At 42.2% G+C, this 72089-nt stretch overlaps 1 protein-coding gene across 1 annotated transcript; it reads left to right on the top strand.

The window, feature by feature from the left end:
- Positions 1-24298: 24298 nt before the first annotated feature.
- On the top strand, positions 24299-63937 carry Tmem65 (transmembrane protein 65). Its single transcript, XM_052747862.1, has 7 exons — positions 24299-24882; positions 49584-49628; positions 52531-52598; positions 57547-57601; positions 58274-58316; positions 60102-60207; positions 61235-63937. The coding sequence occupies exons 1-7, from the start codon at positions 24597-24599 to the stop codon at positions 61334-61336; spliced, it is 705 nt and encodes a 234-aa protein (XP_052603822.1). The 5' UTR covers positions 24299-24596; the 3' UTR covers positions 61337-63937.
- The last annotated feature ends 8152 nt before the right edge of the window (positions 63938-72089 follow it).

The following is a 72089-nucleotide window of genomic DNA, read 5'->3' as shown; positions in this document are numbered from 1 at the left end:
TGCATGGTGGTGGGCAGGACCTCTTGGTGTTTTCAAGTGTTTGTCCAGTCGAAAGCTTCCAAAGGAAATAAATCTCTGGCCAAAGTTAGACACAGCACAGTAAAACTGTAGTTCAACATAGAGTCATCCAGTCTCATGGTTGAACCCCCACCACAACCAACTGGAGAGATTAGCAGCTCTGAGGCCAATGATGAGAAGTAAACACAGGATGTGTCCGGTCAGTCGTGGGTGTCCATTCTGCAGGTACTGCTCTTCTTCCTGGGCTAGGATGCGACTCTGGGCGTCACATCAACTCATACAGTGGTTGATTTTCTCAAAGGAAGAAGGAATAGGCTCACTAGCATTTGTGTTTGTTACTGGCTCAATAGATGGGCAGTGTAACTCACCTTTTCCCAAGGAGCAAGACAGGAACCACCTTAGCATCTCCAGTTCCACCTCACTTCATCACACACAAACCATTTCTCCACGACCTATCTGCTTGCTTCCTTCTCTCCCATCGCTCTGGCACCCACTTCTGCCCCACCAGGGCACCCAGCAGTGTTTGTCTTTGAGCCAGCACCTACAGTGTGGTCTACTTCTAAACAAATGCAAACATGTTTTGTATAGAAACTGATGTGAAGAAATGGGAAATCTTTGACAAAGAAAAGCTTGTTTATTGTTTGGGGTTTTCCTAAATCTTGATTTACAGGGTTTCTCTGTGTAACAGCCCTAGCTGTCTTGGAACTCACTATGTAGACCAGGCTGGCCTCAAAGTCACAGAGATTGACCTGCCTCTGCCTCACGGGTGTTGGGATTAAAGGTGTGTGCCACCATGCCCGGCTTCCTAAATCTTGATTTTAGCTGGAATACTTCAGTTTGGTTCTTAAATATCTTTTAAAGGCCCTTGTGCTAAAGGCCTGGTACCTAGGGTGGGACTACTCAGAGGCAGAGCCTTAAGCGGTGGGGCCCAGTGGGAGGTTTTAGGTCCTTGGGACATGCCCTTGAAGGGGATTGTGGGTCACCAAGCCTTCCCCCTTTGTCTCTTTTGCTCTTGGCCATGAAATGAGTCCTGCTCCCCTCACATGCTCCTACTATGATGTGCTGTGTTGCTCCAAGTAATGTGGCCAATCAATCACAGACCAGAGCTCCTTAAACTGTGAGTTACAAGAAGCTTTTTGTTGAAAATTGATTACCTCCCCTATGCATTTGTTACAATAACAAAAAGCCGTTTAACATAAAACCCTGGAAGACAGTCATTAATTTAATATGTCCAGATATAGGGTGGGAGAAATGGCTCAGTGGTTAAGAGAGAGTATACTGCTCTTGTGTAGGAATTGATTTCAGTTCCAGCAACCATACCAGGTGACACACAGCTTCTTGTTAATTGCTGGGTCAGGGGATATGGTGTAATGCCCCTTCTGGCCTCAACAGGTACTGCACCCACATGTGCCTATTCCAACACAGACACACATATATGTATTCACATAATTAAAAAAAAAACAACAAAATAACCTTCAATATGTTCTGTAGTTGAAAGTTTTCCTATGTTCTGCCCGGCCAGTGGTTGGGACAAATCTCTCCCACTCTCGTCCCCTAAGTAAACACACAGAGGCTTATATTAATGATAACTGCTTGGCCATTAGCTCAGGCTTATTACTGACTAGCTCTTACACTTAAATTAACCCATAATTCTTATTTATGTTTATCCACATTGCTTGGTGCCTTTTCTCAGTTCTGCCTTGTCATCTTGCTTCCTCTGTGTATGGCTGGTGACTCTTGACTCAGCCTTCTTCTTCCCAGAATTCTCCTTGTCTGCTTGCCTTGCCTGTATATCCTGCCTGGCTACTGGCTAGTCAGCATTTTATTAAACCAGTGTACAAGGGCATTATCCCACAGCAATGTTCAGATAATTGTGACTCTCAAAATTAATACATGGTTCTTGCCCTCAAGAAATTTATAGTAAAGTAGGACTTTAAGGACTTACTGATTTATAATGCACTGATCTTTGGAGCCTGGAGAACCCAGTTCCTCATTATGGCACACTTTCTGGTATCAAAAAGTACCCAAAGGGTAATGGTTTCAAAGGTTGTTCTGCTTAACCAGGGGATACTTCAGATTCTGGCAGCATATAGTTCATTAAGTACATTGGGTTTATTAATCATTAAGAGTTATTATGCATGATTTCTTGTTGAGGAGATACCATCTGTCTTTATTCATGTTGATCTTCTCAATTATAGATTACATTTGAACACATGAACTGAAGGCTACTCAGAGGGAAGGGAGCCAGGTTTTAAGTAGCAACAATAGCTTGTTTAGCCAAAGCTGTTCAGTGAATGTTAGTCAAGAATGCAAGTAAGCTTCCAAACACAGTACTGAAATGTGTCAAGGTCAAAGCCAGATTAAGCAAGGGGTCTTAGATATTTTTAGAAGTAGCTATAATTAGGATACAGCAACTTTTCTGAGGTCTGGAAAATGTTATTATGTCATACATTTATTATCATGTTGACATTTGTTAAGGAGCTTATAAACATAAGAGTTTGGGGAGGCAGACAGAAAATGTTTTTTGACTGCTAACTATGAAGAGGATGCTCTGTGTCTTCTTTGATAAATGATGCCACTGAATCCTTAGGACACACTGTGATAATGTTTTTTTAACCCCCATTTTACAGATGGGGAAACAATTTTTCACTAGATTATGCAGTTAGTAAGTTGAAGAGATGAACAATTGTAAACCCATAAAATGAAATACAGACTTACCCAGGAAACCAGTTACAGTGAATGTTGTACTATAATGTACTAGTTAGCAGTAAAATGTTGTAGTAGAAAGTAAATAAATACAAGGGGGCACCCGTCTGAGCTTGTCCTGCTGAATGGAAAAGGTTGATATTTGAATATCTGGGAATAGGATCTCTTTTAAGAGATGTGATTGCAAGCCCCAATTCACTCATTTTAGGGAGCTTTGTTTTGTCATATATGTTTTTCCAGTACCTGGGATTGAACCCAGGACCTCATGCATGCTAGGCAAGCACATTGCCACTATGCTGTATCTCTACCCCCTAAAGACTTTCATTTTTGTTTTATTGTCTTTTATTGCAGTGCTGGCCATTATACCCAGAGTCTTATGTATGCTAAGCAAGCCCTGTACCACCAAGCTTCCACTCTACCTCAGCTGATTGCTTTTAAACTAAATTGACTTCTTGGATTTTTCCATCTTTCCAAAACTGGTTTTGTATCTGGGAAACTACACTCTTGATTGGGTGGGGGTGGGGTGCAGAAGATGTAGAGAGAACTTCTGAATTTGTCAGAAGTTTTTGTTTATTTCTTTTTTGAGAATCTGCTTTGGTGCCAGTCTGGCTAGGTCCTGGGAATATAGATGGACAAAGTTCCCACTATCAGGTAGTCGTGCATTCCAGGACCAGTCTCTCAAATGTGAAGATATCACATAATTGCACAAGGTAACATTTGATCATGATAGACACAATGGAGAAAATGAAACCAAGATGAAGTGATAGAATGGTAGTGTGTGTGTGTGTGTGTGTGTGTGTGTGTGTGTGTGTGTGTGTGTGTGTGTGTGTGTTTTGTTGCAGAATAAGTGTTCCGAAATGATATCTCTCCCAAAGTGACATCTGCATGGAATGTGAGTGATAAAGGACACAGCAAGCAAGGACCAGGGGCAGAGTACCCTGCAGCAAGACCAGCACTTGATAGAAGTAGATGGTGGGTGGAGACTGGGAGGAGTTAGTAGGCGGGGTCACATCAGATAAGCAATGAGGATCGGAAGGGGAGTCTGGGTTTTAGTTAAAGTGCAAAGAGAAGCAGTGGGCATTTTGAAGGGAAGGCGTAACGGCTCGTATGCACAGGAGCTTAGATTACAGGAATTTAGAAACCAGGGGTTTTTAAAAATGACCTTGGAAATTTTAGCTTAAATATGACATAAAATTGAATCTCCTAGGAAGTCAGTCATGTCTTAAAGGTCACAGAGATTGTGAAGGCAGAGCCGGGACACATCCCAGCTCTGGCTCCAGAGCCAGTGTTCTTTCTGTTTTAGGGCTCAGCCTTGCCGTTTTAAGCTCCCACTGCTGAGGAAGAATTTTGAGTCTTCTCTTGAATGTCTTTGAGAATGGTTTCTAAGCTACGAGATGATCCATTAGGATAAATGTTGTAGTCATCAGGCTTCACAAACAGCGAGAAGTTCTTGCTGATGCCCTGGGAAAAGTCAATATTAAGTTATTAAACTCCTGTTATATGTACCCAATTTATTCCTTTGTAAATTTATACACCTGCTATTTCAAATGCCTAGCATCTAATCCCAGAATCAGAATTTTATAATGAAAGGGACCTTTGGGTACATTTCATCTATTTTTTTAAAAACCTTTTTTTTATTGATTCTTTGTGGTTAATCTAATCTTTTTAACAAAAAGAAAACTGATTTGCCTTGTGTCTCTCCCAGGATTCCTACAGTATTTTTATCATTAAAATGCCATCTACTAATTTGCATATTGTTTATATTTCGGATCTGGGTTTGGGATGCTCCAGATGCTGGTGGGGGTGTTTCATTTTAACTGTTGCACTGACTGTGGTCCGATTCACTCATTAGGGAACTAACATCACGAGCATGGATGGGGTGTGTCTGCTGTCTCCGCCCAAAGGATGCAGAGGTGCCCATGATGCTCACCTCCATTGAGCTTATCAGAAGCCAGTAGGAGGAAACAAGAAAGTCAGAAGTTTTCACATCCAATTTGGATTAGCATTTAAATAGCCAGAAACCCAAAAATGCCAAAGCTGTAGCCACCCTGCTGGTTCTTACAGACTCTATTATTCTAATTATGCAGTGAAAAAGTAAAATCTGTGATTTTTACAGTGTTTGTATGGTTTCCAATAATCTCAGTCTTCATGTAGTATAGGTATAGCTGTAGCTAGAGTAACAGTGATGAGCTCCCCCCTCCTCTCTGTGTCTCCTCTCCCCGCCCCCAGCCCCGCCTCTCTTCCCATCTCTCTCCAAAACTCGTGGGAGTTTTATTCTTGTCTGAGGGAGGAAATGTCAGGGACATTTTTCAGAGAAGTAATACTGTTCGGTTGAGGCCGTGTAGGAACAGACCCAGTCGATGGGGCAGAAATGTGGAAGGAGGAGCGAGATTTCAAGACAGTGTGCACAGGGTTCCAGGAAGGACTGTGGACGTGGGTCAGGAGATGATCACGGGGAAGGTGGGTGAAGCTGGCAGTGTAAGGTTGTGTGGGGTGTCACAACGTGGTGCCCCATCAGGATAGCAATGGGAAGCCACCAAGGAGTTTGAAGAAAGTGAATGACATTTTTTTTTAATTAGTAGCTTATATTCATTGTACAAAGGGAGCATCGGTGAAAATTTCATTCAGTCTAGCGTGCCCCTTTCCCAGGGACTGGCATTCTGAAAGGGTGCATTTTCCAGACACCTGTGGCTGCTGCACAGAATGGCCCCAGGTGCTGCTGCCGCACGGGTGGGAAATGACCCCTTGGTCTGGAGAAATGGCTGTGAGGTGGGCGGTAATGGGCCTGGGGAAGGGCTGGGCTGCCTGTGAGGAAGGAGGAGCCGTCCCACATTTCTCCAGCTTCAGGAGACAAATCCAAGTCCTGGCTTGAGAAGCTGGGGAACAGTGACTGAAGTTCCCTGAGAGAAAACACTGAAGGAAGGGGTAAGAAAGGATCAGTTTCAAAGAAGGGTGCCCTTTGCCTGCAGTCGAGGGGACCTGTTCAACCTTGAGAGAGAATGTGAAGATTATTTTAACTGAAGACATTTGAGAATCAGCCTGATGCAGACAGAAACCTTCCCTCAGCTTCCCTTATCACTCCAGAAGCAGAAATTCTGGGAGTGTGGCTGCTGTAAATCCTCCTTCCAGGGGATTTATACAATCATGAACACACACACACACACACACACACACACACACACACACACACCACCACCACCACCACCACCACAACCATTACCACCACAACCGCCATGCCACCACCACCACCACCACCACCACCACCACCACCACCACCACCACCAAAAGTACCCACAGGGGACTACTTACCCATCCATAATTAAGCATAAGCACCCACTCCCTTCTCTCACCTCTGATCTAGAAACTCCCTTGTGGAATTCCCCCACCCCAGGATGTCCCTCCCGGAAACCCCTGTTTTGTTCTTGAGGAAGCCACTCCTTTCATGTTCTCCCTACCCCCCCCCCCCCCAATCACATATCTGAATGTTGTGGGGTTTTTTCTCTTCTCTTGTTAATATGCCTTTGTCTAACTTGCAAATTCTTCAGCCTAAGTATCGCCTCTTTAACACAACTAAACTGTGGTAGATATTCCTTTGCAGACTTCAAATGAGAGCCCTAGAAAAGACGTTCAGCATTTAGCAACCTGCTTGCACTCACACTGTGGAGTAGGATTTGAACTCTTTTTTTTTTTTTTTTTTAAATTTCCCAGGGCCTTGCACTTGCTAGGCAAGGGCTCTACCACTGAGCTAAATCCCCAGCCCCTGGGATTTGAACTCTTGTTGTGTTTCTTACGCCACATCTCAGGCTTTCTTCTATCATCCCACGGTCTGGTTAATGCTCAGCTGTCTGAATGCCACTGTGGCAGAGAGTGGGGATTTCAAGATGAAAGCCTCGGGGAGAGATGCAGACTTTGGGAGATGAGACCTGACGGACAGCACTCAGCGGTTCCGGTTTGTGCAAAGGACTGGGCCCAAACAGAAGGGCCATTTCTCCAAGCTTCCAAGGCCACGCCTGTGCTGCCACTGGCAAGCGCTGAACTTCACAGTCCTGTGACTAGAAGCTGAAAGCGAAAGAGACGAGAATAAGAAACGTGTGCTCTGAGAAATGGAAATGGTGTGGGAAAACTTCCTTCCCAGAGAAGTCACAGCTGCCTGGGCATCCCAGCAGAGGTCATCAAAGGTCATGAGCACTTGGAGAACTCAGGATTATTGTGAGATAATCATTTTGCCATTCATGATAATTCCAGCACTCCAGGCCAGCCTGGGCAAACTTGATTTCCAGGCCAACATGAGCTATATAGAACCTCCCTATCTTTTTTTTTTTTTCCCGGTTTTTTGAGACAGGGTTTCTCTGTGTAGCTTTGCGCCTTTCCTGGAACTCACTTGGTAGTCCAGGCTGGCCTCAAACTCACAGAGATCCGCCTGGCTCTGCCTCCCGAGTGCTGGGATTAAAGGTGTGTGCCACCACCGCCCGGCCCTCCCTATCTTAAAACATACTCCATCCTGAAAAGAAGTCATTATTTGTTTTCTTAAAGGAATATGGATTTGAAGAGGGTTTGAATGGAATTGGGGAGGCTAGTTAGGGTATTGTGATTATACAGGCTACAGAGATGGTCATGGATGAAAACAGTGTAATAGAAGTTAAGAACAGGGGTCACACGTGAAACATGTCTCAGAGGAGAATTCAAAAACATTCTAACAGGTTTAGGTAATAAAGAGTGTGCTAAAAGTTAACTCCTAGAGTTATAGTTTAACATTTTCATTGACATACAATTTATATACTTTAAAACTCACTTATTTGGTGAGTTTCTTTTTAGCATATCTACAGAGTTGTGCAACCATCTGCGTAATCCAATTTTAACTTACTACAGCATTCAAAAGGGAAGCCTATTATCATTCTCCATTTCTCCCCCTCCAACCTGTTGTATTGCTTTCCTAAGAGAAATGACCACAGTGTTGGTGCTTTCAACCAACAGAACGTACTTTCATGGTTTCAGAGGCTAGAGCTCGGTGTCTAGGGTCAACAGGGCCTTACTCAGAAGACCGCAGGGGGATGCGTTCTTTGCCTTTTCAGATTCTGGCTTGTGGTTGTCTAACTCTAGCATCCGTCCCTCATCCGTATGATCTCTCCTCTCACACTGTTCATTCCCTTTGCGTGTTCCATGTAAGGACACTTGCCATTGAGTTTAAGGCCCACCTGGATACCCTGGGATGATCTCATGCTGAAATTCTTAATTATAGCTCTAAGGACTCTTTCCCTAATAAAATCATATTCCTGGACTCCTGGACTTAAAACATAGCTGTCTTACTTAGAGTTTCTATTGCTGTGAAGAGACACCATCACCATGGCAACTCTTATAAAGGAAAACATTTAATTGGGGCTGGCTTATAGTTTCAGGGGTTTAGTGCATTATCTTCATGGCGGCGTGCAGGCAGACATGGTGCTGGAGAAGGAGCTGATAGTTCTATGTCTTGATCCATAGGTAGCAGAAGCAACTGTGTGTGTCACACTGGGCATAGCTTGAATATATAAAGACCTCAAAGCCCACCTCCATAAAAACATGCTGTCTGAAAACTGAAGAAGCAGAAAAGCCAGTGGTATAATTCCAGTTAAGCTAACACATAAATTAACCATCGCATCCATGGAGACCTCACTAATCCTCTGATGAAATCGGTTTGGTGGAGTAGCTGGGGTGAGTTATTCAGAGAGCTATGGAATAGATGGGTGATAAAGATGTGGAAATGCTGGTCACTACCTTTTCCCCCAGACAGTCTTTCCTGAAACAAAACAGAAAAATTAGGCCATTTCTGTTATGGATTTGGAGGTTTGTCTTGTTTTGAAGATGGGGAATAATGAAATATGCTTTTATGCCTGTGAAAGTACTCAGTGCGGGGACTTAAAGAAGCAAGAGAGATTCCAGGAGTCGTTTTGTTGACAAGACAAGGTTAAAAAACAAATCTCTGATAATGCACTCTGATGAAGGAAGGGAAGGCCTCGAGTGCTACAGAAAGTTATGATAATGAGACAGAAATGGTTCCAGCTATGTTCTGATATTTAAAGTACTGTTTGGTATGATCTGAGTTCAGCCAGTTGGCATTTTTTTCAAACGGGTTTGATGGAGTCAAAAGAGGGCAAAGGAAATAGGGTGAGTTAAATGAGGAACTTATAAGGTCTTGGACTCCAAACTGAGTTCCAAGAGAAGGAAGAACGTGAGAGGTCTGCTGGACAATGGGCAGGTGGTAAATGAATAGGTCAGAGGTCACGAAAGGGTCATGGGTGACAAGAGCTGAGGATGAAGGATCTACAACAGCAGAGGGCTACAGTAGAAACAGAAGGCATTGGAAGTGCTTGTGATGCCCTGCCGTGGTTATGACCATGGATGCAGGGAGCTGAAGTGAGGACCAGTGCGCGATCAGTGAGGAGAACAGAGTGCAGGGTACCTGCACTGTGCTGGGCAGAGGAGAGGTTGCCAATGGATATGGCAAGTGAACAAGACAGAAATACATCAGTCCATTGTGCCTCAGTTGCTTTGTTCTGGAGACAGTGAAATATCTGTGTTTAATTGGCTATTTTGGCTCTTGGTCAATAGGACAATTGGTCCATATCTAGAATGCTAAGTACGTACTAGGAGAAAGCCCAGGAAAGATGGAGAGCTAACTATAGTTTGGTGACTGATAAGGACATGCCAGGTTTATTACTCCTAATAAATCCTGACTTAGTGTTATCTCATTGAAAAATTCCCCAAAGATATATTTTCTAATATCTAAAGGGTGACATTACATGAAGCAATTATTTGGGGTGGTTAAAAAGGATAATGATAAGGGGAAATTCAAACTGGAGATTAATGAATCACTACATATAAAGCTAGAGGCAGGTAACAGATAATTTACAGAGGGATGTTGCCACTGGAGTTATCAAGAAGAAAAATAGACTTTTGAATTCAAGAGACCTTGAAACTCACATAAGGAGAAGGCTGTAATAACTCAATGTCTTTCAATTTTAAGGTCAATGTGTTCGTACTTGAATTTGACTAGGCTTTTCAGGGAGAAACATTGGAGCTCTGGAGCTTTAGAAATCAGAGGTTTGAATTCTCCCTATCACTTATTAGCTTAGTGACCTTGGAAATTTACTTAACCTATTGGTACTTCTGGTTTCTCATTAGAAAATGAAGATTAAAATTGCTCCTACCTCATAGGGTTATAAATGGAGATGAGGAGAAGCAATCAAGGGTACAGTAATTGATTATGCTAAGTCTGCAAAAGTGAACAGTCATCATCATCTATAAACTAGAGATAACAAAAGCTTCATTGAAAGCCTTAAGAAGATTGGGGTGAAATACTCAACGTACCAAGGACACAGTCGTGCACCAAATGCTAAGTGATGGTTAGCTACTATTACTTTGACATGACTCACCAAATTTAATCCTCCAACTCTTTGTAGCAACTAAAAATGATGGAGAAAAAGCCAAGCTCTCCATCTCCTGAACCCCATCCTTGTTCATGCCAACCTCTGGGGTCTTTCTAAAGGTGGAGCAGATTTTCATGGTAGTAGATCCCAGAAGCAAGATCACTTATTAGGTCTAAAAAGATGAAGTCTGAAGTAAACACAGTCTCATTTGGCCAGGTTGTATTTGGGAGCCTGCAACTGTCCTGCACTCTCCTAGTCTTGATCTGCTCTTTCCTATGTGGACATCACTGTTGTATAAGAACTACCTCTGATTCCTAAGCCAGTGCTCTCAGTAACAGCCAGTGCCAGCTCTCAACCCTGAGAGCAGAACCAGAGCCTATTTTTTTTACAGTGCATTCTATCTATTACACAAAACTCTTTACATAAGCTAATAATGCAAACGAACAGCTCCAGGACATGGCTACCATCATTCTCTGAATTTTTTCAAGAATGGAACTGAGGCTCAAAGACATTAACTGATCCAAAGATCGCAGCTTCGGAGAGGCAAAGACAAGTCTAGATTCTCTGTGGCTCTCACAGCTTTGCTCTTAACTATCATTTATACCATGTACATGACATTGAACATTTGCACATTACTTACTTTTTCTTTTAGCAACTAAAATTTTTTTCCTTTAGCAATCTAATAACCATTTTCATATCTTGCTAGAACCCAGAGCAGCACTGACGGGTCCTATTATGACAGTTCTCTAAGATTACTCCTCTCCTTTGCCTTTCAAATGACAGTCTTTCATGAAACCTAATGTTGATTGATTACATAGTTTAAAAATTCAATGAACATGACGAGGATTCTATGTGCAGGATGCAATGCTATCTACAAAGATGAATTTGAAGGGGGAATCATTCAGGTTGTGTAAAGGGAGGCTCCTTGGTTATTAGAGTGTCACAGAGAGGGTGGAGGGGTTCCTTAGAAGAACTCATCACTCCTGGAAAGCATCTCCAAGAATTACCCGGGAATGAGGAGGTAAGGACCTGCCCCCTTGAAGAAAGGGGAAGAGTAGACAGGTAGAGAAGATGAGGGCCATGGCGATGGTGACAGGACCATGGAGCACGGAGGTAGTGGAGAGGACTGGGGGAGTAGTGTTTGACTCGAGGACAAGGAAGTCATGAGAGATTCAGGTAGAAAAGCAGCTTCCGATCGGATCCATACATCCATTTTTAAGATGTGGAGTTCTGTAGATATGGTTTTGCAAGTATAGACAGGTGACACCACTCAGCAAACCCTGATGGCCAAACTCCATCAAGGACAGGTGGGGTGAAAGGGAGAAAACACTAGATATAAAGTTTTATGGGAAGAGTGTTGGAATCTGCTCATGGCATGGCCATTATAACCTCGAACTCATTTCTGCGGTGGATATCGCTCTGTATGCTGTGAAGGTGTTGCTCTGATTTGGTTGATAAATCCAACGCTGATTGGCCAGTAGCCAGGCAGGAAGTATAATACAGGCTGGATAAGCAGAAGAGGAGAATGCTGGGAAGAGGAAGGCTGAGTCAGGAGTCGCCAGCCAGACACAGAGGAAGCAAGATGTGAAGGCAGAACTGAGAAAAGGTACCAAGCCACGTGGCTAAACATAAATAAGAATTAAGGGTTAATTTAAGTGTAAGAGCTAGTCAATAGTTAACCTGAGTTAATGGCTGAGCAGTTTTAATTAATATAAGCCTCTGTGTGTTTCCTTGTGTCCAAGTGGCTGCAGGATTGGCGGGTAAGAGAGATTTGTCCTGACCATGGGCCAGGTGGAACACAGGAAAACTTCAGCTACACACTTCAGCTATGGTGACCTGCACAAGACCCGCACAAGATCTAGCCAATATGATCAGTTGACATTCCAACAGGCAGCACTATCTGGGCTCAGGGGGTTACACACACGGGGAAAGAATCCGCAAGCAAGCGATGCTGAAGCAGCAGACACCCAAGACTACCATTCCCTGTTAGGTGACGGTCAAAAGCCCCAACTGTTTTCAGGACCAACTGTTATAAACCAGGGTTCCCATAACCCAGGATCAGTCAGCAGTCCTCAGGGATGTGTGTTTGCCTGTCTATTACCAGGAATGTTACAAAGACTCCAGATGAAGAGATGCACAGGAAGAGACATGGGGGAAGTGGGTGGAGCTTCCTGTTCTTTCCAGGCATGTTTCTTTCCAGGATTCTATGAGGCTAGCAATCCTGAAGCTCTCCAAACCCTGCCCTTTTGGGTGTTCATGGAGACTTCATCATACAGGTTTTCATTGCCTCGTTTCCATGTAGACCAGCTGTCTTGAGCTATGGTCCTGTTGATTGACATGCCTCTGTCCTGTATTTGATCCCATTTCCTGGATCTCTTGGCTTGCTCTTTTGATTTGATAAAGCATACCTGATATGAACCATAAGATACAAATGGTTTCAGACTTCAATGCCTAGTAAGGGTATAATCTGCCCTCACCCTAGACTTCTGGAGATAGAACTCTAGGTTGTAAATAATTTCTGTATTTGGTCCATTCTCTTCTAGATTCCAGGGATCAGTGTTCAGACATCAACACCACTCTTAAATGAAGTCCTTTTTACTTGGACTTCCCCCACCAACCATCACCATCTAGAAACTTAGGGAAGATTCTTTTCTTTACCCATAATGATTGCAATGTTGTGATGAAATATATCAAAGGGCATCTTTTCCCATCAAATATTCTGAGACTTCAGTAGACTCTCTTAATATGGGAATAGGTGACCTTTGATTTTGGGAAGTTTGTTAACATGTGTTTCTTTGACCATTTTCTCCTTTACATAAGCAAACTTGCTTTTAAAAAATCCTATCTAGGGCCTCATGTAAGCTAAGTTATCGTTTTTTGTTTTTTTTTTTTTACCTTGGAATTATACTTTCAATCTCATTGATTATCTTGGACTTCTGAGGTTGATTTTTTACTTTCCTCATCTGTTTGTGTTTAGTACACCGTGGAGGGTCCCCACAACCCCTACTGCCTGCAGGGAAATGAACTGCCAGAGGAAAGAAGGAAACTGGATTCAGCACGACTTGGCTGGTGCTCATTCAAACTTCTAGAGTCCAACACCAGGCCAGTTTATTTTAAGACATGTTTAAGTACAGTATAATTTTGGAAAAAAAGTTTCCTGGTAACAATTATCCCAATCCCATGTGCATGTGTGACAACATCAAAACTCTTTTGCAAAGTCCATGTGACCTCTACCATGAACATGGGCTTAAGGCCCTAAGATTTGGTGTGGTCTCTGACGGAGGTAGCATAGAGGTCAGCATGCTATAAAGTACATGTGACATCTCCTCTAAGAATGGACCTAGAAAGAAAGCTAAAGATAAGGTCTAGGGAGAGAGCATCTGGGATAAACATAATAGTCTGGGGGATTTGAGTGTGACCCAGCCCTACAGATAGCAAAGGTCACCAGGTTATTAACAACATCAACTCCCAGGCTTATGGTGGAAAATGTATACATTTCCTCCACCGAGGAGAAAACCCTGCATGATTAACATTCCTAGTTTCTCTAGTGCTCTTCTGTGAGCACTCAGACCCTCTACATGACTTCATTTACTTAATTTTTTTACTGCAATATTATCTTTTAGATATGCATTACATTTTGCATTGATATTGGCATATTTTTAATTTTTGACATTTATTCTACTATTATTATTTGGAGAATTTCATACATGAGTACTGTATTTACATTATTTCTACCCCACACTCGCCCTTTCAACTCCTCTCATATCCCTCCCTCCTTCTCAAACTCATGACCTCTTCTTCTGTAATTATTATTGTTACATACATACACATATGAATATATAAATATAACCTGGTGACTGTTCAGTGTTGCTCATATGTGTGTGTGTTTAGGGATGACCAATGAGGATCGCCTAACCTACCAGGAGGCTCATTTTTAATTTTTAAGAGATTTTCTTTTGTGTTTCGGATGTTCCTACTTTTGTATACGCCTGTTTTTATAGATGTCATATTCCTTCTTATTTTGCAAGGGATGTTTGTGTTATCACCTGTGTTTTTGCTATTTTTTGAGACAAGGTCACAGTATGTAGCCCAGACTAGCTTCAAACTCAGGATCACCCTGCTTCTGGTTTTGAGTGTTGGTAGTGCAGGTCTGTGCCGCCCTACCTGGCTTATGTTACACGTTTTCAAAAGTTTTAATTTGTTCCCTGTGTTTTTTAGAGCTACCTGAAAACAACAAGAAGCAGCAGCTACCTTGGATGTGTCTTTCATCTTCAATGAACTAGTGATTTTAATCTCTTGGGTCAGTCTGTATTCAAGAATGGACATCAAAACACTGTTTGGCAGTTACGATGGGTAGGACCGGTTAAACAGTGGGTTTTGTTGTAGGCCATGTGGCTGAATTCTTTTGTTGGACGCTCAGAAAAGAACCTTTCACTGGCGTGGGTACCAATGCTCTCGAGGAAGAGCAGGAGAAGGACAGCAGGCCCAGAGCTCAGAACCCGGTGTGCTTTTCCCCCATCCCTTTTGTGTGCATCCTCTGCCTGCAGAGGCTCCTGCTGGTGTCCCTCTGTCGGTCAACCCCTCTATCGGTCAACATCTAGATCTTTCCTACTACGAGGAAGGGGCAAAGTGCTAGCTGAATGGGTTTAAATATTTTCTTTTTAAATAATTTTAACTTGTTATGTAGCTCAAGTATTTCCGTACCTCTATGTTCACAAGTGCCCCCCACGTCTTATTCTTTGGGGTTTCCTTCGAACTAACTCTCTGCTCCGTTTCAGTTTGGTTTTTCATCCATCTATAGTTTTCCAGGTGCTGACTGCTCCTTCAACCGTTTTCTGTCTTACTTTGTTGCTCCTACTTTATTCTCCCATTGACCATGAGTCTTTGCCTTAAAAAAAAAAACAAACCCCGTTTATACTAATCTCAGTGTCTTTTACTACATAGAAACCATGAAAAAAGCAGATTTCCATTCCTAACTTACTTGATTTTAATGATACACTTGAAGATTTATTTTTAATTATACACGGGCAGGTTGGAAGTGGGGTTTCCGAGTTTGAATGCAGCTCCCACAGAGGCCAGAAGAGGATGCTGGTTTCCCTGGAACTGGAGTTCCAGGGGATTGTGCCTCTTGATTTGGGTGCTGGGCACTGAAACCCAGTCTTCTCCATTGGCAGTGGAGGCTCTTAACTGCCCAGCTGCCACTCCAGCCCTTTGTTGATGCATTTGAACCAGGCTTATGCTCTGGAAACCTCATTGCTCTTCAGCTTCCATGTCCATTATGTTTTTTTCTCTCTTGACATAATATTTCTTTTTCTTTCTTTCTTTCTTTCTTTCTTTCTTTCTTTCTTTCTTTCTTTCTTTCTTTCTTTCTTTCTTTCTTTTGTTCTTTCTTTCTTTCTTTTTTTGCTATAGCTTTCCTCTGAGTATCTGGGATTACAGGCCTGGGGGACTAAGTGGATTGTTTACAATTACACATTTTTCATAGATAATTCAGTCGCTCATTCAGATTCAACTCCCTCCTTATCAACGTTGACTCTTAAGAGGAAGGAATATTTCTCTATCATGAAAAACCTGTTTAGTGTTGAACCACCTTGCCAGACAGCTATTATTGTTACTGGAGCTAGGTAATTCAGAATCCATGGAACTTCAATTTCAACACATGTGAATTTCTCCATGGTAGGGGAGGGGTGGGCTGCATAGTTGAAGACAGACACACAGAGGGAAATATGTCACATCTCTGTTCATTGTCCAAAGCAAGTCATGCAGTCATCTCTAGCTCCAAAGGGCAGAGATGAGCAATCCTTTTAGTCCCTGAGAACTGAATACTGTTGGACAGCAATGATTGGTAACACTGACAAAATTAGGTCAGAAAAGGCCTTATAAAGAGTTTGCAGGTTTTTTTTTTTTTTGTTTCGTTTTGTTTTGTTTTTATACTCCCAGTAACTTACTGGGTGATTGGTACAGCCTGTACTGAGTAGAACTCAGATATGTCAGGGGATGGTGATCCATCTTTTTGAAAAGGTGTTCAGAAAAGTCTTAATCAATATTCCATTTTTCTTCCAAGAGAACAGGGACTTTTGAAATCCTTCTACTGACCTTTCTGCTGGCCTCCAAGGTAGAACCATTTTTCAATCATTTCAAAACCTTCCTATTTTTACCTTTGTCAAAATATTTCTCCAATCTCAAACATAAAGGGCATGCTGGAGGGAGGAAAAGTTACAAAATATTTCCCTGAAGAGAGGTATGTATATGTATGTGTGTGTGTGTGTGTGCGCGCGTGCGTGTGTGTTTTCATGCATGTGTGCTCGTATGTGTATGTGTATGCCTCTCTCACTGTGTTTACATGCATGCATGCTTGTTATGTTGGACATGGGTGCAGCTGTGTTCTTCTTGCATGTTTAAGTAAAAATGGGGCAAATTGAAAAAGGCGCTTTTGAATCTCGTTCATAGCCCCTTCTTACATTTTCTGTCCTGCTTCCATGCAGTATTCGTTCTTGTTCTGCAATTGGCACTTTCCACCTTGTGGATTAAATCTCAAGAAACAAAAGGTCCACAAAAGCAGTAACGGGCAGTTTTGAGTGGTTGGTTTAGAAGAGTGCAAATGACCCAATAAAAATTTTAAAAGATTTAGGGGTGTGTGTGTGTGTGTGTGTACAGTAGGCACATGTGTGTGCAGTAGCATGCACCTGTGTCCACACATGGAATCCAGAAGAAGTACCAGGCACACATCTAGGCTGGAAGCCAGCAAGCCACAGTCCCCTTTAGAACTGGGGATACAAGCATTCACACATTGCCTGGCTAGTGCGTGTTACTTCTGAATGGTCTCTGAGGACGTTTCTGAAGATTAGCATTTGATTCAGTAGACTAAGCAATGAGATACCCTTGCACATGCCAGTCGGCATCATCCAGCTCGTTGAGGGCCCAGACAGGGTGAAAGACAGAGGAAGAGACTTGCTCTGCTTGAGTTAGACCTCTCTCATGAGAGACAGGCCTGGTGTGGGCTTTTGAAACCTCAAAGCCCACCTCCAGGGACACTCCTCCAACAAGGCCACACCTCCCATCCTTCCCAACAACTCACCAGCTGGGAACCAAGCTTGCAAAAAGATGAGTCTACGAGGGGCCAGGGGCCGTTCTCATTCAAACCACCACAGGAAGAGAAAGAGAAAGAGGTTATCGACAGAGGTGTGATGTTTGCTACCTTTAGAAGTGAAGAGCTGGCAGGACGAGCCCAGGCTAAGTTTACCTTCTGGAGCCCCACCCCTTCTCTTCCTCTGCCATGTTCTAACCCTGTTCCCATCACCTCTTTCACACTCATGTTTACTCAGTGCCTTGCCTTGCTGCCCACGTGGAGGTCTGCTATATTCTGTGCTTCTCCACAGAGTATACATACACAAACCCCAAACCCTGTTTCTCCCCCTCTTCTCTCTTTGTTCATCTCCAGGCTCTTCAGGTTTTCAGAGAAAGGAAGTGGTTAGAAGGTCTGGTTAGTTCACATCCATCAGGTGGCTAGGTAGTTCTCAAATTAGGGTCCAGTTACATAGGGACTTGGGGGGCGGTCTATGGAAACTGGGTAATGATGGCTAGTACTGCTGAGCATTTACTCTGTGTCAGATGTTGTTTCTAATACTTTATATGTATTAACTCATTGGTTTCATCACAGCCCTATAGAGCAGATACCTGTATCTCCATTAAACAGATCAGCCAACTGGACATGATGTCTTCATCTCCCTCAGACAGGTGAGCAATGGGAAAGCTGACTTATTATCATGGGGGCAGCACAGCTGATCCGTAGTAAAGACTCAAACCCAAGTACTGTGGCTCCGGCAATTCTTTCAACTGTCATTTGAAGCTTGAGCAGGACTGGGTGGTCCAAGACAACCTCATGCATTTGCCCGACAATTTACCCACTGCTGTAGGCTCAGGTCCCCCTCCTCCAAGAGAGCTTTTCAAAGGGCACCTCAGATTTCTTTGGTCAGCAGCTAGATTTGAAGAATTCCAAATGTCATCCAGAGAATTATGTTGATGCAAGAGCAGCCTCCAAATATGTCGCCAAACTGAGTTGTCCCACAGGCCACAGAACACACAGCCAGACAGACCAAATCAAAGTCCTTGAGTCACACTGTTTAAATAGAGATTTAAGAGCGTGCCTTAAAATTTGTTTGTTCCCGTTTAGAAGTGGGGTCTGGACACTGGTGATGCTTAATCTTGATTGTCAACTTGACTGGATTAATAAAGGCCTAGGGGATTAGGGAAGCCTATCTCTAGGTGCCTGTAATGGCATTTTCAGAGAAAATTAAATCGTGAGAGCTCTGACTTAATCAATAGATTAATCACTTAATGGATTCATGATGTGATGGCATTACTGGGAGGCAGGAAAAGACAGGAGCTGGAGTCTAGAGGAAGGAAGTCCTCAGGCTCCTTGCTGTATCCCTTCTCTCTGCTTCCTGTCTCCCAGAACATGAAGAGTGGCCTCTGCTACCTGCTCCTGTGCTCACGATGTTTCCTCCAAGCACATGAAGCCAACAGCCATGAACTGACCATTCTGAAACTGTGAGCCCACAGTAAAATGTGACTCCTTTGTTTATTTAAGGCACATTGTCATAGCAACAAGAGAACCCAAAGAGAACCTCTCCTTTGAATCTGGGCTGGCTTTTGTGGCTGACTTCCCAGCTAGTAGAACATAGAATATAACGTGAGGGATGCTACCTGACTTCTAAAGACAGAGCAGAGTAGGTCACGAGTCTGGTTCCTCTCAGACTCTCACCCTGGGGGAGGCCAGCTGCCAGGTAAAAACTTGGCCGTGTTAGAAGGGCTGAATTTCCAGATAGCCAGTAGCCAGTGTCACCTGTCAGCTACACAAATGAGCCATTTCGGATGCCTGGTCCAGTGGAACCTTCAAATGACAGCAGCTGCAGTTGACATCTGATTGCAACTAATTTAGAGACTTCAAGGAAGAATTGCTGCCAAATCATGGGCGAAATAAAGCAAGCCACTAAAGTTCTGTTCACTCACAGAGCAGTGGTTAGCCAGAACAATTGACTAACTGATCTCTATGCAGTGTTCACGTGCTCCATGTCCCTGTGCTGTGCTGGTCTCTGCAGACAGTGAAATTACAGGGACTAAACAGGGTAACCAAGGCCGAGCAGGTCTGCTCAGAACCACCTGGTCATTAATTGGCTGAGTGTCTCTGGGGTTTATCACCTTTATCTGAGCAGACGGAGATTCCATAAGACCATAATTGGACTACATTGAGTGTTACCAGCAGGTGTTCAGCTCAGGGATGCCGTATCTACCAACCTAGAAGTAGTATGATCTTTGCCTTTCTTTTTACTTTTATCTCTGTGTTGCTTTGGATTGAACCCAGGGCCCTGCATGCCCTAGACAAGCACTGCACCATTCACCTGCATTTCCATCCCCAATGGAAAGGAGCAGGTGCGCTTCTTTTGAACTTCTTAGTGTTTAAAGTTTACTCACTTTCCCACACTTCCCATACAAATCATTCTTTCACTCTAGTTCAACACTTAGAGATTTCTTCTAGGTTGCAACCTGTCTCATAAGTGTCTTGTGTCTACCTTTTATTTCTTCTGCTATTTTACACACTAAAGACATTACAGCAAGTCCCCAAATGGGTAAATGCTTATCAGATCAGGTTTGTAGTGTCTCTTTTATCAGCTAAGGCAAACCACATGGATAAACCCATAGTTAGCATGCAGGTGGACTACACAAGCCAGTGGACAACAAAAGTTTGATTTGTTGGGTGTAGTTGAAGTTTCTTTGGGACCACCAGTTCCCAGATAATGACACAGAGATATTATTAATTATGAAAGCTTGGCCTTTAGCTTAGGTTTGTCCCACTAGCTCTTATAACTTAAATTAACCTATTTCTATTAATCTACATTCTGCCACAAGGCTTTTTACTTCTATTCTGTGTGTCCGACTCTCTTCTGTGTCTTGCTGGCGGCACATCTGATGTGAGCCTAGATTCTTCCTGAGTTCCTCTTTTTCCCCGGAAGTCCCACCTAACCTCTCCTGCCTAGCTATTGGCAATTCAGCTCTTCATTAAACCACTCAGGTGCCTTAGGCAGGTGAGAAAGGACAGAGACAAATCTTTACACAGTTTGCTCAAATATCTCACAACAGTTGGGAGTGACTATTGACAATCTACTACTTTAATTTTAAAGAAAAGTTATTTTATGAAGCTCAGGCTAGCCTTGAACTTGCTACGTAGTTAAGCTGGCCTAGAACTCCTTGATCCTCCTTCCTCTGCCTTCCAAGTGCTGAGATGACAAGTGTGTATCACCACTCTCTGCTTAACAATGTACTATTAACACATTTAGGAAACGGCTGATCAGTGTATCAGGCCGAGTTCTTCAGAGAAACAGAACCACCCACCCCACCTCTTGAGAATGTGGACATTGTGTTCTCTAGACTTCTTCCTGTTGTGTGTGGGCTACAGCATCTTTATGGCATCTAAGAAAATTGAGATAATGGTTGAGTCCTGGGAAAAACTAGCCATATTATTTGTTGTTCAGTCTCTGTGTAATGGGAAAGCACAAGCTTTATCTGCAGTCCTGGCTAGAATAGTCTGTGAGGCTGGACCATCTCAGCCAGCAGCCTTGAAGCTGTTTGGATGCAGGACTCTGAGGAAACTGCAACAGAGGCACCCTGAGAGGTTGAATCACCTGGGTCACCCAGTTTCATTGGTGTCTGGTCCCCCTGCTCTGAAAACACACAGACTTACGAAGGTAACATACATATCTGTATTAACACAAGTATGGACTGTGCCTTGTACACAAGACAGCCAAAGATGATTCTTTGTTTTATGTTTGGGCAGGTAAAAGATATGTCACTTGTTTTGTAGTTTTTCTAGGTTTCTTTCTTTATGTCTATAGCCAGGATTTTCAAGGTGTCTCCCCCGATCAAACCTAATCTTCTTTAACCTTGAATGAATCCACAATCTTTTGTTTTCTGTGGAAACAAAAGCATAACCTCTTCCCCAAAGCAATACATTTTCTGACTTGCATTTTAAAGTTAAGGCATTCCTAAAGTATCTAGGCTGGTTTAATTCAGCAGTCCCCTCCACAATCTATTGTCTCTCAGCAGCCGTCATTTTTTGTTTATTAGCATTCAAAAAAATTCAAAATCAACAAGACACCATATAGGATCCAGGCTCTCTGTATATTTTCCATCCTTACATGACTTATCTTTTTAATATTATTTTATTCTCTCTTTAAAGACTTTATCGTATTATTTTTAAACTTTATTTTTTATGACTGTCTATACCCATTTTATTTTTAAACACATTGTACTTTTTAGAGGTTTTATGTGTCCTCTGGCTTTACTAAGCATCTGCAGTGTTCTCTGATTGTGTGAGACAAATCTTAAACTGTTGTATCAGCTGCTGGTGAGGCTCAGCTTAGCTCATGGCACTGGCAGCTGGCTCCCATCTGCAGGCAGTCTCTGTATGCCGAGCCTACCTGAGAGACCTTGGTCACTAGGAAGGCATGCCAGGAAGCTACATTGAACTCCAAGTTTTGAATCTTTTTTTTTTTTTTTTTTTTTTTTTTTTTTTTAGCTTTCTCAGACCTCATGTGGATATACATGGCCAGACATTGGTAGCCGAGTATATGGATTTTTATTTGTGCTGAAAGCTCACACAAAAAAAATGATACAGGGATTTATTATTAATTATGGAAGCTTGGCCTGTAGCTTAGGCTTGTCCCACTAGTTCTTGTAACTTAAATTAGCCCGTTTCTATTCAGCTACATGTTGCTATGTGACATGTAGCTTTTACCTCTCCTTCTGGATGTCTTGCTCTCTCTGCATCTGGCTGGTGACTCCTCCTTTTTTCTCCCCAGAGCTCTTTGTCCCCAGAAGTCCCACTTAACCTCTTTCTGCTAGCTAATGGCCATTCGGCTCTTTATTAAGTCAATCACAGTGACACATCTTCACACAGTGTAAAGGAATATTCCAGAACAGTGGACGTTGTTAATGACCTGGTGACCTTTGTTACCTGTTGCACCAGACCTCACCTACATCCCCAGAATGTTTATCCCAGACTCTCCCTCCCCAAACCTTTATGTTTAGCTTTGTTTCTCAGTCAGTAGAATCCAGCCTTTCCTGCTGACCTCTCTGATATCTAGATCAGAGACCACACTAGTTTCTAGACCCTTAAGCTATAGATCCCATCTTCATGGTAGAGGTCACATGGACTTTGCCAAAGAGATTCGATGCAGCCATGCCTTAACCTTTATTGTGCACATGGGACTGGGATAATTGTTACCAGGAAACTTTCTTCCAAAGTTAAACTGTACTTAACTATGTCTAAAATAAACTCTAGAAGTTGGAACCAACACTGGCTATCTAAGTCATGCTGAACCAAGTGTCTTTCTTGCCTCCGGTGGTCTATTTCTCTGCTGGCTGTATAACTTGCAGGGATTCCTACACAGTACAGGAAGCACAGTTCAAATCTGGTGCTGAGAACCTGGAAGATTCCCGGAGGGTGGTTTCTGGTCTGCATTCCAGGTTAAGGCTGAAGAAGCTGAACAGTGGTGTCAACAGAGGACAGCATCAGTACCAAAGATGGACATGCTCACCAGTAAGACTCGAAAGCAGGCAAACAAGCAGCACTGACCTCTCAGGAGTCCACTTCCTCTCGAGGTCACCAGGTAGAAGGCGCCCCCCACTCTAGTGGAGGGTCATTCCCCCTCAGCTAATTCGTGGACATATCAATTTTAACAAGGGTTTATGAAGATACAGCTGATTGGGCCCTCTGACATACTTTAGATCACTTCTCAATTGCTTGTAATAACCAATACAGTGTAAGTACATGAAAATAGTTGTTATTCTGCTCTATTAAGGGAATAATCACAAGAAAAAAGTCTATGGAAGCTCCAGGCAGGTGCACATTTATTTCCAAGTACTTTGGGTCTGAGGCTAATTGCAACTGCAGATTCAGAACCACAGTTAGGGAGGCCTGGCAGCAATGTCTTCCGCTCTTTTGGCACATTTACTACGCACAAGGTTCTGAGCTGGCGGCCGCCGTGGTTACGATAAAGATGGGGATTTGGATCTTGATTACACTTGAGTAGATTTATCGTCTAAGCAGATTTATTTTTTAAGATAGGGCGCCTAAGTGTCCTTAGGTTCAGATAAAGCTGTGAACGTCTCCCTTACACAGGAGGGAAAGCTTCACAGAGTAGGTGACACTTGACCCGGGCCTTGAAGATACCTAGGATCTGGAGCCCAGGGACTACGGAATTTTCTCCTCTGCGTGGCACAAAGAGAGACGTAAATCACTAGAGACCACTCAAAAACGTTTTTACTTATTTATTTTTTTTAAACTACATTTTTGCCTCTGGTTCCAGAATGAGCATTCTGCAAGTAAGCAGCTGTCACCAGGCCAGGGAGCGGTGTTTTCCTCCCCAAACCTTGAAGTCTCAGTCTCAAACCCGCCTCATCTTGGGGGACGGGTAGAACCGGCCCTGCCTTCTTCCACAGGGAGCAGCCAGAGAGGGCGTTTTAGCGCCGTGCTGTCTGGCTGCGGTGGGCACGGAGTCCGCGAAGGGCGCGGCTCTTTGTGCTCCTTTTCCCACAGGCCTGGGCTGGCACGGCGACCTCCCCACCCCAGGCTCTCAGCCGCCCCGCTGCTCCGCCAGGGCCATCCCAGCTCCAGATTTAGGACGAGGCTGCGGAGAGCAGCGCAGCAGCTGTAGCACCCCGCCGGCCGCGGGTCCTAAACTGTTTTGCTGGTCCCTGCAGTGCATTTAACACAGACTGATACCATCTGACCGCGTACGAGCCCCTTCCTTCCCTCTCTACGCAAGGGAGTGGGCGGAGACTTGCGCGCTCCCCCCCCACCCCGGGCGACTTTGCGCCTGCGTAGCTCCGCCCAAGCCCCGCCTCCTCCCCGTCGCCCCGCCTCCTCTCTGTCGCCCCGTCCTGTTATCCCGGGCTCCGCCGCTAGGGGTGGCGGCTGCGGCTACGGCCTGAGTGAAGGCGCGGTTGCTTTGAGGGCGCCGCAGCCCTACCGAGTGGGGACAGCGCGAGGCCAGAGGGTGGGAAAGCGGCCGGCGGCGGAGGGCGGCGCCGGAGGAGGGCGGCGCGCGGTGACTCATCCCTCTGGAAGATCAGACACGCTCGCCGAGCCCGCCCGCCCGCCCGCGCCGCCGCTCCTCCTCAACCGGGAGGCGCCCGCCCGCACCGCCCGCCCGCTCCGAGCTCCCAGCCCGGCCGCGGCACAGAAAGTTTTCCCGGGCTCCGGGCCTGCGGGAAGCGGAGCGGGCACGGCAGGGAGGCGGTCGCCGTGCGGGCCCGCCGAGTGCATGGTGCCGGGCGCCCGGGCCGTGCGTCTGGAGGACCCGGGGCGGGGCCGGGCTGAGCCCAGCTCCTGAGCCTCTCTCTGTCCAGCGGCGTCCGAAGCCGGACGAAGCCTTGGGACTGCCGCGGGGGTCGCGCTCCAACGCCATGTCCCGGCTGCTGCCGCTGCTGGGGAGCCGGACGGTGCGCAGCCTGAGGCCGGGCCCTGCCGCCGCGCCCCGCCCGCCGTCCTGGTGCGGCTGCGGCCGGGGGCCGCTGGCGCTCGGGGTCCCCGGCGGTCCCCGGCTCCTGGGCACCCACCCCAAGAAGGAGCCCATGGAGGCGCTGAACACGGCGCAGGGCGCGCGCGACTTCATCTACAGTCTGCACTCCACCGAGAGGAGCTGCTTGCTCAAAGAGCTGCACCGCTTCGAGTCCATTGCCATCGCCCAAGGTAAGCGGGTGGGGCCGCCTGGGAAGACCTCGTTCTCGGACCCCCTGTCGCCTCCCCACCCGCTGGCCCCGCGCCTGGGACGGCCGAAAGGGGAAACTTTCCACCTCCCGAGTGTCCCCCAGGGCAGGTAGGACACGCGCGGATCGTGCCAGGCAGCTGGGGCCAACAAGCCTGGCTGTGGGGCCTCCCTAGCCATGGAATTCAGGAGCTTCAGCCTGAAATGCCAGCTGACTCTTGGGATTGTGATTTGGTTGGTCCCGTGCCTCTTCTCTTCAGCCCTCCATTCCCTAAGCCGCTGGTGTCTTCCTGAGAACGTGCCACCCATGCGGGTGGCATGCCCTGCCTGCTCTAAGAAAGTGCTACGAACTAGGCAGGCGAGAGGAAACTTTCTTGAAGGTGTGTGGATGTCCCCCCGAAAAGGGGTGTAGCTTCCCGAGACAGGGATGCTCTAGGTTGTGTATTGTTACTCACATCTGCTTGAGGAACGGCCCAAGGCAACCTCTTCTCGGGGAAATAGAAAGAATGTATCGAGCCAGCCACTGAGTGTACTGGAAGCCCGGAGATTCAAATTGAACTCCAATGTTTTGTTTCCTTGGAGTTGGGAAGAACGAAGTGAGTTTTTGGGTGGTGGAGGTTAGGGACTCTGGGGCTTGAAAATGAAAAACACACTTCTACTTAAAAATAACTGGGAAAGGATGAAAGAAAAGCTAATTTTAAACACATGTTAAGATAGGATATTTTTAAGACAAGTGCGGAATGTGGTAGGTCAGAATTGAGTGCAGGTGAAAAGGCTAAAAGTTCAGAAAAAGACTTGAAAGGATGCAAAGACCGAAATGGATTCAGTCTTCAAATGTATCTTTTTTGCTACGGAAATTCTGTTGAATACACAAAAAACGCCCAGCTACTATTTTATATTACATTCGAATGCGTTGGAAAGTTTTTAGATAGTCGAAGTTGGTACTGTATAATATATAAACACTCCATAGGTTCTGACGTATGGAGCACATTAATTTGGAATGTGTCTGTCAAGCATCTTGAGAGTTTGTCATTGGCCTATGCTCGAGAGCAAAGTGAATTCTACCTCATATTAGCATGGCTTCCCTTTATTACTGAAGAAACTTCTTATTAGTTGTACCCTTTAACTACTTTAATTTTTTTTTCTAGTTTAGGGAGTTGTGAACTGATATACAGTAGTGGATAATTTCAAGCATTATTCACCCACAGTGCTTTTTACAGGAAAAAGGCAACATCCCAATCAATTCAGTTAGTAAAGCACAATGTTATGGGAAATCATAATTGAATACTAGCATATTTTTAGTCTATGTGTGTTTTCTATGTGTAGCTTAAAAATGTGCTCTCTGAAAAACAGTGTAGGTAGTCATGTCTTAGAAGGTCACATTTTGTCACTCAGGCAAGACTAGGTAAACATTCATTTTCCCTTCTCAAAAGCAAGATCTTGGACATTCTACATTGTCAGCATGTTGCGAGCTTGGAGGGCCCTGTGAATAGAATTGTATAGCAGTTATTGAAAAGCATGTTCCACAATACTTGACTTGCTAACTTTTACCTCATGCGTTACTATTTTTGCACAGGCCAGCAGTGTGTCAGGTGGGAGTGCCACATTTCCCAATGACGGCAGTACGTTTAAATCTAAGGTGGAAAAAATAAATAAGTCTAAGATGGTTTTAGATATCCTTGGAAGGACCTAAAAACTCAAGTCCGTGGAGGTCATGAACATCAATGGAGCTTAATGATCTAAGTCATTTGAGGAAACCGTTGGTAATTTACATATGTTTGTTCAGCAGAAAAGGTGGTTTAGTGCCTCCTGTTTATAAGCTAAAGGACTTTAAAGTTTGGTCAGTTAAATTGTTGATGCTACTGACTGAATCATTGCCTTTTGAGTTAAGTGACACTTAGAGGTGCTGCTGCATTAACTTTTAGCATGCCTCAGTGCTCACTTACAGTTTTTATCACCACTACATGTAGTTAGTGGATAACTAGACTTACTTAGTAACTTACCTTGCTCATCAGTCACACGAGGGATCTTATGCACTGGGAATGTGTACAGCTTATGCATACTATTGCTGAAATTATTGTAGTTTTTTTTTAATGAAAACCTTTCATGTTTTTCTTTACTTTTTTCAGTATTGATTGTTAAATTTTAATTATATTTTAATCACTTATTTTTGTATGTGAGTGTGACACTGCATGCTTTTGGAGGCCAGAGGACAATGTGTGGGAGCCATCCAGTCTTTCCTCCGAACATACTGGTCCAGGAGCTGAAACTGGGGCCCTTAGGCCTGGCGGCAAGTGCCCGTCTTCATAATGTTTTAAAATACCATCTAATGTACTAAATACATGAGTACTAACCACACTTTCTAATGAAGTACAGTCACTGTGAAAGGGCTGTTTCTTACCATAGAATGCCTGCGTGCCCTTGGAAAGGTGCTTAGATCATCTGAGGAAGCATTCTGGCTTTGATGGAACATAACAGAAAGGAAAAAAAAAATCGTCTTTGCTTTGGGACGGATCGTGAGAGCTGCTGAAGTTCGGCGCTTGGCCCTTATCTTTCTCCAGCGTCTATTGGTAGGCCTGTGGTGACATTTGTGACAAGATAACACACTGCAGAATCAGTTTACAACCAGTGAGGCTGACTTTGTGGAGTAGCTTATCTTAGTGAGTTGGGTTGTTTCGATTTTAAAATTATAAACTGATTTCCTTCCCAGTTTGAAGAAAAAGTTGATGTTGCATTCTGAGCTGGCCACTTGCTTTCTCTTCCAGAGGTAGGCTGCGTTCATGGACAGCAGGTTGGCTCTTCGTCATAAGTGGGCCTGACAAGCTGATGTCATTACAGTTGCCTTTTAGCATTAGCCAAGATTTTTAAGGCAATATCTTCTTCCTCATTTTTGCAACTAACACTTCTGTTTATAATTATTTTAAAAACCTTTAAAAGTGCATTTTGCTTTTGAACCAAGGTAGTGGTCATTGAATTAGTCGTTATCTGATACTATAAAACAAATTTTATCAAAACACAGAAATGTAGAACGAGCCCCTCACAGTTTCTAATGTTCTGAAATCTTGAGCCACTTACATGGGTATTTCTTATTCGTAGTCTTTCACCATATGGAAACCAAGCTTTTGGCTTTTTGAGATCTTGGCTGGGCCTGGAGGATTCATTCCGAGCAGGACTCACTCACACGGCTGTTGGCTGGCAGTGTTGGATCTTTGCTGTATGGACCTTTCTCCAGGGCTGATAGCTTTTGAGACGGAATTCCTGGAGAGACGAGGGAGGGAAGATGGGTGCTCAGTGAAGGAAGGAGGTCTGGAAGCCAGGCTTTTATAGTGCAGTCTTAGAAGTACCATCTCTTGTTTGCTGTGGTACCTTGTAGGAGGTTCCTATACAGGATGTGAATATTGCATCAGAGATTGGGAGCCACTGGGGTCATGTTGGAGGCTGATTGCCATACTTACTGAGGTTTAATGAACAGTGACTGTAGAGTTATGTAAGACAGGAGCTGGCTTTGGGAGAGCTATCATAAGAGATGAGATTTGAAAAAAAGCTTCTTAGGGAATATTGTTGTTAAATGTATTTAGATTTTTAAAAAAGAGTTTTTTGTATGGCAAATAAGTTATACCAAGGTGGCAGTTACCTGGCAGAGGCGTTACCACGGTCAAGTGAGTAGTTTTCCTAGGGTGAGGCTCATCCATGGCACTCAGGGTGTGCTTACCCTGCGATTTCCCCACATTGTGGGGGGGGAGGGGGATGGGGACGGGGACGGGACCGAGTGTGTTTGTGCTTTACTCTAAAAAGAAAAAGAAAGCCATTTCAAGGTGAATAGTGCATTTTTTCTGTCATCAGCAGACTCATTAGCTGACAGTTTTTGTTTCTCCGGGTACACTGTAATTATGTACTTTTAAAGTTTGTCTCACTACTTATGTAATCCATAGTACTCATCTAATTCTAAACTGTATCTCTTCACTCCTCCCCCTTTGTGATTGTTATTTATGGTAGGCCAAGCCTCTCTGTTCGGAGTGTTGGCAAGTAGCCTAAAGGCCTTTGACAAAATGAAAGTCTGGCAGCTCTTGGGCTGGACATGTAGAGTCCTTACACATGACCAAGTTTTTCCATGGAGATTGCTCTCCTAGGGGTCTTGTACCTTTAAAAACTCTCTCCCTGTTCTCCATAGCCTGTCCCTCAGGATTCTATGAGAAAGAAGCAGGTGTGTCCACGTTCTAGCCTCTGGCATCGATTGGGCTAGCCCTAGCTTTGGCTCAAAGAGAAAAGCATTTCCTCTGTCAATTAAGACACATGACTAAAGACATTTCAGTACCTTAGTTGAGATAATAAAAGAGGAATATGGGAGGGGTGGCCCCACCTGGGCTCAGCTAGAGGGCAGGATCGGTTAGCTGGAGGGTCCCAGAAGAATTTACACACAGGGGCCTGGGCACTCCTGGAACTACGCACCCAGGCAGATACAGGATTCCTCAGTAACGTGACAGTGGCGTTTCAGAAGGGCTTTAGGTAATAGGTTGGAACGCCTAGGGAAAATGTTCCAAGAGGGATCAGAGAAGCTATAAAACTTTGTATCCATTTCCTATTGCTGCTGTAACAAGTTAGCACCTTTTCCATGCTTAAGGTGCTTAAAACAGCAAGCTGTTACTCTTGGAGAGTTTTGGCAACTCAGGGTCCAAAGTGAGTCTTGAAGGGTGCTTGTCAGCAAGGCCCCGTCCTCGTGGAGTCTCTGGGGAGAATCTGTTCCTTTCTTCTTCCAACTTTTAGCATTCCTTGGCTCTTGGCCCCGTCACTTGAATCTCTGTTTTGATTGTTGTATTGTCTTCTTTCTTTCCCCTTCCCTTTGTAAGGACTCTTGGGACTACATTTAGTTTTCCATTAGCCATTATTATGCCCTGGATAACCCTCATTGCACATGTCACTTTACAAAGCTTGTGACAACATTTAAGGACCCAACCAGACAATGCAGAATAATCTCTCCTAAAATCTTAAATTACGTCTGTAAAGTCCCTTTACTATACAGGTAGCATATTCAAAGGTCGGAGGATAAGGCTGTGGACATCTTTGAGGTCCCTTATCCAGCTTCCTACAGACTTGTTATGACCTAGTCTGAAAAGCCCATGCTGCCCCTTTTGCTGCATGCTATTCATCAAGAAAGCACATCACTAGGGCCGTTCCAGATTCAAGGAAAGAGAGCTTAGATAGCATTTTATGTGAGTGATCCTGCCTAATCACTGGAGTTCCTTTATATCTGTATATTAAACGAATTTTCTGTTGAAGGGTTTGCAGATCATTATGTTAGCTTTTATAAGGGTATAAGACCCCCTTTTGAACATTTGTTCCTGTACCAGGTGCCAGTACAATGATTCTTTTTGGATACTGAGATATACAGCGTTCCTCTCTCTTTGTCAGGATTTCTCACTTTCTGCGTGGTGGCATTTTGGGCTGGGTAATTCTTTGCTGTGGGGGACTGTCTCTCTCATAGGCTACTTAGCAGCATTCCTGTCCTATGCCTACCATTTGCTGGTGGCCCCCTTCCACACTCTCCTAGTTGTGTTGGCCAAAAATGTCTCTAACTGAAGTCGCTCAGTGTTTCTTGGATGGTAGAGAATGTGGAGAAAGCCTTGTAGAAAGAGACTTATCAAAACCTCTTGGCTGAGAGACATCGTCATATGAAACGTTGAAGTTGTTTCTTCAGCTCTTCGGGCTTGTCTCTCCTCACATCTTCTTTGTGCTTGCCATTAGCCACAGGCCTTTGGCCTTCCTTCTCTGTGTTATTTTACATGTGTTTGTGTCCTGAGGAGGACAGAGGGTGCTTCTTGATCTAACTAGTCAACTTCTCATCTGTCCAATCAATGAACTTTATTGATAACTGTTTTCCTTGATTGTGTTGTTTTTTCCTTTAACTAAATTCTAAACACTAGAAAGTTAGAGAATACGGCTTTCAAATTAATTAAATGTCACCCTACTTTAATTTACCATTTGGCGTTTTTACTTCTTTTTTTTTAAATAGCAGTTATGGCAAGCAAGTTTTTAATGAATAAATTTGTGGGTAGCAAAGTTAGAACACTATAAAGTCGGTGATATATAGGATCATGAATAGGGTTTCATGGAACTGAAAGGAACTGCATGATATTGAATGTTGGGTATGACCTGATAGTAAGTCATTATTAGGAGAGATTTCATTTTTCTAAAAACAGTGATGTTTGCATAATCACATTCTTGTCTGCTTTCCTGTGGCGTGCCTGCTTATAAAATCACTGGAACAAACAGAGACCAAATCCCTGAGTGCAAGTTTCTTAGCATATTACTCAAGTCAGTTGAATTAATCAGTTGTAGCTTTACAGGATTCTAACCTTGTCTTTGGCTTGTTGCTTTATGTCTTCCTTAAGTTAAGGCACATAATCTTGTAACAAGTAGTTACATGTTAAAGTCACCTCAAACAGTCTGATTAATGTGAGGCTCTTGTAAAAAGCGTTTGCAGGGAAACTATGAAACATTGATTCTTCTGGCTTTTGATGTACTCCAGTTTGAACATATTCCCTTCTCTGCCTTAGATAAAATGTGAGAATGTGTACAGTGTACCTTCTGCTAAATGTAGAATCCTTCTATACTGTATTTTGGTGCAGTGGTTTTCTCTGAAGCTACTTCTTTCTCTTTGTAGACACACTAGTCATTACACTAAATGCCTGCCGAGCACAGCTGTTTTAGGTGGCATAGACTGTCTTCACTCTCTAGTGAGAGTGAAGTGTGCTGGGCTTAGCCTGCTTCCCACCTCCCCCCAGGGCACTCACACATTCTACTGTTCTCATTCACTCCTGGTGGCTCTTTTCTGCTCTGTGAGGAGGTGTGCTGCTTGGCATTTCTGCTACTGTTCCTGATGTGTGCCATTGTGCTTTTTGTTACTATTCCACGGTGGTTATAACTTACTTTTCTTTTATTAATAAAACAAAACCTTGTGTCCCTCCATCCCCCCAGAAGGTTTAATCTTGATTGACACTTCAGGGACCAATACTCATTTGTCTTTCTAGTCAACCAGTGACATCTGTCACGTGGTTATAGACCCAGCCTCAACTTTCTCAGTGAAGATCTTTCTTGAGTGTTTTTATTAATAATATCTGGGTTATGGCTGGATTATCATTGTTCTAAACATCCAAAAAGCAGTTGTCTGGGGCATTGCTTTTTATGAATCTTTAAGCTGCTAGAAATTTAAGTTAGAATGATGTTCTTGGCTTAGTTCAGATTTCCTGTTTTCCTCTGAATTGCAGGATAGACTATTTAGCATGTTAAAAAAACCTGTTATTTAAAAGTCGGTCTGGAATTTTGTTACGTAACTTCTGAATTTTTGTTGTGTATTATTGCTGTAGGCATTGCTGTTGTAAGCACATCTTCATACTACTGCTGTGTGTAGGTTATTGGATGGATACTGGACACACTGAACTGAATTTTCATATGCTTACCTTGTTTACTACTCTTGGAAGATGTTATCTTTATTTTTAGATTAAGAAACAGAGGCTAAGAGTACTTTGCCCAAGATTTTTTAAGCTGCATGTCGTATTTGAGTTATAACTCTGCTTTGCCTGGCTTTAAACCTCAATTCTTACCCTTCCTTTTTGAATAATTGTACTGGGATGAATATCCAAATAACCAAAAACCAAAACCAAAACCAGAATTTGCCAGTGTTATCTTTTTTGTGTTTGCTTATGTTTTTGAGATAGGGTTGTCCCAAGCTCACTATCCTCCTGCCTCCTGAGTGCTGACATTGTAGGCCTGCATTTCCATGCTCAGCTGGTAACATACCCTAGTCTGTCTTCTGTATATTTGCACAAATACATATTCAATATATATAAGCCAACATGGCATCATTACTTTGTCAGTAAGGGACCTCAGTGTGCAGCGAAGTTAATAAGATTATGTAAAAGTTTGGAAAAGTCAGGAAACGAGTGTTTGAGTTCACCCATAGCTTTCTGTATATGGTATACTTGTGAGATCATTATGGAGAACTATTGAGTGTTCGTTGGGTGTGTGGACACTAGAGTTCAGACAGAGTGAGTGGGAAGAAAGGAGAAGCTGAGACACACCAGTGATTGCTGGATGAGGAGAGGAAGAAAAACCAGAGTTAGATGGGCATGACTGTCTGGAGAGATGGAAAAATAGTGTAATGTGTTTTGGAGGCTAAGGAATGAAGAGAGCATTTCAGATGAGCGGGTGATCTGGCAGTTCAGATGGTGAGGGGGGCACTTGGGTGGGGGGTTTAAGAACAAAAGGGAGCAATATCTTTCTCAGAAGTAGTTTGTGATGGTCACATGGGGAGCAGCCACATATAGTTGGCTAAAAAGTGGCTAAGAAAGGGTTTAACACTGTAAAGGGAGCTTGGGGTACAGAGGGAGCTGTGGGGCTAGATTTTACCTGACCTTTTCTGTACTTATAGGTTAGAGTCTGAACTTACCTAACATGAGTTAATTTGTTCATGTGCTCATTTCCACAGGTGGTTCCTGAGTAGGATTCTAGTTCATCACAGTCATAATTCCCAAGCTGTGTGAATTCAGATATCTTGTTTTCTCTGTCTCTACCCATCCTGACCCTCAATTTATTTGCAAATTGGAAAATAATATTCTTCTTGTGCTGTCCTTTGAATCATGGCTTCGCAGCAGGATATTTTAACATCTTTCCTGTAACCAGCAACAAAAGTGACCACTGTGTAGACACCTGTCTAGAGGGTTATCTTCCATTTGTAATCTCAGAAGTCTACTCTGTGCTTTCTACAGGTTTGAAGGAAACTGAAAAGTAATTAAAAATTTCATTACGAAAAACTTAAATTTCCCATGTAAACAAATCACACCCTTTTGGCAGCATTCTGTGGAAAGTGTGTGGTCGTTTCGCAGGTGGGACCTGTTCTTGGTGAGAAGTTTATAGGCAGATTGGAATTTGCCAGCATTTACATTTGCACCAGATGCAGAAAAGGTGAGCAAAGTCTAGTTTGTATTTAGATAAATCATCAGCTATGAGCAATTTAAACCCAGAAACTGTAAAAGTCAGTTTTGGGGGGCACCGGGTGGTCTTACAGGTGGGATATTGAATTCAGATAGCTCTGTGTCTGTGTTCCTAGGAGGAGGGGGAAAGTGGGAATAGTAGACGTGAATTTGATCCAGGGTCTTTCAGGCCGTGTTTGCTGGCCTTGCGTGGCAGTCAGAACCAAGGTACAGCGGCTGTGCGTTATGGGTCAGCACTGCCAGAGACACTTTGGGTTCATTGTGTGTAATTTTGGGTAGAAACCTTCAAGAAGGTGCAGGCAGAATCTACAGTCTAAGCGTGTGCGAGCATCTCTGTACCCCAATCAGCCTTCAGGCTGCCTTTCCTTGCTCTTCATCTGTTCCAGCTGGACTCTACTAATGGTGTATGGTTGCATCTGTCCCAGGTAAACAACTGCTAATGTCTCCTCTGCCCTTGTAGGCTCTTGACAAGGTTCCAGTTGCTTGCCCTGTGACCACAGTTCTCTTAGGGGTCTGAAATAAGCTTTAAATGTGAATTGACTTTGGTTTTATTTTATTATAAAGGTGGATGATGTTCTTTGTAGCTCTCTGTATTTCAGTGGAAAGCAGATGTAGTTTAACAATGATATAAATGAAGAGTCTGTCTCAGTAGATTTAAAGGCTTTATACTTCCTCATGAGTTCCCAGGGATTTCCATGCTGTACAGGTTCAGGGACTGTATTTGAAATAACAAAAGTTAGAGCTTTTTCTTTATTTGTTCTAAGATAGTAGAAAACTACCATGAAGATAGTAAATGTAGGTACATTTGAGTTGAGAAGTGTAAGCAAATGTTACCATGATATAAGATGTGGTGCATTTTGCAAAATGGTAGAATTATATTTACACATGTGAATGATCTTATATTTAAAAATGTATTATCCTAGAACTTTTATCTCTGCTTTGAAGGGGCTTGCTTCTTAAAGACATTAGAAAATGTGACCTGTTAACTTGGTTTTTGTAGCTACATAGCAATCACCTTTGAGAAATGAATATCGTATAACAAATGCCACATAATGATGCTGTGCCCAATGTCAGATTTGTATTGCTATAGTGAACACATGAGACAGCTAATTTTATTAAAAGGTAAAACTTACTTAGCTTGGAGTTTTAGAGGCAGAGTACACAGCCTAGCTATTCAAGCTCTGCAGCTGCCTCTTGGCTTCATTCCTGCATGGTGCAGACATTAGCATGGGAGTCCTGGGAACGCCATTAGTGGGAGGGCAGAGGTATAAGAGGTGTGTGGGGCGTTTACCCACCACCCCCACAGTTCCCCAGAGTTTTCTTGAGTGCGAGCAGCAGGAAATATTAGATAGAAGGATTTATTGCGGAGAATATCGTGGAGATAAACAGAAAATAAAGGATAGCCTCGAGAGGGCCTGGAACCTATTCCAACGGCCCGACTGTCTCTGCCCCAGGGTTTTTATAGAGATGCCAAGGGGTGGAGCAAAAGACCTCCTCCCCCAGCACAGTCAAGTGCAGACCATCCCAGACACCTGCACTCAGGCCCGTGGTCCTAATCATCCTCTATGCAGACCTGCTGGGTAAAGCCACGAGGAACCCGAGAACGGGCTCCCACAGAGGTGGAACTCCAAACAGGACGTCAGGGGCAGTGGAGGGAGGACGTGCATGAGAGACAGACAGATCTTGGATCTCATAGGTTCCCATAATCCCTTTCTAGGGCATATCCCCAAGGATGACCTAAGGAACTCGGCCTTGTAGAGGCTCTGTCACCCCCAGCAGCACTACCCTGGGGACCAGTCAGTGCACCCTTGGAGGTAAATCAGACTACATTCAAGTCATTGCAGTGATGAACCTCATGTACCATGGTGCTCCAGAAATACAGAATTGCCTGGTGAGAGCATCACTGTTTAAACACACTCTGTGATGTTTGCACAACTGAAATTTCCTGACAACGCTTTTCTCAGATGTGTCTCTATTAGGTGATGCATGGTTGGATTACTTTTTATTCTATTTCCTGTTGCTGTCTAGAACCTACTCGCCAGTGAAGTATTTCCTCAGGGAATATGCCTCCAGACACAGAGCATTTTCATTTGTTTTTTGAAATGCTATTCTCCTCCTGTGTTTTCTGCACTTATTTTTGATTATTTAGAATTTTTGGGAACAATCTCATGTTTACAGACTTCCAAGTATTGTTCAATAAACATCTTTTCCTTCCCCGAATCATTAGAAAATGAATTTGTGGGATGAAGCCCTGTTATCTCAGTCATTTGTTCCAGTTCCCTGGGAAGCAGTCTGTGAGACAAAGATTAGCAGGCAGAAAGTATATTGGGTACTGTTGCTGCAGTCCTTACTTTAGGAGAGAAAGGGAGACCCAGGCCTGGCTTCGGCAGGGCAAGAGATAGAGTTTTGGTATAGTCTGAAGAGAAGACTCAGCTGCTCCCATGGGGAGTTCTGGAGTTGGGATGACCCTTCTTCACTCTTCGGAAGTAGCTGAGAGTTTTTGGCTTCTACTTGTGTGAAGAGGGACTGTTGGCTGCAGACTGCTCTGGGCAGAGTATAGAGCCTCAGGTAAATCAGATGTATTATTCTCCAACTGCAGCCTTTCTGTCCCACCCCTCCACCCCACAAGCCAGTGGCTGCTGAGAGGCATCTCCACGTAGGACTTCAGGCAGCTGAGGATTGTATCGTACAGATAGCCCAGTGTTTACTACGACCAGAGTACTTTGGTATGCCTTTCCTACAAACAAGAACACTTTGCTGGAGGAGAGGAGGTATTGGAAAAGGGTTAACCAAGACTAAGGATGTGTGAAGAAGTCTTAGGAAATCCTACTAGTTTGTAAACTAATTAAAAATGCAATTAAAAGAAAACTGGGGGGGGGGGGGATTTGGACAGGTGCCACTACCTGAGTGAACAGTGCTGCTCCCAGGAGACAGTTGATTAGCGACGATCTCAGTGCTGTGTACAGGTCATCTCCCTATGAGTTATTGGCCAGGAGGCTCCAGAGTCATCCATACAATAGTGGCTGTCACTGCTGTCCCTGTTATGTTACCCAGGACAACTAGATTGCAAGACCCTGTTGCTGAAGATGCCTCATTGGTTGTAGGGCCTGATGAAATCAATCTTGACCTGGCCAGGAAACTCTCTCTCCCTGCTGGCTAGCTTTCCCAGTGCTAGAAGGTGATGTACAGGCTTCTGGGGATGTGGAGGGGGGCAGGGAGACATCAGTGATCTTACCCAGTACTGGATCCTGCAGGCTGTAATACTGACCTGCCAGTCAAGATGTGCCTACTGGTACAGTAAAGGCAAGACAGTTTATGGGGTTACCAACCACTCTCCGTGGGATTGAAGTCATGCCTGGTACTGAAAACTCCGGTCTGGAGAAGCCATAGGCCCAAGGGGAGAACCTATTGATATTGCTTTTCTAAGTGGTCATGTTGTCACACTTCTTTCTAAATATTTATATGTGCTGCTCCCAGGCTTGGTCAGAGAAGCTTCTTATTCTGTCAGCTAGTGGTTAATGCAGGTCTACGTGACTGCTCAACGTGCTGAGAGTAAGTCACTGAGTCGTCAGCAGTAGATGGGACATCTGTAGCCAGGCTCAGGGAACATTGCAGAAGAGTGGGTACCAAGAATATAATAGCCACAGGATGGGGCGCGGTGACTCCCAGTATTCTCAGTGTGTCTGTTTTCTAGTCACTGATTGTGTCTGTCACCAGGGTACCACCACCAGCACTGCTGACGCTGTCTCGTGCAGACGCTCTTTCTCTCTAGTTTGGGCACCGACACCCACTCTGCCACGTAGAAGGAAGCCCTTCTCAACCAGAGTGGATGGCAATACCTTGTTCCAGATTGCCCCCGGCCCTTCTGTGCACTTACCCTCTACCCTGCCTTGGCTGTGAGACCCTGTTGTGTATCCCTCTGCCTTTCTCACCATTTGCATAGATGCCTGCCTGGCTCAGTCTCATCTCATGACTGTTGGACTACATCCTCTCCCACTTGCTTAAAATTCGCAGTGCTTTAAGGCTAAGCCCAGAGCCCTTCTCTGCTGGAAGGTCACATGATGCATTCCTGCTCTCTACTTACCTGTGCCTATTTTTATTTTACATTCTGCCAACTCTATGTGTATAACTCTGATATCAGGGACAATTTTCTGTGAGTTTTTTAAAAGATGACTCTTCAGGTTTGTTTTGTTTTTCAGTCGTAAGTGGGAAGACAGACTGAAAAAACTTTCTAGTCAATCTATGGTAAAATTCCCTTAGTTTTAAATTCGAGGTTTAACAGATGAACTTGACTTCATCATAGATTAGTAAACCCTAGGATTTTAGCCGAATGCTAGTAAAATTGAATACATTTAACTTCTAAGGAAAATACTTTCTTAATTTGCATATGTAGCATTTATGCATAATTTACTAAATAATCCATTTTCATTTGCATAGGCAATTTCTGTTTCATATGGTTCCCAGGATTTAAATGATGATGCTTTCGTTAAGTAATATCAGTCACCAACAACATGGCTGCAATTTTTATCCTTGAATAATTGTGTAAAGTACAAACTTTTCTACAAATTGTGTTGTGCGCCTCAGTTCACAAATCACTCTGTAAACACTGGTGTGTGATGATCCTGACCAGTCTCATCACACTGTGTTCATATTTGGGTAGTGTATATCCAGTCTTCACTTCATTGTCAGACAGAAAAGTATGCAGTTGTGTTTCCTCCTTGTCTCCTAGTGACAAGCTCATGGAACATTTCACAGAGTGGGTAATCAACACTCTGAACTGAAGAGCAAGCATGGTCGCACATGACTGTAGCTGTAACTGCTTGGGAGAATGAGGCAAGAGGGTTATTTGAACTCAGGAGTTTAAGCCACCTGGGGCAATGCACTACAACCCTGTCACAACAAACAGCAATCAAACACATGAACGAATGAACAAGGAATTGATGGGGAAAAGCAAAGTGGTGCATCCAAGAAATGAAGAGTGTGAACTGAGTGTGAGAGCACACACTTCTAATCCCAGGCCAACTATTATAGTGAGGCCTGTCTTAGAGAGGAGAGGGAAGGGAGGGGGGAGGAAGAGGAGGAGGAGGGGGGAGGAGGAGGGGGGAGGAGGAGGAAGCATTGTGATGGCTGGTTTGCCAGAGGCCTGAGACCAGGGTAATGACATTTTGATAGCTTCAGTCACTCCTGGTTCTAGTGTCACGTGATAGCAGTTGTCCTCTGGCTTCCACACAGGTGCACCTGCCCCCTCTCTCCCCTTTCCTTTTTCTATTTTAAGACAGGGTTTCACTAAGCTCAGGCAGCCCTGGGACTTACTTTGTGGTCCAGGCTGGCCTTAACTCTTGATCCATCTGCCTCTGCCTCCTTAGTGCCGTGGTTATAGACATGTGCCACTGCTCCTGGGTCATGGGGGTAGGGGATAAATCTTTAAGGTCACAGAACAATTTAAAAATTTCCTACTTGTTATTGTTATTATTGTTGTTGTTATTATTATTATTATTTAGTGCTGGAGAACTAAGACACCCCAGGGCTTCACCCACTAGACAAGCGCTGTACTTTGGAGCTACACCTAGCCCCCCATTGGCTATTATGACAGTACCATTTAATACTGCATTGCCAGTTTTACAGTTCTGTGCATAGGAAAGACTGCCTGTAGAGCTTTAAAATTCTTCCATATTTTATTTTTCCACACATTGTAATGACTCCATTGCTTGACTGTATTCTGATTTTAGAATGTTTTTAGCATGCAGATTTCCCAAACCCGAGATGGTCATTGTGAAGCGTGCGAAGGAGGTATCATCAGCAGAGACCCCTGATAGTTTTGGTACAGTACTATTTTCCAGTGTTGTTTGGCAGATGTTGCAAAGACCAAAGCATCTATTTGACAGGACTCCTTGCTTGTTCGAAATAGAATGCTTAAAGACTTGTCTTTGCATTAATATTTTAGATTGTCAGCAAAAATGTTCCCATTATCTAACCCTGGCCTGTGGATGTGATTGAGTAATAACTGCATGCTTAACTAACTAAAGGATTAAGTTTGTGACGGTGAGAAAATAACAGCCAGGGGGCAACTCATGTCTCAACACTCCATAAGGGGGCTGAGACAAGAGCTTTACTAGTTCAAAGCCACCCTGGGCTATGAGATGAGACCCTATCTTCTCAGTGTTCCCGCCATATATAGACATGTGCTCTTGAGTAGTCTAAAAGTTTATGTAAGTTCTGAGTTCATGTTAAAGCCAGAAGTGAAGGCTGTTTTGCTGTTGTTTTTGATTTGGTAGCTGCACAATTGCATATAATAGTAGTGGTGGAGTTGTGTGCATTTGTGTTTATGTTTGAAGTTTACACAGAGAAAAATAGTTTAAAATCGATATTCTCTATTCTAATTTCAATTCATAGTCTATTTAACATTTAATATTAACTAGTTAACATTTAGCAATGCCCAAGAATGCAGTATAGTGTCTGAAAAGGTATCTGAATGACTTTATGGGTTAAAGAGATTGTGTAAGGCTAAGGATTAAATACTACTCAGATAGTATTTGTCAAGGACAAAAACTGAGTTGTCAGAACTTCAGAGACATACAGAGGCATAGCCTGTGTGTGCACGTTTGAACTCATTATTGACGTACTAGTTCCTTGTCTGTAAAATCCTCTACTATTTTATACTTTGCTAATTCTAATGGCAGTGTTTAAAAAAATAAGCAAGTAAGCATAGATCCTAGTATCTTTTGAAGAATCGTTTTGGTTCTGAATTATTCTGGAGGTTGTTCCCAGTGTGGGCATGAAGGAAGGCTGTTGGTTCCAGAGCTGACTGATGGGGCTCTTCCCCAGCAGTTACTGCGCTGCCGAATGGGAACTGAACTCATGGCAGGGCTTATTGCTGCTCAGCTTTTGACGCCCAGTCTTTAGTTATGCCCCTAGTTATTACAGCTCTTTGTAAACATTTGGGTGGTTTCCCTCCGAAAGCTACCAGTACGCAGTAAAGAAGGAAAACACAGTTGAATCTTCAGGAATGCAGAGATTAAGTCTCTTGTTGTGCACTGTGAAAGTGTGTTCAGGGTTTGGCATCTCGTCATTGTCAGAGTAGGCGTTTGCGTGAGGCCCTGCGGAGTCTTGGTTCAGTGTGATTTCAGGACAGCAGATCTGTTCAGGGTTAGAGATGGAAATTGGCCCTAGACTGGAGGCCACATAGTTCTGAAACGAGCAGAACTCTGATGTGTGTGCCCTCCATTCCCCCCTTTATCTGGTGATCATGATGAGCCATATGGGTTTTTTATTTTCTTTTTCATGATGAGTGGTGTGAGCTACATCAGATTTCTTATTTTCCTTTAAATGACAGGTGTTTGAAAATTATGTCTGAGAGTAATTATGTCTTAGGAGAGAGGGAAAGCCGCTTGAAGAGGATTCTGGTATTTAATTACAGTTGTTTTCTGTTTGAAATACTAATGCATGGCCAATGTCTTGATATTTACATGCTTTTATTTTTTATTGCTCTTTATTTTTTCCGTTGGAGGTTTATTAAATCAAAGGGAATTTGAACCTAGACTCTAGGTTGTGGACCAGCTGTACATCATGATTAAGTCACCATCTCCATGGCTACATCTTCATATCCTCAAAGCAGAGAATTCAGTCCACATTTCCCGGAGGCCATGCTCCTTGCCTGTAGACCCAGTTCTTAGTTGTGGCTGACTCTGCGGTATTGTTAAAAAGTTTAGAATCCCTGCTGCTAGTGGCATTTCCCATTTTTATCATATCCTACACAGCTGGGCATTGACTTCCAGGGCGAGGCAGCATCCCCTGGAGAACAACAAGCTTTGCTTTCAAGAATCCTTGCATCACTCATTTCCTGTGAAAGAATCCTTATTTTAGGAATGATAGAAAGAGAAAAACTGAAAAAAAAAATCTCTTCTTTCCTCGATATTAAGCAGTTTTATTTTAAAATGAATGGGGGAGTTACGTAACCATACTCACAGACAGATGTACTATTTGTGATATTCTACGATAGGTACATTTTTCTAGCTCAGTTTAAGTTTTTCATCTGTAACATACATGGCTATATGATTTTTTAAAAAAGTAATCCCACAGTAAGTCAGAGTAGCAGGATCTGACTTTTCTTAAAGTTACACTGCTGCTTGACTGTATTAGCCTGTAAAAAAGAAACATTACATGTAATAATAATGTCCTGTAATGCATAGGCAGGGGAGTCTGTGTTAAGAAGCATCTGTAAGTGTTGCATCCACACAGCTACATGTGTAAAGGCAACTGTACACCAAAGGCATGTTGGGTTGTCTTCAAAGACAGACACTGTGACACGAAAGAGGAGGAAATAAAATGATTGTATCTTTCGGATGGTCGTTATTACTTAAGGCGGAGTTGTTCGAAAGGTTAGTAAATTAGTATCTAGTTGTGCACTGTAGCCTTCTTGGAAACACCAGGTCAGCTCCTGTTTTAGCTGGGCTGTTGCTGGCCGAGGAGCTCCTAGGTACCAGTAGCTGAGTGCAGTCCGGCCCTTGCCCATCGGGTTCTCCAGAAGGTTGAGGGGATGCATATAGTTCTGCTAAGCTCTGAGCAGGAATATCTTTGCTAGTTTAATGTATATCTCACAATAAGCACTTTTAAAAGCTAAATAAAATTACAGGACCACATTCCAAGGTTTAACCCAAAGCATGAATTTAAAATATGATTTTGAAAGCTTTATATAAAAGGACCTATTACTTAAACACTACTAAATCAGTTGAGTTCTTTGCTGTTTCTAAAGAGTGTTCATTCTTTTGTTTCTTGCAAGTGTGTTACCTAGCCATGTTTGTGTAGTGTTTTAAATCTCCTTTGTGGTGCATGGTTTTTTGTCATCTAATATAACTAGCTAAGTTATTTTGCCTGCAGCATGGTTTGCATTTTGTACTCTTCGACGCAATGCTGTGGATTTGGTCATACACATCTAATTTTTTGTTCCTATTAAAAGCTAAGCAGATACTCATAATGCCTGGAATCTTTAGTTCTCTGTTGTTTAAAACATCAGTTTTGTCTTTATTCTCCCCCATGAGTTCCTCATAGACTGGTTTGTGCTGGCTCTCCTCCCTGGGCCAGATGCTGGTGGATCTGCAGGAGGCCAGTGTTCAGAAAGCCCAGCACCGACTAGACAGTTCTCTGCCCTCTCAGAGGAAAGCTGTTTGCTACTTAAACTTACTAAAAATGATTTTTAAAATATTTCTCTTGATGTGTTTTCACACTCATGGCAATAGGCTGAAATCAACCATTATATTTAGCATTATCCTGTGGCGAGAACACAATAGTACATAGAGTTGGGACTAGGCCACTTGGTTTTTCAGAACTTCTGTCATTTCAAGCTTAGAGTTATATAAAGCATGGTTAAATGTAATGAGTGTTCAACATTAAAATAACAAGTCAGAGTTTCTGTTAAATAATATATTAAAGGTTGTTGTATGCCGTGGGACTACATTTCTGTAAAGAATTTTATAATTCAACGGTGGAAACTGAAACATGGAAATTACAGCTATTTCACTTACGTTTTTCTTGTACAGTCTTTTAGTTCAATTTTAAAATATGTCTTGTATATTTCTTTCCTAATTGTTATACCAACAAGCATAGCTTATTCTAAAAATTCTATAAATTTTTTATTAATATTGATAAAATTATCTTTAAAGGAAAATAGGATAAAGAAGAGATATAGAGGTTAAATCTTACAATAAACTCGGGTTTATCTTTATTTTTGGCTAGAGTCTTATCATTTAAAAGAAACTGGAGCTTGGAAATTTTTAAATTTCTTTCTTACTTGTATTTTATCTACATCTCAAAACATGAAAATATTTTCATCAAGTTTGACCTAAAATGCAAGCTGGGCTCAGTGTGCACTGGTAGCTGTGGCCCCTGAGTGACTGAGGCAGGGGGACCACTGGTTTGGGTCTAGCCTGGACAGGAAAGCGAGACCTCCATCCCAAGGAACAGAGTGGGAAAGCAGCATGGTGGGGCTCGCTGGCATACTTTTCCTGGAGACGTTTTATAGCTTTAGAGCAGACTTTAAATATGTGTCTTGCTTTTATTTTGGGTTCAATAACACCAAGAGGAAACATCACTTAATGTCTTTTCTGAAGAACATGAAAGATTTAGGTATAAATCCTAAGCATAAAAAAAAACCCCAACTAATTAAAGTATCCGGTAAACAGTTAATCTGCTGTATATTTGTCTAAGTTAGTAGACAGAAAATCTCAGATTAAAAAATTAGTAAATTTTGTTGTCAAAATCATTTTGGCAAAGGAAGACTGGATATAAACAAATACTGTTTTCTCTCCTCCAGATAACTGTACATTCTCTGTGTTTGTTTTTGTGTGGTTTGTTTTACTCATAACTTCACTGTGAATACATATTTATGTACTTTCATAGTCTTTGGAAGCACTAGTAGGGCACATGGTCTTTTGCCATTGGAATAAATTGTTTTGGGAATTTGCTATCAGAAAATTGGTTCCCCAAGTAGGGTAAGAGTTTGATGGTTTCACAAATAAAATTGATTTTTCTTCACTAGGGAAAAATGTGATCTCATGAAAGACACACCAAAAATAATTGAGAAACCTGGGCATTACTCATCCATGCTTCTTTTGTTGGTCTCGAACCCCTTTCTTGGTGATTACGACACTTCACAGATTCAGCAACTAAAAATGACTTCAAGTGCAGAAGCAGTATTAGAAATGTGAGGTATCTTGTGAATACCAGAAGTCACTTGTACATACTGTAATTCTATAAAACATCTAAGTGTTGTTATATATTGCCTTACCAATAAGTCTACATACGTTGAGTGACCACATGTCAAAGATATGTTGACATGGCATGATCGATCTGATCACTAACCCCTGTGGGGTGTGTGTGTGTGTGTGTGTGTGTGTGTGTGTGTGTGTATGTATGTATGTGTATGTATGTATGTGGTATGTGTGTGTGATGTGTGTGTATGTGTGTGTGGTGTGTATATGTGTGGTGTGTGTGTGTGTGTGTGAGATGTATGTGTGTGTGTGAGATGTATGTGTGTGTGTATGTGTGTGTGTATGTGTGTGATGTGTGTGTATGTATGTGTGTGTTGTGTGTGTGTGATGTATGTGTGTGTTGTGTGTGTGATGTGTGTGTGTTGTGTGTGTGTGTGATGTGTGTGTGTTGTGTGTGTGATGTATGTGTGTTGTGTGTGTGATGTATGTGTGTGGTATGTGTGTGATGTATGTGTGTGGTGTGTGTGTGTGTGTGTGTGTGATGTATGTGTGTTGTGTGTGTGATGTATGTGTGTTGTGTGTGTGATGTATGTGTGTGGTATGTGTGTGATGTATGTGTGTGGTGTGTGTGTGTGTGTGTGTGTGTGTGTGTGTGTGTGTGTGTGTGTTTGGGGAAGTGTTGCAAGAATTGGCTTTGCTTCCTTGAGGGAAAACAGTACCTTCGAATCTGTCATTTTTTTCTGTGATAATCCCTTTCCCTTTTTGGAAAGTTAAGCACTAAGGCCCCGGGGGACTTGTGTTCGCAGGTAGAGTAGGTTTGCTCCTTCTTTGCTTTATCACAGAGAAGTCATCACTGCTAAGGCAGTGAAGTTCTCTAAACTTCCAGCTCTGTTGTTTATTGTTCCAAAAGTTGTTAGAGTGTTTTGTTTTTCTCCTCACAAAGAAGCAATGATTGACATTAGGATTTTGTTTCTCCAGTCTGTTCTTAAAGTGTCCACTGTGAGTGATGAGACTTTATCTGCTCCTGCAGCAGAACTACACATCTGTCGTCCATCACCTCAGGCATCATGGAGGCTCCGACCTGAACAGGCAATCCTGCCTTCCTTATAGGCAGCTCTGCTCCTGTGGAGTACAAGTTCACGTACATTTCTCCTGTAATCTGAGTTTTTGTGTTAAAGGGTACATTTCAGTGTCAGTGGTAAAACATTTTAATGAAAGTCACATGTGAATTATGGGTAAAATCTAGTGGAGTAGCCTAGGATTGGAGCAGGTGTGAGCCTAAAGTGGACATATTTGCTTTTCTGTGGTTAGGTCATAGGGTTTCTACAGCAGTGTGGGCTCCGATGAGGATGACTGTCCTCGTGGTATGTGTCTTTGGATTTTATTTATTTATTTATTATTGTTTTTTGTTTTGAAACAAGGGTCTCTGCATAGACCTGGCTGGCCTCAAACTCACAGAGATCCACCTGCCTCTGTCCCCGAGTGCTGGGATTAAAGCTGTGTGCCACCATGCCTGTGTTTGTTTGTTTGAGACAGGGTCTCACTGTGTAGCCCTGGCTGGCCCACCTGCCTGTGCTCACTGCGTGCAGTGCAGGGGTTAAAGGTGGTTTCACTAGTTGCCTTTGGGCTACTGGAAGAGCTTCTACCAATGAAAAAGCTTCTTGGATATTTTCCAGTATAGCAAAATGAAAAACCTAATTAACTGAAGTTCAGTTTATTAGAACCTAACCTACAGTTAGTAATTTCCTCTCCCACCAGATGCCACTTTAGATACAGAAGAAAAAACAACCAAACAATTGGCTGAGAATTCAAAGTAAACTCTAGAGCATAACCAAGGGATTCTGGAACCTTCGTGCCAAGCAGCATCGGGTGCAGCTGGGATGATTCCTCTGCTGTCTCAGGCGGTTGGCCCTGTGCTTGCCGTCTGCCAGTGAGCTGACTCAAGGGCCAGGGACCTCCGGAATGGCTGAGCAGTAAAGCAGAGAGGGCGCCGGGGCTGACGAATGTGTGCTCTCGCAATGCAGCCTCAGGCTCCAGCTTCCGGGGTGGCCTAGGTTTCTTCTCAAGATTTTTTTTGTTTTGTTTTGTTTTGTTTTTGTTTTTGTTTTTTTTTTTTTTTTTGTTTGCGATACAGGGTTTCTCTGTGTAGCTTTGGTGCCTGTCCTGGAACTCGCTCTGTAGACCAGGCTGGCCTCGAACTCACAGAGATCCGCCTGCCTCTGCCTCCCAAGTGCTGGTGCTGGGATCAAAGGCGTGCACCACCACCGCCTGGCTCTTCTCAAGATTTAAACAAAGAGAGAAAGAGAGAGAGAGAGAGAGAGAGAGAGAGAGAGAGAGAGAGAGAGAGAGAGAGAGAGAGAGAGAGGAGGGAGAAAGAAAGAAAGAAAGAAAAAGACAAAAAAGAAAGAGAAAAAAATCTATTTGACACCAAACTGCCAATTTTTTTCTTTAAAAAAAACTGCATTTTTCTGTTTTTGTTTGTTTGTTTGTTTCTCTTTGTTCTCCTCTTCTCTAACTTGCCATTTTCTTTACATGAACACAGTATAAAGCTTCCATATTTATATAACAAATTTAAGAGCGTCTGGGTTAAACAAATTTTTATTTCTGAAATAGGAGGGAAATGTTATTTTCTGATTCACGTGTGGTTTGTATAGCAGCTTGCTTCAGTTCTACATTTCTTAGATAATAGTAATGCTGCTTCACAGGGCGGATTCTGATATGGCACAGTATCCCAATCCTTAAGGAATAAAAATGAACTACTCCTTAGTGGTAAGTCTTTGCACCCTGAAGGCCTCTCTGCCGACTCAGCAATTCAAATTAAACCAAATCAGACTGAGTTGGAAAAGCCCAGGTTTAATGGGTAAAGCGTTCCCCGGTGATTCCCCAGCCCCTCAGAGAGGAGACCGGAAGAACCACATGTCTGTTTTCTGGGATGCGGCTTATATACCCTGTGGGGAGTGGTCTTGAGCCTCTCTGGAGGAGGAGCTGTGTTTGGTGGGCTTTGAAGGGGTGGGTTTGGGGTAAGAGATGGGGGAGGGGAGTTCAGGTGGATCTTCCACCAGAACATTCCAGACTCTTTGGGTATAGGGATGCCAGGGTGCCAGAGGTTAAGGTGGAGCTGCTACCCAAACACTTAGTAGTTACAGTACTGTACAAGCTATCCTGTTTTTGTTTTGAGACCGGGTTTCTCTGTGTAGCCTTGGCTGTCCCAGAACTCACTCGGTAGACCAGGCTGACCTCAAACTCACAGACATCCACCTGCCTCTGCCTCCTGAGTGCTGGGATCAAAGGCATGTGCCACCACTGCCTGGCAGAAATTAGTTTCTTAATATTAAATTACTTTAGTATTTGTGTTACTACAAATAAGTGTGTTCATGAAGGAAGTTGGTCTATAATTCTCAATTTTCCTCTCCCTTTGGTTTCAAAGATTGACACTCCCAGGTACTGAGCCTATAGCCTTGTACTTGATGTACAAGCAATCTATCCCTGGACTAGATCTCCAGCCCTGAAACTTCCTCTTTTGGTTTTATTTGTTAGGCTTTGTCTTTAGTATTAGTCTCTTCTCAAAATGTGATGGAAAATATTTCTCCACCGTGTTCCTCAGTGTTTGCGGCTTTGACCAAATATAAGAAAAAGAACTTAAGGGAGAGATTCATCTTGACTCACAGTCTCAGATGGCTCAGTCCGTGGTTGGTTGGCCCCATTGCTTCTGGGTGATGATGAGACAGACAGACCATCATGGCAGAAGGACATGGAGCAAAGCAGCTTACCTTATGGTGGCCAGGATGCAGAGACTGGAAGGGCTGGGCACAAAGAAGGTGTATCTTTCCAGGCGTGTCTTCCAGTTAGGACCCACATCCTACTTTCCACCTCCTCCCAACAACGCCACAGTTCCACAGCTCTGTAAAGGATGAATCTGTGATGAAGTCAGGGCCCCAGTGAGCCGGGCCCTTCCCCCAAGTCCCACCTCTGAACACTGCTGCACTGGGAACCAAGCTTTCGATATAGGAGCCCTCTGGGAAACAAATCTATACAGGTTCTTCTCTGTGACCAACTCATTCCACTTGGCTGGATGAGGAAAGAGCAGGTAGAAGTACTGACCCTTTCCGATTTCACAGATGGTGAGGTGTTGTGATTGAGTGATTAGCTTAGTTGCATGTAATAATTCTAAATTTATTTAAATTATTTATCTAGATTTACCTAAATTATTCTAAATGTAATGACATGATGCTTTTGTTAATACTTGGAAAAACTTTATGTCATATATTACATATTGCCTCTTAGCTTTTTGACTAAAGATCAAGTGTTTGCCATACATTATAAATGATATATTATTACTTGTTATTTTAAATGAAAACACTATACCTTTTTTTGGTTGTTTTAGTGTGTAGACTACTTATTCTAGTAGTACAGTTTTGAAAAATTCAAAAATTCAGTGTATTGTTAAATGGACATTATACAAGCCAGTAACACCATTGTTGTAATGACATTGATTTTAAAATGTGATTTCCAAGTGGCTGTGGCAGCACAGGACTGTTATTTCAGCACTTGGAATGTGGAGCAAGAAGATTGGGGATTCAAGGCCAACTTGGATTGCATAATAAGCCCATCTCTAAACAAATAAACTAACTAATATAAGCATATTTGAGTGTCTTTTTTTTTTTCTGTTGTCAGTATTGGACATTTGTTAAGTCATCCAGAGTTTCCATTTAAAGACAAGTTATGTTTCTGGGATGTGATTCTACTGTAACAGACGCACATGGGCTCCTGCATAGTGCTGTCATGACCTAAATAGAAGAGAGCCCATGTGTGTGACCCACAACATATGGCTGAAGCTGCTTAGCGCCTGATCTTGTCATTTACTCCAAACCAATATTCTTTAAAATGGATGATTTTGATCAACTAACCTAAATATATCTTTGCATTTCCTAAGTCTGTTGCTCTACCGTAGTAACTAATTCTTGTTCCGTACCCTTTCTTCCCCTTTAGAAAAATTGGAAGCTCAACCACCCACTCCAGGACAGCTGAGATACGGTAATGGTTCTATAATTGTGAAACTGATATGCATCTCTCTTTTGGACCTGAAGGAACTGTTTCTTATAATAGCACAAAAGTCAGCAAATTAAACCTTTCTGGTAGAATGGATTATCCTGTTTTTCATCTAGGAGTACTCTCTAAACATTGTTGAAGATATATCATAATATTATGGGATAACTAATATTTTTATATGTTCTTATCTAGTAATAAAAGTAAATTTATGTTAGAAGATTTCTTAATTTGCAGGAAAATGTGTGTTATATTTACTTCCTAGGCAAAATTTAAATTAGGTAACTGCAGAACTTAATTTTAGATTCAGGCTAACTGTTCTCTGATGCAGAAAGTGTTTCTGGGTAGCGTTCGTAGCTAGACGAAAGTAAGCGAAGTTCGTCTGAGGAGGAAGAAGCCTCATTATGGAGCTCAGCTATGTTCTGTTAGGATATGAATGTTGCAGGTTAACATGGGAGTGATGTAAAACAGTTTAGGGTCTTATTAAAAGACAGTAGAAAAGACTCATTTAAAAGTGTACCGGTGAATTTGAGTAGGTGGTAATTAAGTAGGTAATTAAATATTAAACGTGATTTGCTAACAACTGCTTAGCTATAGAATAGTGTTTGCCAGAGGGAGTTGAAGAAAGAGCGAATTAGTAGGAGATCACTCTTCACTGGAAGGAAATTCAAATGACGAGGAAAAAAACTAATGATAGTTCCTTTTTTTCTCTCATGGGTAGAATATAATTTATGTTAGGAATTAGTAACTTTCCTCCAAAACCAAAACAATTTAAGAATTCTTTAAGATCTCTCTTCCCAGGTAATCTTTCCTGATTCTCCCAGCCCATACTCCTAACCCGGTACCGATAGTGCATGCGTTACTATTACCATTTTTTGTAGGTGATGTTGAAATTAACTGTTTATGTGGTTAGGTTTCTATGTCTAAATCCTCTGAGATGTGGAACCCAAGTTTTATATATCTTTACAGCTGGGGTTCCCAGTAGGGAGCTCAGTGCATACTTTTTTCTTTGAGAAACTGTTTTCCTCCTTTGAATTAAAAGTAAATTTTTATTTATAAGACAAATTTATTTAAATATAAACATAAAGACCTACTTCATAGTTCATTAGTTGATTAGTATGGCAGTATGCCTTAGCTTTACTGACCAGACTTCTACCAGGATGAACTAGTAGTGCGACCTTAATGCCATCAACACCTTGTTTTAAGGGATTCTTAGAGGTGCCATCACATATTCAAACACTAAGTAATCTCAGCTTGTTTCTTGGTTATTTCCTCATATTTGTGTTCCAGAAGCCATGGAGAAGGCTGTGTCTAGATACACCTACACGTTTCCCTTCACTGTGTGGGCTTCTTTGGGTGACTTTAAAATTTCCCGTGTACCTAGTTACCTATTGAGTTTATGTTGTAGTTGGGAGGTAGGGTTGTGTGCGTGTTTTGGAAGCTGTTTACTATAAAAAGTCGAATGTTCAGTCGGTGCCCAATTGGATTAGATGAAAAGCCAGAGAAGTAAGACTGGGGTCTTCAGGTGAATCCCATTTCATGAATGTGACATTTGACTTTTACATCTTGATACCTTTCACAGTAATAATCACAATGGGATATTCTGCTTTTCATCATAAACATTGTTACTGTGACAAGCAGAGACCTGAAATATCTATTGTGTACTACCATTGTAACTATAATAATCTATACATGATGATGCATATTATTATGCTGAATATGGTATTTCTTTGATAGTAGTTGTGAATAGAAGTGTTAATTTTTTAAGAATTACTGCCTACTGGCTTTCCCTGATGGTAGAGAAGTCACCATAGAATATCACATTTTCCTAACTTCTGGATTATATTTTTAATTACATTGTATATTTAATTGTGTTAAAAGAAAAAAGAATCTGAAGTCACTAATAAGTATAACCAGCTGGCTTAAGGGAGGACTGCTTTTAAATACAGTATGAGACTCAGATTCTTGATGTTTATTGAAAAAAGCTGTCCGTTGAGCTGACGTTGGCTATGCCTTAGAAGTTGTAATGATCAAATAGAATAGTCTTTTCCTGTTCCCAGCCTTTAATTTGTTTCACAGTATGCCTCCAGTTGTCTGACTATGGAATTAGCTTCTTTTGCAGGTTAGTAGTCCTCAATTATTTTTTTAGCATCTGCTGTGTACTCAGCATTCAGCATTATACAGTGTGCTGAAGATACAAATTTGAAAAAGTGAGGCTAGATTATAAAAACAACAGCAACAACAACAACAACAACAACATGTTTTTCCTGCTTTGCTTTTCATATCCCAGGTTTCAGGTTATGTACCGGATAGCAGGAAGAGGCCTTCAAGCCACAGTTTGATGCAGAGCAAATACCGATTCTTACAGTTTCCAGTAGCACTTAGGAGTCCTGGTGGGTTCTGAGACGTTAGAGACTGCTCATAGATGTCAGATGAAGGCAATAGCCTTTGCCTAAAAGTTCTTTTGAAAGTAGACTGGGAAGTAAAAGCAGTCAGTTACCTTCCCTGGAATTTGAGTGTAGGCATTAAAAAAAAAAATACTATTACAAATACCGAGATTAGTGTTGTTGTGATAGTCCTCAGGCACAAGAAAGAAGTAGACTGCTGTGGGTCGCTTAAGTGGTGTCCTCCTGTGTTTATGAATTGACTCTCCCATGAACTGTATGTATATGCATTGCTGGTAAGAAAACAAAGGCCTAATATTGTTTTTATGTGTTACATATTTGTGTTTTGTTTCCCAGTGTAGCTTCTGTAAGTAAACTTACAGCAGCAACAGGATCTGTGATTGTTATTGAGTCTGTTTAGAAGCTTTAATTACATGGCCTGTTTGGGTCCCTCTACAGTTATCAAAATTTTAAAATATATTTTTCTGTGTTTTGATGTTTTTCAGTATTCTTCCACAATGCGATACCTTTCATAGGGTTTGGCTTTTTGGATAATGCAATTATGATTGTTGCAGTAAGTCTTTCACCACTTCTATTTTGAGTTAATAAAGAAATTAGTGTGCTCTACATATTCCTAATAATTTATATCTTATACCTATCAAGTTAATTAACATTGAGCAAGTTCAATTTTAAAGCATCATGTATATTAATCATAAAACTTTTGGCAAAGCATGTAGACAAATGCTTATGGTTTATTTAATTGTTTTAACATTTTTATTAAGGAGCAGATGTATGTAATGTGTCTGGTGTTCTTTAGTCGTGTTGGGATTCGTCATCACATATATATAGAGGGTTTTGATTAGTTCCTTGTTCAATTTTCTCATTCTAGAATATCTTAGTAGGTGTTTTGGGGCATAGTCAAGGCTTTAGTTTCAACATTTAACCCAAAGATGTCTTAAGATTCACTTAACAACATCCTCTGCCTTTGTTGCATTATGTAGTATTATAAAAACCTCCCGGGGCTGGAGAGATGGCTCAGAGGTTAAGAGCACTGACTGCTCTTCCAGAAGACCTGGGTTCAATTTCCAGCACCCACATTGCAGCTCACAACTGCCTGTAACTCCAGTTCCAGGGAACCCAGCACCCATGGCAAAACACCAAGGCATATAATATGAAAAATAAGTAAATAAAAGAAATCCCCTTTGCTGTGACCATTGCAAGCTCTGGAATGCCTGGTTTGCCTTTCTCATATTAATGATACCTCTTTTAGTGGACACCAATATTGGTACACTTTCATAACAAATTAGTGATTAAAACACAAGTATTTTAAGACTTTCCCAGTGTTTGTTTACTTTTATTTTATATAAAGATAATGATTTTCTCATAGTTCAGTCAAAGCATCTACTAACTTTTAAATGTGCCTTTATCATCTTTCTTGGATGTTAACACTAAATAGATTGAAGTTTACCTAAGTCCTTGAAAGATGAAAAAGTATAAATTACTTATTTCTTTCTGGGTACCAGTTTGGGAGTTCGAGGGGTAGGTTTTTTTTACTTAGATTCATTTGGGGAAAAAAATGCTTCTCTGAATTAGAACTCTGAGAGCTTATTGTCAGCTTCACAGAATCTAACTCAGAATTTTCTATTAGCTATTATTGAAGAAACTACTCAGAAAGATGGGGGAAGAGAGGAGAAGGGTGGGGGCGGTGGGAAGGGAGGGGAGATGGAAGCGTTTATTTTTGGTATTTTAGAATTTACCTGTACTATGAAGAAACATAAATAATAGATTTAGTTATAAAAATAGAGGTTTTAAAGTAGTTTACATAGCTGTTTTACAGACCGCAGGTGTTATTAGAGTATCTGAAGTCAGTTCACTTGAGATGATTTGATTGCTACAGGGTCTTTCTATGCTTGCATCCAGATTAATGAGGACCTGGTCCGCAGAGGGTCCAGCTGCTCCCTGGCTTAAGAGAGGTTCAGGGGCCACTGTCAGCAGTCATGGAGTGACTCTGGCCTGTGCACAGCTTGGGGTCACGAGCACCACGGCAGGGTTTTTGGTAGCATGCTGTGGCAAGTCCAGACTTCTCAAGGCTGATGCACATTTAATAAATGCCCCTAGAATGTACTTCTAGAATGGTCAGTTTTCTCGGATGATGATGCTGCCCTAGTGTACATATAAGAATAAAATTGATCTGCGTGTCTACAGATGTCCAAAGAGTAGTTAAGTATTTAGAACTGTGCTGCTCTTCTCAGGCTCCTAAATTACTGTTATTAATGCAGAGCATGTCTGCTTGTACTAAAAGCTCCTTTATGTTAAGTTTATAAGTCGTAGTTGATTGTGTGCCCGCGAGCAGGTTGTCTGACGGAGAGCACCTCCATGCTAAATATTTCACTTTCCCATTATTTCGCTCAACATTTTAGTGCTTCAGCCACGTTTTTTTTTTTTTTTTGGTTTTTCGAGACAGGGTTTCTCTGTGTAGCTTTGCGCCTTTCCTGGAACTCACTTGGTAGTCCAGGCTGGCCTCGAACTCACAGAGATCCGCCTGGCTCTGCCTCCCGAGTGCTGGGATTAAAGGCGTGTGCCACCACCGCCCGGCTTCAGCCACGTTTTAATAAACTTCCTTAATAAGGCTCACCCTGAAGACTCAGATGCTGAAAACTGTCCTCTGCTGTTGGCAGTGTAGAGATGGTGCACTTTGACAAAGTAGGGGGTGTGGGGGTGGGCTGAGGAGAGAGGAGTATGGAAGCTAATAGCTTCTTAGATCTCTGACCAGACCAGACCCTGCCTTATAAAAAGCACCCTGTGTGGAGATGGAGCAAAAACCCAGCAGAGCACCTCAGAGACTCCAGTCACTTGAGTTTTGTTATTTTGTGTCCTTCAGGCCTATGCCTCATTCTTCCTTAGTATATCAGAGTAGAGTGTTTTCCCAGACTTGAGATTCTTAACTCCAAGTCACTAATAACCTGTTCACACTGAAATCTGTCTTCAAGGATACATCCCCTTGGATACAGTTTTTACAGAAACAAGTGTTTTAAATCACTGACTTCAACACCAGATGAAGAGGAATGATTTTGACTGTCCCTATAATGAAGGCTATTTCAGAGAGGGTGACATTTTCCAATGAAGTGGTTTATTTGACCCCAGACGTTAAAATAGATAAATAATACAAGGGTAGACTCTCTGAAAGGGGAATGAATAATCATTCTGTCCTAGCAATGTGTTTTTCTTTCTGTTTGTTTTGTTTTATTTTTACCCCTTTACCATACTTTAAAGCACAGATGATCTTTCACATTGTGGAGCAGATGTGAGTTTTCCAGACAGGACAAAGAGTTGAGTCTTCTGCCCTGTCATGTTATTATAAACTTACTTTCCTCCTTCCTGTTAGATGTGCATTCCTGGCTGCTACCCTCTTTGTAGCCATGAGAACAAGCTTCTGTATAGCCAATTATAATAAGGTGAAGAAGACCTTTATTAGCTGTTAGTAATACTCAGCCTTAGGGTATATAGCTTATTATACTTTTATATTGCTGCATTGCTTTTCATAATTTATATTTTAGTCATTTGGGGAATTGCTTTGTTTTACAATTCAATTAGGATGGAATTTTTTTAGAATAGATTAATTGTAAGATAAGTGTAACTGAGGTGATAAAGTGTTACTTTGATAACTATTGTTAGATTTATTCATAATTCCTATCTCATCTATTAATTTTTAAAAAATATATCACAAAGTAAAGAAGTAGGAAATTGTCCCCAAAACATCTTTGAATTTATATGAAGGTTTTATGCCCTTAGAAGGACCTTCAAGCACCCCAAATTTCACCAAATGATAAAGCACACATGCTAGCAGATACTCTACCCACAGAGCTACGTCTTCAGCTCACACACAGTTTTTCAGATGCATATTTTTAAAGAGGTTTTTCTTGGGTCATTGACAATGATTCATTGCTGTTAAGGGTGCTGTGGCCTGTGCACATCTCTGCTCTAACATCTTTACATTTATGTAAGAAAAACGTGTGTCTTTGTGTTTTTTTTTTTTTTTTTAATTTTCTGTGCTTTCTTTTTTATTTCCCTTAGAAGTCTGTTAACTTTAGGTGCCTTTAAAAGTTTATAATGTTTCGTGCCTGGGAGAGTGGTGCATCAATCAGGCTGTTTGGTCATATTCAGCAAGAATTATGTCTTCAAGGGGCAGAGGAAAGCAGAGGGCAAGAGAATTGAGGAAAATGACATCCAGCTTTAGTGCTCTGTACTGACTGAGCAGCGGAACATTTTATATAGCACAGTAGATAGCCTCCCCCCCCCCCCATGTTAAGATTTGAAATTTTTAAAAATTTTCAATGCCAGTTTTCTAGGGCACTCTTGAAAACGAAGTTTACCTGTAGCTGAAGTTGTTCTGTGTTCTGCCCAGTCTTCAGTCTCTCAGACCCAAGTGAACACACAGAGGCTTATATTAATTAAAACTGTTCGGCCATTAGCTCGGGCCTACCACTGAGTAGCTCTTACAACTAAACTCAGCCCATTTCTGTTAATCTATATGTTGCCACGTGTTCTGTGGCTTTACCTGTTTGCCATTACATGTTGCCTCCTGGATGGCGGGCTGGCGTCTACTGACTCAGCCTTCCTCTTCCCAGAATTCTCCTTGTCTGTTTATCCTGCCTATACTTCCTGCATAGCTACTGGCCAGTCAGCTTTTTATTTATCAACCAATCATAGTAACACACATTCACAGCATACAGAACATCCCACAGCATTTACTTTTGTGAAGGATTGGAAGGAACTGAATTAGCAAAATAGACTTGGGGCCTCCTCCTGTGTGTGACAGCCCAGGAGAGTCCCTGCATCTCCGTCACCTCGGTTCCACCTCTGTAAAGTGGGTGGGAAACATGAGCCCCTCTTTTTTCCCCAGGGGGGGAAGATAAATGTGGGAACCTCTGACTCCCAGTGAGTAAATCCAGTGGGATGCAGTGGTCCTCATTCTTAGTGTAGGTTTGTCAGACTAACTCTTCCCGCTGCTGCACTGCCTAATGGCTAAGGAGCTAAAAGCTTTGAGGAAAGTCTCACTAATGGCAGCTTCCCTAGAGAATCATCTAGTCTTTCACATCTCAATGGAGTAAATAATAGCACAGTGTGTTTCAGAGTTTAGCATCTAAGTGTCAATCTTTTTGTTCAAGGAGTTTTAAAGCTTATTTCTGTGTGATAGAAAAGTAGAATTAAGAAATTAGATTCTCAGTGAAGAATTATTACATGTGTTGCTATTTATTTTTAGGGAGGCTCAATTTTAATAGATGAAATGTTTTGATTATTTCTTCACGAATATACACACACACACACACACATACATATACATATGTGTGTGTGTAAGAATTAAGTGAATCACCTCACATACTGTGCACATTCATGGATATATTTGTGTGAAATTATGTTGCAGCAGCATGTTGATTTCACTACACAGTCTGTTTTTATTAGCACTTTGATATTCTTTGATGGCCATGTCAGCTTTAATTTTTTTCCCAATTACTTTTCAGGGAACCCAAATCGAATTGTCTATTGGAATTATTTTGGGAATTTCAACAATGGCAGGTATTTAATAATAGTGAATGTTAAAATTCTATTGTCTGCATGTTGTTTAAAAATGTCAGTAAGTTAGGTTTAGAAGACAATTTATTTGAAATGATTTGCTCATTGAGATACTTGTTTAGATATCTCTAATCCTAATCTTCTGGTTCCTAGTTTCTGTAGATAGCAGGTGTTGTTTCCTGAGAAATTGTAACTAATTTATGTTAGTTATGGGTAACACTACTCAACTCAATTGCCTGTGTGAAGGCAAGTTTGTCTCCTAACTCAGCGTTCCCACTACACATTTAAATGAAGTGCTTTCCTTCCTGTACTTTCTTGAATTTGGAGTTGCCTATGCAGCTTTGCTCCTGAGCTTCTACTATCCAAATTCCCCGAAATAAATACCACACTAAAGACACAAGAATGAAATTTTGATATTGAAGTAAGAATAGAACATTTCTGCTATAGAGGTAAACACTCTATTAATGGAGGTAGGATGTTCTGATTTTAGGATTATGTGGTCTGTTAAACTCTTGGCGCCTAGAGCTCTCCCTGAGCTGCTTCTAACATAGTTGTTACAGCAGAGAAATATGTTGACTCCAGCAGACCAGAGCTCAGTGCCTCTCATGTGATGTAATACTGTGACTTCTGCTGGCTTTGTTTTGGTAATTCATTGTGTGTTTTTCAAATTTCCAGCTGCTGCTTTGGGAAATCTTGTTTCAGATTTAGCTGGACTTGGGTAGGTCCATTCATGATTCATTTCTGAAGTTACGTGCTTATATGTTCTTGTCTTTATTCCTTTCTAATAAACAAGCCTTTTAAAGGGACAGTTATTTTCCTTTGGGTGCTAAAACTAAAAATTTAAGTTGAATATTTCTAAATCAGTAATACTAAATATTTGGTGGAAATCAAATGCAGTTGTTGGCAATGAGTCTGTAAAACTGACTCTGTTTCTGAGGCTGGATAGACCCATATCACTATGTTATATACACTATGTTGTATCCTAAAATGATAAAAATGTACACAAAATGGAGTTTCTATTTACTGAAGATACATTTTTGTGGACGTCTTCAATGGGAACAGAGAATTAAAAATAAATTCTGTCGTTTCCCCACTTCCATATACTTGCAAAACCCCAAAGATAAATAGATTTGAGGATACTGATCTACAAAGGAAGTAATATCCAACACTCTCCCCCCACCTCCTTCCCTCCCTCCTCCCTTCCTCTCACTGATGTTAAGAGGTTGATCATAGGGTTTTATGCATGCTAAGGATGTGCTCTACCACTGAGCCACACCTCAGCCTCCAAAGCGTATGTTTGCTTGGCCATTTTTTCTTTCTTTCATATGCCAGGAATGATAACACAAATGGGGGATGGCTGCTTCGAGAAAAGCCATGTTTCTCACTTTCTTCCAGGTGGCAGATGGCCTGGGCTGCTCCCTGGGCCTGGGAAAGCTGGGAAGTTGGCATTAAATATTAGGACAAACATGTCTCTCTTGTTCTGTCATGACATTGTCTCCCTTTCTTGGCTACTCAAGTGGTATATTTTGAGATTTGGGTTTGGATCTAATAAGATTCTCTTTCAGCTCACAGTAGGCAGAGACAGTTTTATAAGTGATTTGACCCTTGATATTAGGCATCTGTACTGGAGTTTGTGGCCAAAACTAATTTTAATTTTTTTTCTTTAAGGCCATGATTGGGATTTTATATTTCTAGAATTCTTGACACAAATCTTATCTTGATACAGCCTCTTTGACATTCCATTTCCCGTTTTTCAAACTTCAAGCTTCATATTGACAATATTGCAGCTTCTGTATAGCTTTCTGATATATTAATAGAACCAACTGATAGATTCTAAAGCCACTTAACTTTAGATTGAGATGTAAAGGTTTTTATAAAGAGCTTTTACATTTGAGAACTGTTTCCTCCCTTCTGTTTACACTGTCTCTCCCAAGCATCACATTTTTTATGTTCTCAGATGCACATTTTCAAACACTTCACATCCGAAGCCAGAATCTATCTTATGATTGTCAGTGTGCATAATTGACAAGTTTTTTCCTCCCGACAGTACTTAGAACAAGATTATATCCATCAGTGATGGCAACTTAGAATCCCCGGTTAGGCTAAAAGTTTTAAGCTGTCATTCTTAAGTACATTAGTCTTATGAATTTTAAAAACTGTTACTTTCTGATCATAGTTATCAAATTAAATTATATGTTCAAGTACTTTGCTTTGAGTTTGAAGTAAGTGCAGCAGTTTTAATTATTTATAAAAAAAAATTATGTACCTTGATTGGTCTCTTAAAGATAGAGATTATATGCTCTGAGTCACTGTGTGTTAAATGTGGATTTGAAAGTATTTTTAAATCAGAGTTCTATATATTATAGAAGGTATAAAATTTCTATGCTTTGTCTAGAGTGGAGTCTAGGGACAAAACTTGCATTTTTCCTTGTAGTGATTGGTTTTTACTATATGAAGACATTTGCATGTCTTTCAATTCTCTTGTTCTTTTGTTTTCTTGAAGCCTTGCAGGTTACGTTGAGGCTTTGGCTTCCAGGTTAGGCCTATCAATTCCTGATCTTACGCCAAAGCAAGTTGACATGTGGCAAACGCGTGTTAGCACACATCTGGTAAGTCGTGTGGCTCATGAGCATGAATCTTGGTGGCTAGCAATGGCAGTTTTGAGACTATAATTGATTTGAGTGGAGTTGCTAAGAAAAGTTACCCAGGCCTTGGACATTCTCAGAAAAATAGTTTGTTATCCCTTTAGTTCCATAAGTATACCTGATTTTTTAAAAATGTTATCCAGCTTGACTAGTTAAGGGCTTGACCACCCAAAGGTTTTTGTTATCCTGGAACTGATCCCCATTATACAGTAGTCGTTCATTGGTGGTCATTTCTGAGCGTTTCTGTGGACGGATAGTGAAGGAAAGATCAAATAGTAGTGGATTGAAATATTAATGGAGGCAAGGATCATCTTGCTCCAGCATTTCTAAAGGGAGCAGTAGGGGACCCTTGGTTCCCCTGGGTAATAGTGAAAGTGATTTGAACAGAGTGGGTGGGCAGTGGGGGGCGGGGGGCGTCTCTTAGCAGCGGTCATATCCTAGGGCAGTCAGGAGCCAAATAGAATAGTCTTTCTGTTAAAATATAAATGAACAAAATATTGAGATCGAAATAAGAATTTAGGACTAACTATAAGTATCTGGACATAGCAAATTTCTTCTTGTTATACCGCTGAGACTTTAGTACTTTAAAAATGTTCACATACTGGCTGTATCTTCATATAGCTAAGCGTTCATGGGATTAAGTATTGAAGGGTATCAAATCCAGATACACTGAGGATAGTTGGCATGTTTTCCCTGCCTGTGTTCTGTTCTTCTGACATTAAAATATATGAATGATTAAAAAAATATTTCCACTTGAATATTTCTTTGATGTCATGTTCATGGTAAACTTTTCCCTTGTTCCTTTGAACTTTAAAATGGCATGTTGAGTGTTTGGTAGCTTATTTTAATACTTAGGTTTCTCTAATCAGCAGGAATACAAGTGTAGCAGAAGCTTCAGTGTGTGGCAGTTGACTGTTGTCCTCAATGCTTGTGTAAGGACGCCTCTGTTAAAGATACGTGATGTTAAGAAATGCTTTCTCTGTTTCCGTAGGGCAAGGCTGTTGGGGTGACCATTGGCTGCATTCTAGGAATGTTCCCTTTGTTTTTCTTTGGAGGAGGTGAAGAAGATGAAAAACTGGAAACGACAAATTAATCATCTTAGAATACCTATAAAAAGATGTAAACTAATGTACCTCAGTCATTAAAAAATACTGTCACAACATTTAGTGGCGAAGACAGTAACAGTGTATAAATACGGGATCAAATAATTCAGCATGTATTATGGAAACACTAACTTATTGTGGCTTGGACTTCTTATGACATCTTTTTAAAAACCATTTAGTGTCATTTTATGTAAATTGTTGAGATGCTTTTCATCAGTGGCATCAATATGTTATCGTTTCCTCCTCTCTATGTATCAACATATTATTTAACTTTTAGTCATTGATACTGTACTGTACTGACTTGGGATTTGCTTATTTGTTATGTAACATGTACATGCATGGAAATACCTATTTATGTTTTTTTTCCTTGATGGTTATAATTCAATGCTAGGGTTTCTCCAAATTATTTAAGATGTTTAATATCAGTTAAAATTTTGACTCCCTGCCTGGTGGCATCACTTCTGTGCTATTTCACAGTAAACATTTACAATCATAGGATTTCACTCATTTTCAAAGCTTTCACATCTATTCCAAATGAATACAGATTTTAAGTATTTTAAGTATATCTGGTTCATTTTAATTTTGAACCATGCTGTCTTAAGGGCCAGAAAGAGCAATTTTCCGGCCTTCCTTTTACATACCCCATATATGCTAACAAGTGTACTTATTTCTAGTTGACTTTTGACCTTTCATTTCCCAACTTTGACTAACGACACCGTGAGTTCTGGTTTGTGAGGGAAAGACGGTACTTCAATACTCACTGTCTTTTAAAAGATTAGGAAATTAGTGTGAACTATGGAATTTGATAGGACTTTTGGAAATCATGGTAATTTTTTTTAAGGGAAATAGAAAAGGGAAGCTTTCAAGGTTTATAGAGAAAGTGGCAGAGTTCAAGTGGTGTTTGGAAGGGTCGTGAGGATCAGTTCTATTACTTTGGAAGGATTTTTTCCCCTAAAGTGTTTTTGTCTCATCAGAATGAAATGAGTCTAAATATTCCATGCTCAGAATCCTTATCTCATTAGATCTTGCTTTGTGATTTTTTTGGATGAATTTTTTAGAAATAACATGTATTTCATATTTTGCTGTTTGCTATATAGTCTAGTCAAATGTAACATGAGGAGAGAATCTTCCTCCCATTTTTGGAGATTTTTCTTCTGTGGTTATTATAGCACATGGTTGGTGAAATCTCCTCTGTCTGTGCTTGTATGTCTGAATGAAATCAAGTGGGAAGCCTAGGTTTTAATTTTCTGAACCTTTTAAATTTCTCCCGTGTGGTCTACATACGTTAAAATGTGACAGACTAATTGAACATATGGAAGAGAGGAACTGAAGCTAGAGTTTATTCTTTGGGGAATTAAAATTATTCATATTTGCTAACTAGACAGGAAAGAGAAACTTAGCATGACTATGCCTTTTAAGTCTTGTTTGGGATTTTGTTTGCACATAATTACTTCGAGCTCTTTTTAAAGAAGATTTCTTTTCCATAAGAAAATGTGTCACATACTGCCCCTCTTGCACTTAGGGATGATTTAGTGCTGTCCATTTATCATGATTTTAAGGAAAAATAGTATAAAAACCCATCAGATTCTCATATACTCAAGTAGCATTCTCCTTTGATCAAATTAGAATTCCAGGACTGGAGATGGCAGACAGGTTTGTCTTTTGTGTCTTCTTCCACATAGCACACATGGCTGCTAGGAAGAGGACTCCAGGCTGATGGATTAGAATGCTTATTTCATTTTCTGTGTGAACATGTGAGTGTTGTGTCCGTCCTTTGTATAGACAGATTAGAATGTTTATTTCATTTTCTGTGTAAATACGTGAGTGCTTTGTGTCTGCCCTTGGTGTATTGGTGGCTTTCTTTCCTGTTTTTGTTTTTAAGTGTTGTATTGTGGTGCTTAACTTTTCTTCTTGTTAAATCCCATTTCCAGAAACCTGTCTTGGAGTTTAGAAAGGACTTTGGATTGCTGATTTCCTTTTTCTTTCTCTTAAAAATATCCCAGTCCTTACTGCCGGAATTCCTGTTAACAGAATTATGCCAGTTTCGTTAACTCTTCAGCTATCTATCTGAGTTGTCAAACCATGAAAGATGTAACTTTCACATTGAAAGACATTCAAAAAAAATTTGAATCCTGTTTAATCAATGAAATGTTTTGAACCATTAAAGTACTTGCTTTTCAAAAGCAGACAAACAAAATCAAAGTCTCTTTGTCCTCACCCAAAGGTATCGTTTTCTCAAGCTCTTGTCCTGACCTGACATGGTTCTTTGCACGATGTGATTCCTGAAGATGGTCCCCTTTAAATGAATGACTCCTTAGGACCCTTGTTGAGTGTTTTCGCCACAGAGGATCGGACATCAGCCAAACTGGACCTCCCTGTCTCACGGCTGCTGTTCTCTGTCAGCTCCGGAGCGACAGCCGACTGTCTGATGAGCGGCTGGAGGACTGTTCATTCAGAATTTGTGTTCTTCATGTGCTATGATTTACTGACTTGTTGATGCATGTGAACTGGGTGCATTTTGTTGCCTCTGTATGTTAAATAGTGACCAATGTTTTTACGAAAGAATTGAACAAAAAATATCTTTTAAGACATTTGGAATGTGGTTTTGATTTTAAAGTTTGGTTTTTCTTACTCTCAGAGGGCCTGGGCTATCCTGTCACTGAAGGAAACGGGATTAATAAATGCAGGTTTGTTATGAGGTAACAAACACACAGAGACACTACTTGGAGCAGTACACACACACACACACACATACACACACGCGCGCGCAGCGCTGCGCGCGCACACACACTTTTAAAGTCCCCATTGACACTGAACCCTGTGGAGTATGAGAGAGGAATGATGCTTACAGCCCCTGTGCACAGACTGCTCAGCCATGCTCAGTTCCCATCATGCTTTCTCCAGCCAGGGCGTTGTGAAAGCAGTAGAAAGGTTTTCAGTTTTATTTGTTAGTTCCTTGCAGATTTCATCCGGTGCATTTTGATCCTGTCCCCACTCCCTACCCAAACTCTTCCCAGGCTCTTTTTCCACCCAGCTTTGAGCCCCCACCTCACCCTGTCGAGGCCGAGTTGTTGCTGCCAAATGTTGTTGGCTGTGGGACCCTCACTGGAGTTTGGCTGACCTGTCAGGGGCCAGCTATACTCACTCTAAGAGAAAACTGACCCTCCTTTCCCAGCCGCTAACAAGGACAATACAAGTTTCTGTTTTCCAACAAAAGCTGGTGTGAACTGATTTGAAGTAAATCTGCCTAATTTTAGAATTCTGCTTTCTTTATGGACATTTTTATTGTACTGTGTAATGAAGTGTCTGGGGAATAGAATTATAGTTTTTCATGCCCACCCCACCCTACTGCTTTTGAGAGATGCTCTGGTTTCTGGAAACTCTTATTTAAGCTGTTTTTTTTTTTTTGTGTGTGTGTGTGGGGGGGGACTTAGAAAGTGGATTCCCATTCTTCCCATGAATTATTTGGAAATGATAAGAAATGGGTTTGGGACTCTAATGTGATGATGGTGGTAACAGCACTGTCACCTCCCTTTTTATCAACACTGCCTGTTTGTTGCTGAGTGCCGCAGTGTTTCACACACACACACACACACACACACACACACACACACACACACACACACCACCACAGTTAATCACAACATCGTTGTGGTGCATTTGCCCTGTTTTACACTGAGTAGGCCGGGGTGTGGTCAAGGTGTGTCGATGCTTACCGGTGGACTTGAATTAGTTGTGTCCCTGTGTACAGCATTTGCGCTCAGATACTGTGCAGTTGGGGCATCATTTGCTTGGACTCTGAGTTAACTTTTAACAAAGAAATTTTTTTTCAAAGAAGTCCTTTTCTCATATGTAACATAGCAATTCTTATTTGAAATCTCAAGGTGTACTTGGCAAATTCTGTGTTTGGTTACATGCTGTGGGCTAGGGACTGTCCAAGGCACCAATAACTAGTTTGTTTGGGAGGTGCTTTTTTTTTTTTTTTCCTTTTCTTTTCTTGACACAAAGTCTCACGGTGCTGATATCAAACTTGGGCAACTCTCCCATCTCTGCTTTTGGAGTCTTGGAATTACAGGCCTGCACCACCAGATCGGGCTTGGTATCTCTGTCTTGGTGAAGTTTATTCTGCGGGGAGCAAAGGTAGGGGAAGAGAACATAAAAATAAATGCACACTTATTATTTTTTTTATTCTGTTGGTTGATAAATGAAACAGGGTCATGGGATTAGAAAATGCCAGTGATCATAAGTGGGGTTACCAGGGAAAACTGGAGGAAGTGAGCATGCATAGTACAGATATCTGTGCAGAAAAAAATGTGCTACATTCCAGGAAGCTGATGGTACATCTCAGACATAAGAAATAGTATTTCACCTCGGGGTGCGTTGTGAACGCTTTCCTCATTGTTTCACCAGGCTCATGTCTGGATTAACCCTAAATATTAGCACATAAATGTCAGGACACGTATACACTGGATAGTAAGCTGATAGAAGAAAGTGACCCAGAAGCATGGAGAAGTGATCTTAGGTATGCAAAGTCTGTAGCTAATCTGTCTGAAGTAGCTAGGGTTTGTCATGTGCTCATGACCACACAGGAGCCACTTGTTTTCAGTAAGTGATGTATGCTGCTGATACATGAATTAGGACTGACATCAGAATTAGGTCGGTTTCAGGGATTGGGGCTTTTTGGGTTTTTTTGGTTTTTTTTTTTTGTTGGTTTGTTTTCCTTTTAGCAAGGGGGTAGTAATCAAGACAGGCACATACAATGTTGTCATTCGAGGCGTCAGGTTTTTGAGGGTCTCCTGATGATGTAGACTCCTGTTTCACACTGGTGTTTGTGTGAAATCTCATGGCACTGGGCATAGATGCCATTGACATGTCCCATAAGCTTAGGTATGAAGACGTGTGAGCTTACTTTACTGCCTTGAAGATTAAAAAGGCTTTGGAGAGATGATATTATCTTTCCATAGTTACTGGAACTTCCTGTTTAAGTGAATGAAATGTGAGGGAGACGGTGTGCAGGAGACCCTCCAGAGTAGTTGCATGAGGCGAATGTGTGAGAATTGTGAAATTCAGTTGACCTGGCTTTTGCTAATAGTATGCAGGCTATACATTTGCATAGTGTTTTAGCATTCACAGAGCACTTAATGTAGATGCCGCACAGAGATGGGCTTTAAAAGGCAGTTACACACAAGCAAAAACAAACCGGGAGGTCCCTTGATTGGAAATAAGGACCTTTTCCTTCTGGCACACTGACCCGGAAGTTCCAGCAACACCCTCCTCTGTCCTGTCAAACCCCATGTTGTACGTCTCTGTACCCTTCTCTTCTTTTTTTTTTTTTTTTCTCCACCTCAACAACAAAAACAGTATTTAGGATACATGTCACATTCTAGGCTGTGACTTTAAAAACATGTCAATCATTTTCTCTTTCCTTCTCCATTCCTTCTTGGGAGAAGAAGTTCATGTAGTTTATTTCACTAACATTGTTTTTTTAAAGAGACACTGGACATATTTTTTTTCCATTCTTATTTATTTAAAAAAAGTTTTTTCATTTTGCATATCAATCGCAGTTTCCCCTCTCCTTCTCCCGCCCCCCTCCCCAAATCCCACCCCCATCCACTCCTCAGAGAATAAGGCCTCCCTTGGGGAGTCAACAAAGTCTGGCAGGACCAAGCCCCTCCCCCTGCATCAAGGCTGAGCATGGTATCCCACCCTAGGGAATGGGCTCCAAAAAGCCAGTTCATGTACCCGGGATAAGTCCTGGTCCCACTGCCAGGGGCTCCTCAAACATATATAGCCACGTAACTGTCACCCACATTCAGAGGGCCTGATAGTTCAGTCCCATTCATGTTCCCTAGCTAACAGGCTGGAGAGATGGCTCAGCCGTTAAAGGCTAGGCTCACAACCAAAATATTTCACTTCACACTTTTGACTGTTCTTTCTTCTACATTGACTCAGAGAAAGGGCCCATATTCTGTAAGAAAAAGTTCAGCCAGGCCTTAAATCTCAGCTCTGAGGAAGAGATGTCTCCCCCTACCCACTGTCTTCGGCGCACTCTGAGTGGAGCCTGGTCCTTACTAGGTGTTCAGCGACTGTCTGAGTGAACGGTCACCCACGTCACTCTGATTTTCTTCGTTGGTACTGAAGTGCTGACTTGCTTTTTGGAGCATTCTGTATAAGATTGTCTCATTTCCTGTGTCACATTCCGTGTCACCTCTGACTTTTTCACATTTTGCGTCTGGGAGGCTGGTTACATGCAGTTCTCTGGGCCAGTGTTTTGATGACAGGTAACCAAGTGCTTAAAGAAAATTGGGTATGTATACCCTATTTAAAAATCAATTTCAAGGGCTGGGCGTGGTGGTGCACGCTTTTAATCCTAGCACTCGGGAGGCTCTGGCGTGAGTTCTCGGAGAGTTCAAGGCCAGCATGGTGTACTACGCTCTAGTTTCAAGCCAGCCAGGGCTACACAGTGAGACCCTCTTTCCAAGGAAATAACTTTCTTGGTTTATTCCCGGAGCATGCATGTTGGAGCCAATGGCTACCACTCTACTTGCGTGGGTGTTCTCATTTTTCCCAGACGCTTTGCACCAAGGCTGTTGATCTCCAGTTTTGAAACTGCCCATTCCCATTCCCCAACCCCTTTTCCTGAACATGATGTTATTTCTCCACTTCAGGGCTTAATAGCACGTGGGTTCTCATAAGAGAACAGCTTTGTGATCGATTGTTTTAAATTCAGTATCACAAACCAAAGATTTTAAGCCTCTTGTTTTCAAGATGTCTTTATTCTCCAACATTTGAGGTTCCCCAAATGGCTTTTATATATGTGTGTGTGTGTGTGTGTGTGTGTGTGTGTGTGTGTGTGTTTGGAGATATAACTCACAGGTTATAAAAAATAATCTATCAGTTTAGTATAACTACAAACCAACTTCATGTTTACATAAATGATACATATTTTATGGAAGTTATTTTTCAAAAGCTAGTGAGGAGAACTGGGGAGCTTTCTAGTTTTTCCAAATGTCTTTGACATCGAACTTGCTAGAGACAGCTGGGTTCTCATCTGTTTTGATCTGTTGGATGTTGTTTAGCTTGGGGAAGATAAAGCCTCACACAGATACCTGTTGCAAAAGGAAGGAAGGAATATATGTTAGTGGCCTTTTGTTTGACTGTGGGTTTGAGCTCACACTGTAAGCACATGGTAACAAAGAATACAGTGTCTGCTTAGGCCTGCTTGGATCAGGGCTGCCTTTATCCACACTGTCCTCCCTTCTTACTCCTTCCCTCCCTCCCGGGTTCCCTCTCCCTCACTCCCACTCTTCCCTCTCCTCTCCCCTTTTCTCCTTGCTCCTTCCTCTCCTGTCTAGATGAGTTTCCCAGGTTGAGCCCAAATTCCCGGGCCCAAGGCATTCTGCCCCGACCTTCTATAGCTTCAGTCACATCCTTGCTTTCACTGGTGACAAAGTAATAATGCCTTAGTGTATTAGGAAAAATGTTTTGAATTCACAAACTGTTTAAAACAACAACAAACACTGAAACTCCGCAGAGCACACCTCTGCTTTGAGAACTGGTTTGAACTGTCCTGATTATATTAGCTCTAACTGCAAGCAAGAAAGTCCCAGGATAACCATGGCTGAAACAAGACAGAAACTCAGTGTGCTGTGTAACATTATCATGGCCTGTTGTCCAGAGCTGGTAAAGGGGTTACACTTCGGAAAGTGATCAGAGACCTGGATTCCTGTTGTTTCAAGTACAGCTTTCATCCATAGAGTCAACGCATGGTCTAAAACAGTTGTTTGAGTCCCAGCAATTAGCCACACTCTGCATAGGAGGAAGGAATAAAGAAAGGTCAATGGCTCAAAGTGACTTAAATCGGCATGTGACACATCACATCTCTCAAATTTCCTTCTCGATGCTTTCAGATGTCTCTGCTCTGGACAACCAAGTCTGTAGCAGGAAATTAGGAGGACCTCTGAGGGGACAGTTAGCTGTCTGTTGAAATCTGCCCCTGTGCCCACCACATATTCATGTCTCACCTGTTCCCCCTGTGAAGACACCCATCTGGGACAAGGCTCAAGTTTCTGGGTAGTGACTCTGTTTATCAGGAACACCATCATCCTGCCCTATGTGTCCCCTTGGTATCAGATAACTTACACACGAAAAACACCTGGGCCAACACACCCAGCATGCACTGACAATTTCCATCCAGGCCTATATAGGAGTGGGGATCCAGCACTCACTAGTTCTAGCAATGATCGTAACCCAGCAGAAATCCACCATGATTGTCCAGCAGAAGCTGGCTGAAGGCTAGGGCTCATCTATTGGAAGAAATTGGCAAAGGGAAGACTCTAAAATGAGGGGGCGTCTAGGGGTGAGAGGGCTTCTATGACTGCCTTTGTGTGTGTGTGGGGGGGGGGGGGGGGGCAAAACAGCTTGACCACACAGCTGCCATGACAGGCTTAGAGGCCCAGACACAGCTTCTGGCAGGCAACACCTGGACCCAGGAAAAGTCAAGCTGACCCCACCCAGTGGAGCCTGCATCTAAGAGGAAACACCTGACATTCCAAACATTCCCTATACCCTTAGACAAATGTCAGCCAATCAGGGTCCTGAACCCTGGAAATCCCCTCACCTCAACCTCTGCTATGATAAACATCCCACCCTGCCTGGGCTCTGGGCTCTCACTGCTGCATCGGACAGAGAGCCCAAGCTCTGAGCTTAAAAAGAAAGGCTCTTTGCTTTTACATACGGGATTCGGTCTACGTGGTGTTTTTTTTTTTGGGGGGGGGGGTTCCCCGTGATCTAGGTATAACACCTTCAGTTCGGAGGCTTTCAGTTCTGCTTGGTGGTTTGGGCTCTCTAGTTTTGAAAGCTGGATGCTAGAGGACAGAAACCAAGAGAGCTTGGGGTAGAGACACCAGAGGGGTCTCAAGCTGTGGTTCCCCCCTGGGAACCCTGGGAGACTGGGGCTGTGTAGGATGTAGAGGAAGACAAACAGAAGGCTCCACAGAACAGATTAGGGCCAAGGAGCTCTCAGGAGGAGGGCTCTGAAGGTGGTTATCGGAAACCTGGGTGAGGGGAAACCAAAGGTGGGGCGATGCTTATGCCCCACACCTCTCTGCCCACACCCTGAAGATGTCACGTCCTATCCTCGGAACTCGGGGGCATGCTGTATAACAGGTTTTACATGTGGTGTTAACGGTAGATCATCCAGTATTGAAGTGGAAGAGATGCTATAGACAAAAAGGAGTGGTCCACAGCACAGAAGACCCCATCACTATTACTGGCCTTGAGGATGGAGGAAAGGGGCCATGATCCAAGGAATACGGGCCACCTCCAGAGGCTGAGAGTCAGCAAGGACACAGGGAACTCCATCCTATATCCCTAGCTACCTGCAAGAGCAAGGAAGTAGTTTCTAGAAACCCAGAAAGTGACAAAGCCCCTACCACCTTGGCTTTTGTCCTTGTGAGACCGGATGCTGAGGGATTAGCCTGGTCCACACGACTTCTGACCTACAACCCATGAGTTAATACATTTGCTTACGAGATAAGTAGAAAACTGATAACGATGCGTATTTGAATCCTTGTATTTTCTGTTCTTCCCCCTAGTTGGTTTAGCTATCTTTTGCCGAATAATTCTTTGACACTGCTTGGTCAAAGAATTATTCGGCAAATAATTCTTGGTCCCTTGTGTTTCTGCATACAGTTTAAAGTCAGCTTGCAGATACCAGCCGGCCTCGCCGAGTTGAAGAGTAAGACCCAACAAACCAGCAGAAACATAGTGACATTTTTTTAAAATCAGTTGCAATTGTTTCAGAACTTAGTTTAGGGAGATATGTGCTTGTTTTTTGTTTTTTGTGGTTTTTTTTTTTTTTTTTTGAGACAGGTTGTGTGTGTGTGTGTGTGTGTGTGTGTGTGTGTGTGTGTGTAGCCTTGGCTGTCCTGGAGCTTGTTCTGTAGACCAGGCTGGTTTTGAACTCAGAGATTCGCCTGCCTCTGCCTGCCGAGTGCTGGGCTTGAAAGCCGTGTGCCACCACCGCTTGGCATGCTTTTTCAACACTGAGTCTTCTACGGTGCACAATTCATCCTCCATCTTGAATAATAGTCCATAGTGTGTGTGTGTGTGTGTGTGTGTGTGTGTGTGTGTGTGTGTGTGTGTGTGTGTATGTGTGTGTGTGTGTGTATGTAAAATTAGGTATCTAGTTTTCTTCTAGGTGTTAGTTTTTTCCAGGCATTTTCTTTCTGGGTATTTATTGTACTTGTCATATATATAAAAAGCTTTCTTTCTTTTCTTTTTTTTTCTGTTTATAGCTTCTGTGTATTTTTTTTTTAAATCAACCTTGTATGCAGTGACTTTACTCAGCTACTTATTTACACAGTCTGTGTGGTCTTTTCTGTTTCTCACATGCATAGTCATATGACCTCCTGGTTGTGAGAAGTTGATTCTCCTCTGCTGAGACCCTTTTCTTGGCTTAGCATTTTGGCAGAGATCATAACACACTGTAGGCAGTGGCCGTTCCGGTTTTGAGCAGGAGGATCTCAGAGTAGAGATTTTCACTGCACCATATTGCTATAGGTTTTTGCTGTTTGTTTGCGTACTTGATTTTTTTTTTTTAAATAGACATTTCTTCCAGAGTAACAGAATTTCCTTCCTATTTGGTACAGAGGTTTGCTTTTTAAATCATAAATGTGTGCTGGATTTTATAAACTGCCTTTCCTTTACTGAAGCAATCAACTGACTTTTTTTTTTTTAATC

The sequence above is a fragment of the Peromyscus californicus genome, unplaced genomic scaffold (assembly GCF_007827085.1).
Source record: "Peromyscus californicus insignis strain IS unplaced genomic scaffold, ASM782708v3 Scaffold_20__1_contigs__length_68692818, whole genome shotgun sequence".
Taxonomy (NCBI): Eukaryota; Metazoa; Chordata; class Mammalia; order Rodentia; family Cricetidae; genus Peromyscus; species Peromyscus californicus.
The sequence above is the reverse complement of the archived record's forward strand: the minus strand, read 5'-3'. Positions and strand labels throughout refer to the sequence as shown.

What these genes read in the sequence shown, in the direction of transcription:
- Tmem65 (XM_052747862.1), top strand. Translation starts at nt 24,597, where the DNA reads ATGTCCCGGCTGCTGCCGCTGCTGGGGAGCCGGACGGTGCGCAGCCTG. An exon ending in GTCCATTGCCATCGCCCAAG is followed by an intron (nt 24,883 to 49,583) that starts GTAAGCGGGTGG and finishes CTTCCCCTTTAG; the next exon opens with AAAAATTGGAAGCTCAACCA. An exon ending in TCCAGGACAGCTGAGATACG is followed by an intron (nt 49,629 to 52,530) that starts GTAATGGTTCTA and finishes GATGTTTTTCAG; the next exon opens with TATTCTTCCACAATGCGATA.